Consider the following 72,089-nt stretch of genomic DNA (forward strand, 5'->3'; position numbering starts at 1 on the left):
TCTCGGCACAGGGCAGATGTATGGAGCGCCATCTTGGGTGGTGCCAGGAGGCGTGGCTTCCAGGCACTGCTCACTGGCTTTTGGTCCATGAGTGAGGACCAGCGCCCATATGGCTCGTGGGAGAATGGTACCTGGCACTGGAAGTGCCAATACTGGCATGGAAGAATATGATGCCCTTGGCTAGTATGATACACGACATTGGGAGTACGATGCCTGGCACTGAGGGGATGATACCAGTCGGTGGTAGGGTGTGATACATTTGCAAGATATCCCACACTAAACATGGGAATGCCGTTCTTCTTGCTAAACCAAGCCACGTTGAAACATTGCTGAATAGGAATCCTCAGTTAAGTTAACGCTCTGGCTCTCCATGTTCTTTCGTCAAGCTCTTCTTCTCAGGCTCTCTCTCTATCCCTAGTATAGTGTTGTAGCCAGAATTACCCTGTAACAAGCTCTATATAAATACAAATCTTTTTTCCTCATCTATCCTTCTGCTATCATTCCAAATCCAAAATACTGACTAATCTATCCACCACTTAAAATGGTACTTGCATGTCTCACTATACTAATTCAATACTAATCCTCTATGGGTCCCGAAGTAGCGTGCTACTCACCGAAAAAAGCACTTTGACACCTCGTCAGGGGTAGTAAGCGCTATATAAATGCAATTACAATACAATACAATACAATACTCTTCACTTGGAGTACCATACCCAGCATTGGGAGTGCGATGCCCGTCACTGGGAGGATGATACCCATCGGTGGAAGGATGTGGTACTCTTCACTTGGAGTACAAACCCACTGCTGGGAGTATGATGCCCGCCACTGATGGGACGAAACCCGTCGGTGGTAGGGTGTAATACTCTTCACTTGGAGTACCATACCCAGGGTCGGGAGCATGATGCCCGGCACTGGGTTCACTATACCTGCCAGTGGTACGGTGTAATACTCTTTACTTGGAGTAGCATACCCAGCTTTAGGAATGACATTCCTGGCACTGGGAGGATGATAACCGTTAGTTGTAGGGTGTGAAACTCTTCAATTCACACCTCCCCCTCACCCACCGCCACTTACCCAAACCACCCCCGCTGCTAATCACACTGCCAATCCCCTAGACACAGACTTCCTCCTTACCATTGCTCACTCACCTCCCTTGGACCCAAGACCCACAACTCCCCCTCCTAACCTCTTGACCGGAAACAACAACGACCTGACTCATCACGCCCAATCTATCCCCCCTCCCAACCCCAATGAGGCCACTCAATCTCATAACCTAGTACCCTCTCCTTCCTCAGACCCTACTCATACACTGCCCCGTCGAATACAACATGCCCTTTCAGCACTCTTACCCAGCTACTGACCCGAGTGAAACAGAAAATAGACTCCCTAGCTGCAGATATATTACACCTTCAACAAAAACATCCCAACCGGATTAAACCTCCCTGGTCACACACTTCGGGTAACTGCACACCTTCCCCCCATCCAGCCCCTGCCATGGCCCCTCATGGCTGGCCAATCCTATGAGGAATCAGGCACATCGACCTAGCCGAACTCTATGACCCATTTCAGAACGAGAAGCAGATGACATCAACAACTCTTACCTCGAAAGTAGCCAGAACTCGGCCCCGTTTGCTATTCCAGTTTTAGTGAGCACTAATAGAATCCCTAAACCTGTCCTCTCGCCCAGACCCCTTGCTCAATACACTCCTACACATAAAGCACACACCAACATTGAGGCGCCCCGGTCTCTGTCATGCATGCTCCTCAACTCTAGATCAGCAGTACAACACGCCACAGATATTGCTGAAGTTATACCCGCAGAAGAAATTGCCATTGCATTCCTCACTGAATCCTGGCTCAGCGAACTCTCTACCACCATCCTAGACCTTCTCACACCTCCAGGCTAAAACATCATCAGACACGACAGACTGATCAAAACAGATGGCGGCCTAGCTATCATTCTTAAAGAAGGAATTAAGTTTACCAGATTAAAATCCACAGAATACCTGACTCTGGAGTACCTGGGTGTTGAACTTACAGTCAAAGGCACCACGCCCATCAGATTTCACACCATCTACCATCTTCAGGGTGAACGTACCCTCTTCGCTGAAGAACTAACCAACCTAATGACTCGTTTCTCCCTAACTGACACAGAAGACGTGTTCCTGGGTGACTTCAATGTCCACTGGAACAACCCAGAAGACACTACAACTCAGAACCTCTCCAACCTGCTTGAAATTGCCAACCTTAAACAACGCTGCAATGAACCAACGCACATTTAAAGAGCAACTCTGTATACGATCATCACCAACAATGAGATGGTCTCTCTGAGATCAATTTCACCCATTGACTGCTCTGACCACCACCTCGTACTGTTTAATATTGACTCACATGTCAGAAACCTACCAATACAACCAGACAAACCTAAGCATTGGACCAGGAACATCAAAGGAGTCCCCATAATTGAACAGGAATCCAGGATTCATGCCCATCTACAACCCCAGTCTTCCAATATGATGGCCAATAGCCTCACAGCCCACTTTAACTCTACAATGACAGAGGTGTTAGATCAAGTACCACCACTAAAACTCAAACAGTTGAGAACTACTAAATCTAAATCTTGGTTCAATGTAGAGCTTAATAACAAAAGAAGACAACTCAGACAATCAGAAAGGACTTGGAGACTAAACGCTTCGACCCTTCACCTAGCGCAACTTAGATCAACCTGATTGGAATGTAAAACACACATTTTAGAGAAAATGCCAAATTCTTCCACAGCCAACTAGACCAGGTGAAGAATCGACCTAGAGAACTCTTCAACATTGTCAAAAGTCAAACAAACGGCACACCCCCACAGGATATAAAAGCCACCAATGACCGATGTGAACAAATCACCAGCTTCTTCACAGATAAAGTCTCAAAAAATGAGCAATCCTCCATCCAAACCTCAAATCCAACCTCCCTGGCAACCTGCCCCCCTTTACCCACCCCTGACCAAACAGATCAAAATCTTACCACAGACAACCAGGCCCGCTTCCAACTGAAAAACAACGCTAATTAGTCGATCTTTGAACCCATATTGGAAATTGAAGTCTTCAATATAATTGCAAGCTTAAAGCCTACTTCCCACACTATGGACCCCCTCCCATCCACAATAGTAAGAAAACCTCAACCACATCATTGCCCCTTTCTGGGCAAAAATCATCAACTCCTCTCTCACATCAGGTTGTGTCCCAGACTCCCTTCAGCTAGGACAAATCACACCCATAATCAAGAAACAAGGGGCCGACTCCAACAAGCTCAATGCTATCTCTAACATTCCGTTCCTAGCTAAAACATTGGAGAAGTCTGTTCTCCAACAACTTAACAAACATATTGACAACTTTAACCTCCTCAACACCTTTCAGTCGGGTTTCAGGAAAGGATGTAGCACCAAAACAGCGATGCTCAATATTGCAGACGATATCCACAGAGCTTTAGATGAAGGTGAAGCTTGTCTCCTCATCCTTATTGACTTATCAGTAGCATTTGAGACAATAAACCATTGAGCTTTACTTGAGACTCTGAAGAGGCGATCTGGCATTGATGGCACAGTTCTAGAATGGTTCACTTCCTTCCTTCAGCACCGTTCGCAACAGATCAAAATCAACTCCTGCCTCTCTGTATCAAAGTTGGAGTCCCGCAAGGATCGATCCTCTCACCTTCCCTCTTCAATCTCTTCATGGAACCCCTTGCAATTATTCTGAAACAAGCAGCCGTTCAATACCACCTCTATGCAGATGACACTCAAATATACTACAAAATCAAATCACCCAGTGAAGTCAGACACCTCAATGACACGCTAACCAAGATCCAAGCCTGCTTTAATGCAAACCACTTAAAACTTAACCCGGCAAAACCGAATGAATACTGTTCTCTCTACAACCAATTCAATCCTGGCTTAAGGAACTTGATGCCCTTAACTGCTCCCTTGTCCTATCCAACTCAATAATGTCTTTAGGCATTACCCTAGACAAGAATACGTCAATGAAGGACAAGATCAAGAACTCTGCAAAAAGTGCACTTTGCTCTTTAAAAAAACTCAAGAAAATTAAACCTTTCATTCCTCAAGATGATCTCAAGACAATTGTACAATCCCTAGTCCTTGCTAAAGTGGACTATGGAAACGCCATCCTAACAGGGTCACCAAAAGCTCACCTAGCCCCACTAAGGCTTAACATGGCAGCCCGACCCCTAACTTGGGGAAAAAGATTTGATCACATCTCATCAACCCTCAACGCACTCAACTGGCTTCCCATGGAAGGTAGATGGACTTACAAACTGGCCTGCATCACACAAGGTCCTTCACGCCCAATCCCCAAACTACCTAAACAGCAAACTAGTAAAAGCCGGAAAATCCAGAACTATGGGAAGCACCAATTCACTTCTTCTCATCCCTCTAAAACTGAAAAAGAAAACGACCCAATGCCCGTCTTTCTCTGGCAACGTACCCAGGAGTGGAACGCACTCCCTATTGACCTTTGATGCAACCCGTCCTTTGCTTCCTTCAAAAAGGGCCTCAAACTCCTTCTCCTCAACCAATACTCTACCGACCAAGTCAACCATACTAGGCATCTATAACCGAAAGGACTCCCTACTCACTCTGACCTTCAAAGATGGAGGTTTTCTGACTTTGTTATCCACCTACGTATTTTTTACCCTCTCTGGATACATAAATATTATGTCTTAGGTTACATCTCGATGCATCCTCATGTCCTGTGATGTCATGCAATCTTTCTTTTCTTTTATGTATGTAAAGTTCTCTGATACCCACGGGTCTAGCTAGCACTATTGAAAACTGTATAAATAAATAAAAATAAAATACATAATAGGGATGGCATACCCAGCGTCGGGAGTACGATGCCCGGCATGGAGTGGACAATACCTGTCGGTGGTAGGGTGCGATAGTTTTCACTTGGAATAGCATACCCAGCATCAGGAGTACAATGGTCGGCATTGAGGGGACCATACCTGTCGGTGGTGGGGTTAAATACTCTTCATTTGTGAAAAAATACCCAGCATTGGAATTGCAATGTCCGTCACTGGGCAGACAATACCCGTCGGTGGGAGGATGTAATACTCTTCACTCGGGGTAGCATACCCAGCATTGGGAGTGGGATACCTGCCATTCAGGGGACGATACCCATCAGTGGTAGGGTGTGATCCGGTTCTCCTGGAGTAGCATACCCAGCATCAGGAATATGATGCCCGTCATGGGGTATGAGCACAATACCAGTCAGTGGTAGACTGTTATACTCTTCACTAGGAGTAACATATCCAACATTGGGAGTGCGATACATGTCACTTAGAGGACGGTACTAGTCGGTGGTAGGCTGTGATACTCTTCACTTGGAGTACCCTACCAAGCAGTGGGAGTATGATGCCTGGTACTGAGGGGACGATGTCCATTGGTGGTAGGGTGTGATACTCTTCACTTAGAGTAGCATACTCAGCATCGGGATTGCGATACCCAGCACTGGGAGCACATTACCTGACGGTGGTAAGGTGTGATACTCCTCACTTGGAGCAGCATACCCAGCATCGGGAGTGCGATGCGTGGCACTGGGAGGACTGTACCTGTCCTGGTAGGGTGTGATACTCTTCACTTAGAGTAGAATACCAGCATCGGGAGTACGATGCCCGGCACTGAGGGGATAATACCTGTCAGTGGTAGGGTGTGATACTCTTCTCTTGAAGTATCATACCCAGCATCAGGAGTACGATGCCCAGCATTGAGGGCATGATACCCGTCAGTGGTAGGCTGTGATATTTTTCACTTGAAGTAACATGCCAGCATTGGGAGTGAAATGCCTGGCACTGGGAAGTGATACCCATCAGTTGCAGGGTGTGATAGTCTTCAATTGGGGTGGCATACTCAGCATCAGGAGTACGATGCTCAGCACAGAGGTGATGATACCTGTCGGTGGTAGAGGGTGATACCCTTCTCTTGGAGTAGCATATCCTGCATCTGGGGTACAATGCCCAGCATTAAGGGGACAATACTTGTCGGTGGTAGGGTTTAATACTCTTCACTTGGGGTAACAAACCCAACATTAGGTTTGCAATGCCTGGATTGGCTGTCACTGGGTGGACGATACCCATCAGTGGTAAGGTGTGATGCTCTTCACTTGTGAGTAGCATAACTAGCATTGGGAATGTGATACCGGGCACTGAGAGGACAGTACCCATCGGTGGTAAGTTTTGATACTCTTCACTTGAAGTAGCATACCCAGCAAAGGGAGTGGAATAACTGGCATTCAGGGGATGATACCCATCAGTGGTAGGGTGTGATACTCTTCACTTGGAGTACCATACCCAGCATTGGGAGTGCAATACTCAGCACTAGGAGGCCAATACCCGTCAGTGGTAGGGTGTGATACTCTTCACTTGGAGTAGGTTACCCAGCATCCGGAGTACAATACCTGGCACAGAGGGGACGTTACCCATTGGTGGTACAGTGTGATACTCTTCATTTGGAGTAACATACCCAGCATCGGAAGTACAATGCCCGGCACTGCGAGGATGATACCCATTGGTGGTAGGGTTTGATACTATTCACTTGGAGAAGTATACTCAGCATCGGGAGTATGATACCCGGCAGTGACGCACTGATACTTGTCGGTAGTAGGGTATGATACTCTTGACTTAGAGCAGCATGCCCCGCATTGGGAGTGTGATACCCGGCACTAGGAGAATAATATCTGTTGGTGGTAGGGTGTGGTACTCTTCACTTGGAGTAGCATACCCATAAACGGGAGTACGAATCCTGGCACTGAGGGGATGATACCTGTTGGTGATAGGGTGTGATACTCTTCACTTGGGGTAGCATAGCCAGTATAGGGAGTGCAATGCCAGGCACTGGGAGGACGATACCCGTTGGTGGTAGGATGAGATACTCTTCACTTGGAGTAGTATACCCAGCATTGGGAGTATGATACCCGGCACTAGGTGGGAGGATGATGCCTTTTGGTGGTAGGGTGGGATACTCTTCACTTGGAGTGACATACACAGCATCGGAAGTTCAATAACTGGCACTGGGAGGACGATACCTGTCATTGGTAGGGTGGGATACTCTTCACTTGGAGTAGCATACACAGCATTGGGAGTACGATGCCCGGCACTGAGGGTCAATACCCATCAGGAGTAGGTTGTGATACTCTTAACTTGGAGTAGCATGCACAGCATTTGGAGTACGATGCCCGGCACTGAGGGTTAATACCCATCAGTGGTAGGTTGTGATACTCTTCACTTGGAGTAGCATACACAGCATTGGGAGTACGATGCCCGGCACTGAGGGTCAATACCCATCAGTGGTAGGTTGTGATACTCTTCACTTAGAGTAGTATACCCAGAATCGGAAGTACAATACCTGGCACTGGGAGGACGATGCCTGTCATTGGTAGGGTGTGATACTCTTCACTTGGAGCAGCATACACAGCATTGGGGGTGCAATACCCAGCACCAGGAGGACAATACCTATCAGTGGTAGGTTGTGATACTCTTCACTTGAAGTAGCATACCCAGCATCAGGAGTACGATGCCTGGCACTGGGAGGATGATGCCCATCACTGGTAGGGTGTGGTACTCTTAGCTTGTAATAGCATACCCAGCATCAGGAGTACTATACCGTACACTGAGGAGACAATACCCGTTGGTGGTAGGGTGTAATACCCTTCACTTTGAATATCATACTGAGCATCAGTAGTACAATGCCTGGCACTGAGGGGACGATGCCCATTAGTGGTAGGGTGTGATACTCTTCACTTGGAGAAGCATACTCAGTATCATGAGTACAATACCCAGCACTGGAAGGATGATACCCATTGGTGGTAGGGTGTGGTACTCTTCACTTGGAGTAACATACCCAGTATCTGTAGTATGATACCAGGCACTGAGAGGTTGATACTCATCCCTGGTAGGGTGTGATATGCTTCGCTTGGAGTATCATACTCAGCATCGGTAGTACAATGCCTGGCACTGAGGGGATGATACCCGTCAGTGGTAGGGTGTGATACTCTTCATTTGGAGAAGCATACTCAGCATCAGGAGTACAATACCCAACACTGGAAGGATGATACCCATTGGTGGTAGGGTGTGGTACTCTTCACTTGGAGTAACATACCCAGTATCGGTAGTATGACACCAAGCTCTGGGAGGATGATACTCATCGCTGGTAGGGGGTGATATGCTTCGCTTGGAGTATCAAACCAAGCATTGGCTTCATGATGTTCAGCAAAGGAAGTGGTTAATACTCATTACTGGCAGTACAATACCTGCCACTAGAGTACAATATGCAGCACTGGTCACATGATATCCGGCATTGAGAGAGCAATACCCATCAGAGTGAGAACATTCCACACACTGGCAACAGGATGCCCAGCACTGTGTATAAGATACTCTGCTTTGGCAGCACAATACATGACACTTGGAGCATGACATGCAGCATTGGAAGTAACATGGCACTCTCATTACCACAATCGTCACTGGATGTATTGTGCCAAGCAGTGGAAGTAAGATATCTGCCACCTGGAGTATGATAACTAGAACTCAGAATAGCATATCTGGCACTGGAAGTAGAATTCCTCGCACTGTGAGTACGGTAACCAGATATAAGAAACTCTCCCTGCACCGGGAATGCAATACCCAGCCCTGGAAGTACAGTGCCTAGCACTGGAAGTAAGGTACCTGCCACTGGGAGAACAATAGCCTTCTCTGGAACTATGGTACTCAGCACCTCGTGTTAGATATATTCCACCAGGGGTGCATAGCCCAGCAGTGCCTGCCACTGGGAGTACAGTACCTGGGACTGAAAGGGGGATAATAATAATAATAATAATGATAATAATAATAATAATATTAATAATAATAATAATAATAATAATAATAATAATAATAATAATAAAGACATTTGTAGAGCGCATGAATATAGGTACGCCATCTCGGCGTGTCCCCGCGCTAAAAGAGAAAGGAGATGAACAAAAAAACTCATTAAGGGGGAAGGACAGTGCGAGGCAAATGACCATGAGTAAGCTATAAGGAGAACAGATAAGTTTTAAGTTTCCGTCGGAAAATAGTTTCTGAAGGCTCCAGGCGGAGTTTGATGGGAAGTTTATTCCATGCTGTGGCAGCCGCCACTTTGAAAGACCGACCTCCCATTTTTTCTCATCTGTAGCGATGGGTCACAAGCGTGCCCATACCGCAAGATCTTAATGATCTGCGTGGTTCTTACCTTGTAACCAGCCCTGTCAGATAGCCGGGGGCTTTATGCCAGATGATCTGATGACATATTAGGAGTGCTTTGTACTTTATTCTTTTTTTCACTGGAAGCCAGTGGAGGGCATCTAGAGTGGTTTTAGAGTTAGCTCTTCGTGGGAGTCTAAGCACAAGGCGGGCTGCAGCATTTTGTAATATCTGGAGTCGTCCTATGCTTTTGCTCGAAGCTCCCAGGAAAAGGACATTGCCATAATCTAGGCGTGACGTGATTAATGCCTGGGTCATAATGCGCCGGGCCTCCAGAGGAAGGAGATCTAGAGTTTTGTTGAGAGTTTTAAGGACTCCAAAGCACTTGCCTACTAGGCGGTTGATGTGTGTCTCATAGGAGAGTGTGGGATCCATCCATATCCCTAAGTTTTTGGCTTCAGTACATGGCGTTGGCGTATCGCCTAAACAGTTTGGCCACCAGTCACAAGTCCAAAGTCGTTGATCCCCTCCAACCACCAAGACTTCCGTCTTGGAGCCGTTCAGTTTAAGGCAGTGCGTATCCATCCAGGTGGCCAGTGCTTGCATACAGGCTCTGAAGTATTTGCTTCAGCAGTTGGTGTTTGGGTGAGGGTGAGTAAAAGCTGAGTATCGTCGGCGTAGGATACAATCTCTACGCCGAACGATTGCACTAGCTCAGCCAGGGGTGCCAAATATAAATTAAAAAGGGTAGGACTTAAAGCAGAGCCCTGTGGCACTTCCTTTTCCAGTGCCCACTCTTCAGACTGGAATGAGCCCCGTTGAACCTGAAAGCTTCTGCCCGTCAAAAATGATTTAAGCCAACTGAGTGCTCTTTCAGTCACACCTCCTCTGTTCAGACACTGTAGCAGGGTGATATGTGCTACAGTGTCGAACGCTGCGCTCAGGTCTAGCATGACCAGTGCCATGGTTAGGCCTGCGTCAGCTCCCCTCCCAGCACTGGGAACACAATGCACAACACTGGGACTAAATTGTATAGGTACTGGAAGTAGGGTACCTGTCACTGGGAGTACAATAACCAAATCTTCAAGTATGGTATTTTCTCTGGAGGTCCAGGATCTGGCAATGGATGCCCGACATCCTTCATGCACTGGGAATACAGTACCCAACACTGAGTGTGCCCTTCTTGGCAATAGTAGTAGGGTACCTGTCACTGAGAGTGCAATACCCTACAACGGAAGTATGGTTCCTGCCATTGGAAGTCCAGGAACTAGCACTGGAAGAAGGACACCCTCCCTGCACTGGAAACACACTACAGTACATAGGCACTGGAAGTAGGGTATCTGTTACTTGGCGTACAGTAGCACGCGCCAGAAGTATGGTACCTTCCAATGGAAGTCCAGGATCTGGCAATGGATGCCGGCTACCCTTCCTGCATTGGAATGCAATACCCAATACTCAATGTGCAGTACTTGGCAATGGAAGTAGGGTACTGTTCACTGGAAGTACAATAGCCTGCACTACAGTGCAGTAGCCTGGCGTACAGTAGCCTGAGCCAGAAGTATGGTACCTGCCACTGGAAGTCAAGTGCCTTGTACTGGATGCAGGACACCCTCCAGCACTGGGAACACAATACCCAACACTGAGACTACAATGCATAGGCACTAGAAGTAGCGTACCTGTCACTGGGAGAACAGTAGCCTTCTCTGCAAGTATGGTACCTGCCACTGGAAGTCCAGGATCTGCCACTGGATGCAGGACACCCTCCCTGAACTGGAGACACAATACCGAACACTGAGTGTGCGATACTTGTCATTGGAAGTAGGGTCCCTGTCACTAGAAATATACTAGCCTTCTCTGGAAGTATGGTTCCTGCCACTGGAATTCCAGGATCTAGCACTGGAAGGACACCCTTCCTGCACTGGGAACACAATCCCCACCACTGGGACTACAGTGCATAGGCATTGGGAGTAGGGTATCTGTCTCTTGGCGTACAGTAGCCTGTGCTGGAAGTTTGGTTCCTGCCACTGGAAGTTCAGTGAATGGCACTGGATACAGGACGCCCTCCCTGCACTGGGAACGCAGTGCCCCTCTCTGTTACTACAGGGCTTAGGCCCTCAAAGTAGGGTACCTGTAATGGAGAGTACAACAGCATTCCCTGGAGGTATGGTACCTGCCACTAGAATCCCAGGATCAGGCACTTGATGCAGGACCCCCTCCCTGCACCTGGGACACGATACCCAACACTGACTGTGCAGCGCTTGGCAATGCAATAAGGGTTCTTGCCATTGCAAGTGCAACAGACTGCACTGGAGGTATGGTACCGGCCAATAGAAGGCCAGTACCTAGCAATGGCAGCCTCCCTGCACTGAAAGCACAATGCTCAACTCTGGGGGGGGGGGGGGCGTATTTACAAGCCCTTGCGCCGCCGATGCGTCACTAGTAATATGGGAAAAAGCGACCCACCGGCGGCACAAGGTGCTTGTAAATACGCCCCTGGGTGTGCAGTGCTTGGCATTAGAGGCGGGGTAGCTGTCACTTGGAGTGCACTCGCCTGCGCTGGAAGTGGGGTTCCTGCCACTGGAAGTCGAGGATCTAACACTGGAAGAAAGTCATCCTTCCTGCACTGGAGACAAACTACCCAACACGGGGTGTGCCGTGCTTGCCAATGGAAGCAGGGAACATGCCACTGGGAGCACAGTACCTGTCACTAGAAGTAGAACCCCCTCTCCGCACTGGGAATGGAATACCAGCGCGTGCAGCGCCGCGAGGAGGGATGATGGACAGGTAGCGCTGAAAGCAGAATAGGCGGAGGCGGCGTTGTGCTTCTCTGAAGTGGGATTCACAGGCGCGTCCCCCAGGGCTTGAAGCCAGACTGGCTCAGGAGCCCGAGGATGCCGCCAGACTGACGGGAGCTCAACAGGGTGCACCGCACGGTCCGACGAAGACTTCTCTTCGGGCCCCCACAGGAGTCCACTGGACATAACATGGCTTGTAGTGCCTGGCGGGGGTCACAGGAGCCGAGTCCACCGCGTGCACCGATACAACAAACGGAGTTTGAACGGAAGCTCAACCGGTGGGCTTCATTGCAGAATGATGTTTAAGGGGACGCTGCCAGGATCGGCGTGAAGAGGGGCTGAAGTAGAGACTTTCCGGCATCAGTGTGATGAGATGCTGATCGCTCCCGGCATCGGTGTGATGAGATGCTGATCGCTCCCGGCATCGGTGTGATGAGATGCTGATCGCTCCCGGCATCGGTGTGATGAGATGTTGATCGCTCCCGGCATCGTTGTGATGAGGGACTGAAATTGAGAGCTCCCGGTGTTAGTGGGATGAGATTCTGAGCGCTCCCGGCATCAGTGTGATGAGGGGCTTAGCGTTCCCGGCATCAGTGTGATGAGATGCTGAGCGCTCCCGGCATCAGTGTGACGAGGGTCTGAAGTGGAAGCTGCCGTGAACAGTGTGAAGAGGAGCTGAGCGCTGCCACCATCAGTGTGAAGAAGGGCTGGAGTGGAGAGCTCCCGGCATCAGTGCGTCTGTAGGACTGGACTGCAGGCAATATGGACTAGACACCTGTAGGACTGGACTGCAGGTTGATGCTGAGCTAGACATCTCCACGTATGGAGCGCTCCTGGCGTCTCTCAGTTGAGCTGCCGAAGTGGACAGCTCACGGCATTGCTGAGGTGCCGGCATCAGTGAGATGAACTGCTGAGCGTTCCCTGCATCAGTGAGATGAGCTGCGGAGAGCTTCCAGCATCACAGGTGCGGTGCCGAAATGGACAGCTCTGGGCATGTCACTGAGGTGAGGTGCTGAAGTGGACAGCTCTGGGCATCTCCCTGGGGTGAGGAGCTGCAGTGGACAGTTCTGGGCATCTCTGCAGTGAGGTGCTGAAGTGGGCAGCTCTGGGCATCTCTGAGGTGAGGTGCTGAAGTAGGCAGCTCTGGGCATCTCCCTGGGGTGAGGTGCTGCAGTGGACAGCTCTGGGCATCTCCCTGGGGTGAGGTGCTGCAGTGGACAGCTCTGGGCATCTCTGCAGTGAGGTGCTGAAGTGGACAGCTCTGGGCATCTCTCTGAGGTGAGGCGCTGAAGTGGACAGCTCTGGGCATCTCCCTGGGGTGAGGTGCTGCAGTGGACAGCTCTGGGCATCTCCCTGGGGTGAGGTGCTGCAGTGGACAGCTCTGGGCATCTCTGCAGTGAGGTGCTGAAGTGGACAGCTCTGGGCATCTCTCTGAGGTGAGGTGCTGAAGTGGACAGCTCTGGGCATCTCTTTGAGGTGAGGTGCTGAAGTGGACAGCTCCGGGCATCTCTGAGGTGAGGTGCTGAAGTGGACAGCTCTGGGCATCTCTCCGGAGGTGAGGTGCTGAAGTGGACAGCTCTGGGCATCTCTTTGAGGTGAGGTGCTGAAGTGGACAGCTCCGGGCATCTCTGAGGTGAGGTGCTGAAGTGGACAGCTCTGGGCATCTCTCTGAGGTGAGGTGCTCCTGGGATATCTGGGGAGAGGTTCTAAAGTGGAGAGCTCACGGGATTGCTGGGGTGAGCTGCTGATACGGACAGCTTCTGCATTGCAGAAGCGAGACGCTAAAACCCAGAGCTCCCTGCAGGATTGAAGGGTGGTGCTGAACCGGACAGCTCTCTGAAGAACGGAAGCTCTGACGGGTGCTGAGTTGGGCAAGGTCGGCAAGTTTGACCCGGAGCTTGGCGCCGCTTAAAGGACCGGAGTGCAGGCTGGTGCTGTTCATACCTAGGAAGAGACTGCAGGCTGGCGTAGAACATCCATAGGAAGAGACTGCAGGCTGGTGTTGAGCATCCGTGGGAAGAGACTGCAGGCTGGCGTAGAACATCCATAGGAAGAGACTGCAGGCTGGTGTTGAGCATCCATGGGAAGAGACTGCAGGCTGGTGTTGAACATCCATAGGAAGAGACTGCAGGCTGGTCTTGGGCATCCATAGGAAGACACTGCAGGCTGGTCTTGGGCATCCATAGGAAGACACTGCAGGCTGGTCCTGAGCATCAATAGGAAAAGACTGCATGCGACTGCTTAGCATCCATAGGAAGAGACTGCATGCTAGTGCTGAGCATCCATGGGTGGAGACTGCAGGCTGGTGTTGAACATCCATAGGAAGAGACTACAGACTGGCGCTGAGCATCCATACGAAGAGACTGCATGCGACTGCTTAGCATCCACAGGAAGAGACTGTAGGCTGGTGTAGACCATCCATAGGAAGAGACAGCAGGCAGGTGCCTCACTACATATCAGTAGGATGAGACTGCAGGCAGGTACTGCCTAGACAGCTATACGAAGAGACGGCAGGCAGGTGTTGAACTGGACATCAATAGGAAGAGATTGCAGGTCGGTGCTGAACAAGACATTCATAGGAAGAGACTGCAGGCAGGAGCTGACTTAGACATCAGTATGAAGAGACTGCAGGCACGAGCTGAACTAGACATCAGTAGGAAAAGACGTCTGGCAGGTGCTGAATAGACATCTATACAAAGAGACGGCAGGCAGGCGCTGAACCCGACATTATTTGATTGGACCGCTACCATAGGATGAGGTAGAGACTGATGGGGCTGGACTTCAGACCGGTAGAGAACTCCACATCTGTGGGACTGAACTGAAGGCTGTTGCTGAACTAGACACCTCTATGTATGGAGCACATATAGGTCTGAACTAGACATCTGTGGCGCTGGACTGCAGGCTAGTAGGGACTAAACATCTGTGGGACGGGACTGCAGGCTAGTAAGGACTAGACATCTGTGGGACTGGACTAAAGGCTAGTATGGACTAAACATCTGTGGGACTGGACTAAAGGCTAGTAAGGACTAGACATCTGTGGGACTGGACTAAAGGCTAGTATGGACTAAACATCTGTGGGACGGGGCTGCAGGCTAGTTAGGACTAGACATCTGTGGGACTGGAATGCAGGCTAGTAAGGACTAGACATCTGTGGGGCTGCACTAAAGGCTAGCATGGACTAAACATCTGTGGGACGGGACTGCAGGCTAGTTAGGACTAGACATCTGTGGGACTGGAATGCAGGCTAGTAAGGACTAGACATCTGTGGGACTGCACTAAAGGCTAGCATGGACTAAACATCTGTGGGACTGGAATGCAGGCTAGCATGGACTAAACATCTGTGGGACTGGAATGCAGGCTAGCATGGACTAAACATCTGTGGGACTGGACTGCAGGCTAGTATGGACTAAACATCTGTGGGACTGGACTGCAGGCTAGTATGGACTAAACATCTGTGGCGCTGGACTGCAGGCTAGTATGGATTAAACATCTGTGGCTCTGGACTGCAGGCTAGTATGGATTAAACATCTGTGGCTCTGGACTGCAGGCTCGTATGGACTAAACAGCTGTGGGACTGGACTGCAGGCTAATATGGACTAAACATCTGTGGGACTGGACTGCAGGCTGTTGCTGAACTAGACACATCTACGTATGGAGCACATATATGTCTGAACTAGACATCTGTGGGACTGGACTGCAAGCTAGTAAGGACTAGACATACGTGGGGAAAAACTGCATACAGGTGCTACAATATACCTCTTCAGGACTCAGCTGCAGGGCTGGTGATGAATTTAGCATTCTGTTATTGCCCTGCACATCTGGCCAGTGTTGAAGGGGACAGCTCCCCCAGGGAAGTGAAGAGATGATCCGAAGTAGAAAGCTGGAAGAGAGGACTCACAACTAGTGTTGGACCGACAATGGCCAGCTCCCTGTGGTAGTGCTTAGCCTGCTGCTGGTCTGATGGCCAGAACCCACCAGGGCTGAAGATTGGTGCTGTGATGGGCACTTTTCTTTAGCCGTGGACCACCTGTGGCTGCTGAAATGGCCCACCCCATGCAGGTCTGGCTCCCCAACGCCTCGGCTTGGACTGTGATGGACGATGAGGAGGATGGCGAAGAAGACCTCTACACCAGCACTTTCCCGGTGTCCTGGACCATCGTGCTGGCCACCCTAATGTCTATTCTGATCATCGCCACTGTGGTGGGGAACGCGTTAGTGATGCTGGCCTTCATCGTGGACTCCAGTCTACGCACACAGAACAACTACTTCCTACTCAACCTTGCCATCTCTGATTTCCTAGTAGGTAAAGTGATATACCCTTACTTTACTGGAAGCTACACTTTCAAGCCAAGCACCTTGCATGCATGAGCCAGTGCCAGGGCCTTAGCGGCTATGTTTGAGAAGATACAGTCTAGTGGCTGGGCTGTGGGACATGTGGTCCAATGCCCAGACGTGAGACGATGTGGCTGGTGGCTTCGTTGCTGTAGATGTGGGCCAACGCCTAGGCTAGAAGAAGATATGTTCTAATGGCTAGACAGTGGGCAATGTAGTCCAGTGCCTAGGTTGAGAAAATGTGGTCGGGCACTAAATTGTTTAAATGTTGCTCAATGCCTAGGTGTGAGAATACACACTCTTGTAGCTAGGGAATGGGAGGTGTGGTCTAATGTCTAGGGATGAGAACATGTGATCTGGTGGTTAAGGTGCAGGATAAGTTAGTCAATCACTGGCTAGATGTGGGTGATGTGGTCCAATACCTAGAGGTGAGCTGTGGTCTAGAGGCCACATTGTGGGAGAAGTATCCAAAGCTTGGGTTTCAGAAGAGTTTGTCCAGTGGCTAAGTTGTGGGAGATGTTATTTAATGCCCAGGCCTACGACCTTATTGCTTAATAATTACATTGTAGGAGATGTGATCTAGTAGGTAAGTGTGGAGGGATGGAAGGAACAAACCTTGGGGGAAAGTAATCTTATTATTGATTTTGGGGAGATGTTGCCAGACTTAATTTGGGAAAGTTGCAAGCTAGTGCCCAGTAGCTCTCTAGCGGCCACTTTGGGGACAATGTGGTCTAGTGCTTTGATTTAAGGAAACATAGGTTAGTAAATATGTTGTTGTTGACAACGAAGACTGTTCTTTCAAGGCACTATGCAATCTTGCTCTATGTGATTTCAATCTAAGCAATGTATGAGTGAGGCTTCTACTCAGGGCACCTGGAGAGTTTGCTGGGTACCTGTAGCCAGGCATGGCTGCTGCACAAAGATGCATAGTGACTGATCTTAATAAACATAGTGGCTGATCTCATAAGGACTCCTAGTAGTAACTTATAAAGAGTACATTTACTGGGATGTGGTCTAGCATTTTATTTGGGGGGGTTGTGGTCTGATACATTGGTTTAAGCACAGGTGGTATACTGACTAGGTTTGTGGAAATGTGGTCTCACTGCTATGTTGTAAATGTTGTGGTCAAGAGGTAAGGGTGTGTAATCTACTAAATGAGGCAAGGGGGGGGGATCTATGTGCTATCATGTATGAGAGGTAGTTTAGACTCTACACTTCAGAAGATGTGGTCTAACAGAAAAGTTTGTCTTGTGGTTACATTATAAGTGATATTGTCAAATGTTCTTCGCCCCCTGGATACCATCACGGGTGACAAGCAGCGCTCTACAAATCCGCCCTAGATTGCATGGCCTTGTGGCTAAGCTAGAGACAGTGTAATTTATCGAGTAACTCCGAAAAGTTTTGTAATACTGATAACGTTTGAGGGGATGTGAGTCAGTGGATATGTTTGAGGAAATGTGATCTAGTGGACATTTTTGAGGCGGTGCGGTCTAGGTTTTAGTCTCTATGTTCCAGTGGCTAAGGTGTTAGAGATCTCGTGACCTAGTGCAAGGTTAAGTGAGATTGGATCATGTGATTACTTTGAAGGGCATGTGGTTTTGTGAATATGTTAGACGAAATATGGTGCCACTTCTAAGCTGGAGGAGAGGAACAGAGCTCAAAGGCTAGATCTGAGGACAGGTTCTTAGATTCAGGGCAGTGACACTGCAATTTTGTCATTCTGCGGCTTTTGCATTTTCTGAATAAACATGGATTTGACACATTTGATACATAATCCATCATCTGACGCATAACGTGCAGCTTTTCCCTTAAAAGTTGTTTCTAGCTTAAATGGATAACACTTTACCAAACAGAGAGCGCTACACGTAGGTCGAAGTAGTTCCTTTTCAGAGGTTAACAGTTCCTTTCAGTGCTGATTGTGGTATTCAGGGATTCCATTTGTACTTTGAGGTGTCACTTGGACCAGACACTATTAATAATTGTTAAATTACAAAATAATGAAATATTCCTGCCACAGATAGTGCTGCTTTATACCACACAGTTGACCATTCCTAGCTGAATCATGTTGTCAACCTTGGTGCATGATTTGGCCCCCCACTTCTGTGTAATTCCATTGGCCTTAGTTCAGTGAGATTTTGTCTAGCCACGAAGTTGGCGATAATGTAGTCTAGTATTGAAATTTCAGGAGATATCGTCCAATGACTGAGCTGGGGCAGATATGGCTGTTTATCAGGCATGTTCACCATGTGTCAGATCCATGTGGCATTTTAAAATGTCCCTGTAGGCAAATTGATTCAATTTATGTATTTCGAACTCATTATTATAGTTGTTATCCTTAAAATCTGTCATGGAGCCAGCCCTTCTGGACCTAATTTGGGCACTGCTGGCTTAAGTCATTGGTGTGTATCGTAAATGTGACTTCTGATCCCAGCTTTCTTACTTGACAACTTGTGTTATCCTGGGTAAATCACTTGATCTCCATCAATTCCCATGCATGTCTACTCTGGGACTGAGCAATAACTATCAGAAACCTCAATACAGAACTGTAGATAAATGGAACTTTCATACGTCACATTATATTTAAATCTGCAACAGACCAGTAAATATTTTCTGTAATGCTAAGACTAAAGCAAATAGGGTATTACAGGAATGACCATTTCTGCAGCACACATGCAACAAAAAGCCACAAATGTAGCCAAGACATTCCTTTTCCTGTGATGAGTTTCCATTTGTGTGGTTGCATTTTAATTCCCAAGTCCTCAACAATACAATGTGATCTCCAATCGGCATAAGTGTCCTTTAATTAACTCTAAACAATCACAACTTGAATACAGTTCCCTACTGCCCCTCTGCTCTCTTCAGCCATAATATGCTTTCTAGCATGGGACTCCTTTTTCTGGAATTAATTCTTTTCATGCTATAAATATAGAGATGAAACAGGGAGTGGGAGCTGCGGCTGCTTTGTTAAAACATCAATGTGCTCCCCCGCTGGAGGGTTGTGCACTGGAACCAGAATTTCCCTGAAAATTGCAGAGGAGGTGGCTTAACAGATGAGGCTAGGAAGATGTAGATTGATGGCTTATGGGCGCAAGGTATGGTCTAATGGGCAACCTGGTAGTGATGTGGTCTAGTGGCTAAACCGTAGGAGGTGTGGTCTGGTGCACAAACTAGTGGGGATGTGGTCTAATGCACAAAGTGAAGGTGATGTTGTGCAGTGGAGAAAACTGAAAGAGATGCGGTCTAGTAAACAAAGTGAAGGGGATGTGGTCTATTGTGTAAATGGGAGGAGATGTGGTCCTACACATCTGTGTGTGGTACACACTAGAGGTGCTATATTCTGTTGGGTAAAGTGGTGGAGATGTGACTGGGTGGACAAGTTAGTGGTGATGTGGTCAAGTGAGCATACTGGAGTTGGCGTGTTACATAGGGTAAACTAGAGGTGATGTGGTCTAGTGGACAAACTGGAGTTGCTGTGGTCGCGTAGGGAAACTGAACAAGATGTTGTTTGGTGGGGAAATTAAAACGTGAGGTGCTTTAGTTGGTGAACTGGGAGAGATGTGGTCTAGTAGCGAACTAGAGGTGATGAGGTCTAGTGGATACATTGGATGTGACATGGTCGGGTGGACAAATTAGAAGAGATGTAGTTTGGTGGGGAAATGGGTGGTAATGTAGTCTGGAGGGCAAGTTAAAGGAGATATGTTCTAGTGGATAAACTTGTGGAGACTGGTCTGTTGGAGAAACTAGAAGAGGAGTGGCCTGGTAGACAAAGTAGAGGCGATGCGGTTGAGTGAACAAACTAGAGGTGATGTGGCCTAGTTGACAAAGTAGAGGTGATGCGGTTGAGTGAACAAACTAGAGGTGATGTGGCCTAGTAGACAAAGTAGAGGTGATGCGGTTGAGTGAACAAACTAGAGGTGATGTGGCCTAGTAGACAAAGTAGAGGTGATGCGGTTGAGTGAACAAACTAGAGGTGATGTGGCCTAGTTGACAAAGTAGAGGCAATGCGGTTGAGTGAACAAACTAGAGGTGATGTGGTCTGGTGGACAAAGTGAGGTGATGTGGTGCAGCGGAGAAACGCAAAGAGATATGGTCTATTGGACAAATTGAAGGTGATGTGGTCTATTGAGTAAATGGAAGGAGATGTGTTCAAGAGTTCGTACTAGTGGTGTTATATTCTATTGGGTAAACTGGAGGAGATGATACCTAGTGGACAAGCTATGTTCAGTGGATAAACTGGAGGTGATGTGTTTTATTGGGTAAATTAAAGGTGATGTGGTATAATGGACAAGCTGGAGGTACTGTGGTCTCTTAGGGAAACTGAACAAGATGCATTTAATTGCGCAACCTAGGACACAAGATGGTCTAGTGGGTGAACTGGAGGATATGTGGTCTAATAAACAAACTAGAGGTGATGGGGTCTAGTGAATAAATTGGGCCGGGATGTCGGCGTGTGGACAAACTAGAGGAGATCTGGTCTAGTGGAGAAATAGGGGGATGCAGTCTACTGAGCAAGCTAGAGGAGACACAGTCTAGTGGATAAACTGATGGAGATCTGGTCTAATGGAGAAACATGAGGTGATGGGGTTCAGTGGATAAAGCAGAGGAAATGTGGTTTAGTTGATAAGTTGCAAGAGGTGTAGACTATTGGCGTGGGCCCTGAATGTGTGATTTAAAGAATAGAATGGGGGAGATGCAGTATAATGCGTGAGTCAAGGTGGTGTGGCTTGGGAAACATGTGGTATAATGGTCAAGCCTAAGGAAGAGCTGCTTTGTGGCTAAGCAGGACAATATGTGGTGCTCTTGCTACGTATGAGGAGTGGTGCCCTGTTGCTAAGTTATGCTTTTTTATTATCTTTTTAAACAGTACAGTTGTGCGTAGTTGGATAGGTGTCACGCGCTTCTGATCTGTGGTTCGTGATATCTTGGTATACATCAAGCAGCAGTGTTTTAGGCTTTTCTTGAAAGTGTTCATGGTTCTTGTATTGCCTACAATGGAGAGGAGAAACATTGCAGCACCATGCTCCTTGTTTGCAGAAAGCATACCTGTCAAACCCTGCAAGGTGGCAAGATTGAACCCTCAAGAGACTTGAGGAGTTAGACCATAGAGCTGAATGTGCATGGGATTTTAGAAATGTGTTTTCGATTTGTATTGTTTTTGGTTTTGATTCTAGACAAAGGTCCAGAATCACCAAAGACTTGGTGAACTAAATACAAAGATGGGAACACACTCGGCATGAGAAGTCCAGGGGTAATGTGAAGCCAAGAAGAAGTCTGGCAGCAGAATGTTGTATTGTTTGTCAGGCCAGGATATGAAGCATTTCCAAAGCCAAGAACAAACTAAAGCATTCCTTTCTGCTTCACACTGTGGCAAGATGAGATATTGGAAAAGGTACATCATAGCAGCTTATGCTGAAAATGGCAGGCCTTGGAACTGGCAGGATCTGTGGTTCAAAACAGCGTTCACAGCCCAGCAGATGACAAGCCTGAGCAAGGCAGAGGAGGCGGCATCCAAAGGACATGATGGAGAAGGAGTAACCTAGTAGCTATTCAAATGAGTTGTTGTCTAATGCCTACTCTGAGATATGTTCTATTTGATACTTGTGAGTCAAAAGTAGTCATATGTGAAAGGTGGATATGTGACCTACTGGTTAGGTCAGAGAAGATGTGATCCAGTGGCAAAGCCAGATGAAATAGGGACTAGTTGTTAATATTAGGATAAGTTGTCCAGAGGCTAGGTCAGAGGACGTGTGGGCTAGTTTTTATGGCTGAGGAGGCGTGGCACAGTGTCTAGGTCAGATGACGTGGGCTAGCATCACAGGAATAGGAGGAGGTGTGGTCTAGTTGTAGAGGCTGAGGAGATGTGGTCCAGTGACTAAACAGGAAGAGGTTTGATCTAGTAAATAGGTTTGAGGAGATTCTGTTTGGTATCTAATTTGGTAGCGATGTACTCCGGTGGTTAGGAAATGCTCTCGGGTATCTGAGTTAGAAGAGGTGTGTTCTAGGGTTTAGGAATTAGGAAAAGGTGTCTGATATGTAATGAATGAAGTGGGATCTAGTGGTTACGTTTGAAAACTTGCTATCTAGTAACAAGTTGGAAGAATTATGGTATAGCAGTAAGGACTGTTATGATTTGGTCTGCTGCAATGTTGGAGGTGATATGACCTAGTGTTTATTAAGGTTGAGGAGATGTGGACCAGCGTCTAAGTTGAAGGAGGTATGGCCTCGGTGCTACATTGAGATAGGTATTGTCAAGTGGTAAAGTTGAGATGCCATCTAGTATAAATGTTGGAAGAGGTAGGTCTGGTGTTTGACGTTGAGGAGACGTGTGCTAGTGGCTAAGAGGGAGAAGATTGAGTCTAGTGGTCTAGGCTGAGAGGACATGGTGATGCGGCTCAGTGGGAAGAGGGGTGGTCTTGTTTTTAATCCAGTTGAGATATTATATAGTCTATGAGTTGAAGGAGAGTGAAGTGGTTGTGAACTTGGAAATAGTATGGCCCAGTGTCTAATTTGTCTACCATGCAACTTAGAGACATGAGTTCCAACATTGGAATCCACACTTGCCAAAATTGATTAATCCTAGACACAAAATGGTAGCTCCTGGAGCCTAAGTGTGGTTGAAATGAGCTGCCCTTATATAGAAGCCAACTTCCAGTATGAGGCTCAAAATGAAACATCGTAAATTACAAGCCAAACATGGATGACCGGCCATACATAGAGTAACCCCTGGATATCTTGTCTCCCTAAGGTGCCTTCTGCATCCCGCTTTACGTGCCCTACGTGCTGACGGGGCGCTGGACCTTCGGAAGGCACCTGTGCAAGCTCTGGCTAGTCTTTGATTACCTCCTCTGCACTTCTTCCGTCTTCAACATCGTCTTGATCAGCTACGACAGGTTCCTTTCCGTGACCAGAGCGGTGAGTCCATGCAATAAGTTGGTAATTTATTTATTCCCTTAGGAGTGTCAGATATCTCTACCCGCTGCAAATGTAATCAACCTGGAGCAGAAAATTCACTCTCCTTTCATAGGCGATGACCAATTACCAGGCTACCATCAATTATAATGTATTGGTGCCAACCTGGTGCTTGTGCCCATCTGAATCAGGGACATTAAATGCAGACAGATCCAGCTTTGCAGTTTATAATTCTTCCTGGCACAGAATATTAGGGTGCCACGAAGACTAATTGTGAGCAGTATTGCACTAGACACTTTAATACACTGGCAGGCAGATCCTTCTTAATTGTGGTCCAGGCCCTTTCCACAGGGGGGTTGTGAGGATTGGAAATCCCCATAGCAACACTTCACTGCCTGTCACTTAGAGGTTTGGAGAGCCGGGCTCAAAGTCCCTCACAATAATATGAGCCGCTCCCTTGTGCAAACAGGGGCATTCGTGCAGCATGGCTGCCAATCAGCGCGGGGACAAAGAGCCGTCGCTTTAATCAAAAATACACACATGTTCGCATGTTTGCACATCTGTCTTTCAGCCATATCTTTTTGAAATGTGCATTTTAATGAATGCGGACGCAGCGTGTCTGTGTGTTTGGGTGTTTGTATTGGGCTCCAAGCGTGCCCTTGTAGAGGTTGGCTTGTTTCCATTTCTTTGTTTTCCACCTGCCATTGTGTACTCTTGTCTGCGTGTCTGGCCTTGTTGATTGTTTTCTACTTTTCCTCATCATTCCCATCTGTTTTGTGTTTGTGTGTATCTACCTTTCACTTTGTAGAAGTGAACCAGTGAAAGGATGTGTTTGACTCTGGGAGTCTGGAACTGCATGTCTGTGTATGGCCCTTGATGGTTTGTTTTTTTGTTTTTTGTACTTGTATAGCGCACAGCTACCCGCAGTGGGTCTCCCGGCGCTTGTACGAATACCACAAGGGAGCCCTTCCTGACTTTCCCTGTGAACTGTCCACTCCTGGGCACCTCCATGGTGCAGACCAGGCATCCCCCGCGTTGAGGGGGCCGTTGTGGAGACTAAGCAAGCTATTGCCCAGAGTTGCAGCGTGGGACCCATGATCAGAATAGGCACTGAGGCGAGAATATCCGGTCGGGGAATTAATGAGCCCAAGACCCGCCGGGGCAGGAATCGAACCCTGATCCCTGGCCAGAGCTCTGCATCGAGGTCTGCCTGCTCTAACCATTGAGCCACATGGCTCCTACACCGCCAAAGCCATAATTAGATCACCCACCGGATTCCAACTAGAATCCAGGTCAGGCGGTCCTGCGGCAGCAGGCCAACAGCTGTGCCTGTTTAAAGGCTCTTGGGAGAGCCGTAACAGGCACCACAATGGGAACGCCATTGTAGGTTCCTTAAAAGTTTATGCCCTGCAGGAACTGGTTTTGCATGCAGACAGGGGGGTACAACATGTGTCCCCCTGTATGCATCCCCTGGCGTAGAGGCAACAGGGGGCCCTACGGCTCCCTTTGTTTACTCTCTGCCACACTTTTCATTGCAGACTCACTTGTATGAAAACCCTGGTGGAGAGGAAACACGTACTATGTTTGGTGGGGCTGCAGCGGCCCCGCCAAGCATATTGGGTACAAGACCAACGCAACACCGCCAGGGATCTCTGACACCTGGCAGTTGCGGTCGTGCCAATGCGGTTCGACTGCCCAAGTCGTAAGGGAGTGGTCGGACTGCCACTGCAGCGTGCCTGCACTGCCACCATGGCCACAGACAGCCATAGTTATAATAAGACCCTATGTCTTCAGAGCACTTTGCTAGTAAATCAATGTGTGTGATTTGCTTAAGCTGTGCATATTTGTGACGATGTGCATGCCTGCCTATGTCTTTTTGTCTTTTAGTTCATCTGTGTATCTGTGTCTCCATAACTGTATGTGTGTGTGTCTGTGTCTGGGGGTGGGTGTGTATCTGTGTGTGTGCATCTGTGTGCGCTGTATGTTTTGTACATGTTTCTCTCTGAGGATTTTGCATTTGTCACCCCGAGTGGGATGGGTATGCTCAGATGTGAGTCCCGTGCTCTCCACACCACTGGAGTCAAGCTATCCTCGCTGAAGACGGCTGAAATGCCAGAAACCAGTCCTCGGAAGCTTGTTTCCGGTCCAGGGAAGACATGGCTTGGCAGTTCGGGCTGGACTGTTCCCATGAGGCACAGGGTCAGACTGATTTGCATATGGCCATGTCTGAACTGGGGTGGTGTGGAGTGCAAAAAAACGATGGATTTAGGCCCAGATCTCTGTACTGGGGTGAATGTATGACATTGTTCTGCATTCTGTCCATCAACTGTGGTTTTTGCATCTCTCTGAGGTTTTGTACATCTAAGGGGTCATTTACAGTTTGATGGAACAGGAAGGCTGCAGTAAATCAGCGTTCCCACCCCACCAAACCAGCAGTTCCACCAGTCTATTTAGAGTCGGGGGAAGAACTAGATTTCCAATGACAGAGCCTCTGTTGGATCTGCCGTCTGAAAACTCTGACCTGTCTGCCTGGCCAAGGGGCATCACCCAATGGCCCATGTAGGGAGAAATCTCCCTGCACATCAAGGACATTGCTTTTGGCTTTTCAAGAAAAAGCTCATGCTTTGGAACTATATTCTTGAAATAGAAAAAACCTGCTAAGCAGTACATCAAACATGGTGTCTGCTTACTAAAGCGTCTGTGGATTGATGTTAGTGAATTAATGGAAAAACAAAAATTGAGATTCCACACTGGAGGAAACCAAATCATGGAAAACCAGTTTTAAGGAAATATAAATAGATACAAAATTAAAGGAAAGATTTTAAAGGAAAGATCATTTAAAAAAAAATCTAAAAGTACATTAAACTTGGAAGGAGTTTTGGGATAGTGCGCGAATATTTGAGTTCAGAGATGGGTGATATTTAGGAGCAATGAGGGGTTTTATGCATAAGAGGTAAGTGGAGTTTAGGAGCAGTGAGCATTTTTTGTGGCTCAGGAAAGAGAGACGTATAGGGGTGGTGAGAGATTTTTAGGGTTCAATGATGAGTGGAGTTTAGGAGTCATGAGAGTTTTTAAGGTCCTATGACTGGTAGCGTTTAGGGCTGGTGAATGTTTCTTTGGGTTCAGGAATGGTAGTAAAATAGGGGTAGTGAGGGCAATTAGGAGTCAGACATGGGCAGAGTTTATGGGCAGAAAGAGCTGTATGGTTGAGGAATGGGCAGAGTTTAGGCTCGTGAGGGGTTATAAGGGTTGAGGGATGAGTGGAGTTTAGATATAGAAAGTATTTTTTTAAGATTCAGGGTAGGGTGGAATTTTGGGGTGTGACAGGTTTTAGGGGTCATGGATGGGTCATGGAGGGGTGGTGTTAGGGGTGGTGAGGGTTGTTTTAGTGATGTGGGGTTTTTAAGGTCCTGTGACTGGTAGCGTTTAGGGCTGGTGAATGTTTCTTTGGGTTCAGGAATGGTAGTAAAATAGGTGTAGTGAGGGCAATTAGGAGTCAGACATGGGCAGAGTTTATGGGCAGAAAGAGTTGTATGGTTGAGGAATGGGCAGAGTTTAGGCTCGTGAGGGGTTATAAGGGTTGAGGGATGAGTGGAGTAGGCATGGGCGAATTTTGCGAATCTCGCGTTCGCGAATTTTGCGGATTTGCGAACTCGCAATCCGCAAAATCGCGGAATTCTCGCAAATTTGCGGATTTTTTTTTGTGTTCGCAAGGATTTCTGCCAGTTCGCAAGGATTTCTGACAGTTCGCGAGGGTTTTGTAACAGTTCGCAATCGCGAAATTACATGTCGGCTCGCAATGGTCACGATTATGTTGTTTCTACGTCTGGTTCATCATCATAGGTTCCCAGCACCCTCTGTTTCACCCCTGCCACCCTCTGTTTTACCCATGCCACCCTCTGGTACATCAATGCCTTATGCCACCCTCTGGTTCATCATCACTGTAGATTATGGGGGGAAAAAGCAAGCACACCTGCCTGCTTCAACTGACATGAATTAATTTGGGGTTGATTTATTAATGTGTCACTGTTTTAAAATTCCAGTCTGGCACCTGCATCCTTATCTGTAATTTGCTTTCTGTTGCAGTGCAATTTTTTTTTCCATGACCTTTGTGGCCTACTTGTAGCTATTCTATGAGCCTGCTGTGAGGGTCAGAGCAGGCTCATACAATTGTTGCAACTAGCAACTGAACAATTGTTGCAACTAGCAACTGAACTTTGGAGGGGCCCTTGTCAGGAAGCACTACAGGGAACGGTTACTAATGATGAGTTTGAACTTTTGAACCTGCTTTCACTTTTGCAAAACTCGTTTTTCTGCAGAGCAGCATTACAGCAACTTTAATGCCCCACCAAGCTTATATAAGAAAGTTGATTTCTAATCCAAAAGTTATCCAAAGAAAATCAAAAGGCCTCAAATCTAAAAAAGTGCAGGCAAATGTCAACCTGAGGAGTTATTCTGATAAAAATAATCATTTTCAGAAGGTCTATGCTGCTTGCTAGTAGATTTCTTGTGCGGAATTGCAATTTTTGTAATTTCGCGAGTGCGAGATTGTTGCTGCCCGCCGCACCTACATGTTCGCAATTGCGAACTTACACCGCAAAGAAAAAAAATCCGCTGCGTGCGAATTTGCGGATTTTGCGGGAAATCCGCGAATCTCGCGGATTGCGAATTTACCGAAAATCCGCCAAATCCGCGAGCGTAACGGATTTTCCGCCCATACTTAGAGTGGAGTTTAGATATAGAAAGTATTTTTTTAAGGTTCAGAGTAGGGTGGAATTTTGGGGTGTGACAGGTTTTTAGGGGTCATTGAGGGGTGGTGTTAGGGGTGGTGAGGGTTGTTTTAGGGATGTGGGGTGATTTGGGTTTAGGGGTGGGGAGGACTTTAAGGGTTCAGGGATTGGTGGGGTTTAGGCGGAGACAGGGGTTTTTAGGGTTCAGGAATAAGGAGTTGTGGATAGTGAGGCGTTTTAGGCTTCAGGGATGGGTGGAGTTTAGGTGTAGTGAAGGATTTATAGGGAACAGGAATGGATCGCAATTTTAGGGTTGTGAGGGAGGTGGTCAGGGATGGATGGTGTTTAGGGGGAGGGGTCAGCAAATTAAACCATACAAAGTAATTGGTTGAAAGTGTAAAATATATAACTCCGAAATAATGTTCCTTGATGTATAAAAAACTGTATTAAATACCCCTGACTAAAATGTTTGTGGCACAAAGCCCTGCAACCATTGTATTTACACCACATATAAGCATGCAAAAGTCAATTTGGAAAAAAAAGCATTCAATGTATTGTTTTCTATGAAATGGTAAATGCCATTTATCCTGCAAATTTCCATTAAATAGTTTAGGTGAAATGGTTTCTCAGTATTGGTATTCCATGAAAACGTTTTTCTATGAAATCACACACAACATCTCTGGAGACGTCCGAGCAGCAGCTCCACTGAAGGCGCAGAGATACCTGCCTGCCTGGTGGAGACCTCTAAGTGTGATAGGAGGTCTTCGCTCTCAAGGCGGAGGTAATGTCATCCACGGACCTGGTGGCCTAGCGGACCACCGTCATACTGTAAATGATCCCCTCTGTCTGGATCCGCATGTTTGTACCTCTATATCGTTTTGTTTCTGTATCCTGGTGTGCAGCCATCTTTATGTTCTTGTGTGTTTTAGTCTGTCTAGTTTTCTCATTTGTTTATGAAGGTATTTGTTTTACTATTATTATTTATATTCTGATTTAGCACACATATGACAGAATATAATGGTTTCTTTATATCAGTTTGAATTTATTTCGATTTCTATGTGCATATGTATGCACACATACTGTCTGAATATCGACTATAATATAATTCCTGCATATAGTCTTGCACATGCACAGCACTGTTTATAACTCAAATGTTTAAAAAAAGAATTACAAAAAAATATTTGTATGAGTTAATTTCTTTCAGTATTTACCACAGGAAATCCTGGATAACATTTGTTTTCTCTTCAGGGCTTTCATGTAATTATGCATCAAATCACCCAAATGCAATGTCGATTTGTGGTGGGTAGATTGAATGGTAGGAGGTGACCACTGGTGATGGTGATTGCTGTTACCTATTCGGACGTGGTGGTTTAATTTTGGTTAAAATTATAAAAAATATCACTTTTTCACTTTTTTGATAGAATCTCTGTGGTTAAAAAAGCTTGTGTTGGTATGGCTACTGCTATTAGCTGCTGGGAATACCATATTTGGGTATTGCTATTGGGGTGTGGTAGTTTATTTTATCTTTTGAGGGGTAGTAGTTTTTGTTTTAGGATTTTGGAATTCGATAGTTTGGTTTGGACTTTGGCTTTGTAGGAATTAAGGGGCATATTACCAAGCAATAGTGATAATTATCGCTATTGCTTGGTTAGAGACAAAAATGTATCGCCGACCTGCGGCGATTTTTATCGCAGATAAACCTTGGTATTACCAAGGTTTATCGCAAATGCGATAAAAATCGGCCGCAATGCATGAATATCGCTGAAAAGTCAGCGATATTCAGGCATTACCGAGCTAATGCTCATAGCCATGTTTTCCACCTCCCATTGGATAACATGGCTAAGAACTGCTCAGGGCAGGTGTTAGCTTTTGGATATATTCGCGCTTAGCGCGAATATCTCCAAAAGTTGGTAATAGGAGATAGCGATGTTAGCGACTGTTTCCAGTCGCTAACATCTTGGCACGCCCACTTTGCATGTCATAAGTGATAAATTTCTCTGACATGCAAAGTGGGGCCCAAGATGGTCGCTATCTCCTACTAGCTGTCGCTAACTGGTGTTAGCAACAGCTAGGTAATAGGGAGAACATGTTATCTCCGCTTTCTTGGCTGTTAAAGCCAAAAAAGCGGAGATAAACCCCCTTGATAATATGCCCTTAAGTTTAGGTATTGAAGTAAAACGTAGATTTTGCTGAAATGGTTTGATGACTACATATGCTTTGTAATGTGCTTTACATTGGTTACTTTCAGCTGTTTGTGGTGCAAATGATGAAATTAGTTTTTGGAAGATATGGTGGTTGAGATTAAACATTGGATATGTGGTTCTTTGATTTAACTTGATTGCATGGTGAACAAGTTTATCTATTTGTGTACAACAGTCACTTTTAACTTTAGGGGCTTAGGTGTCTATTGGGTTTGTTCAGTTGTTAATATGTGGCTTTGGTTGTAAGGTTAACGTGGTGGCTCGTGATACTGCTTTACTGTTAAGTGGTGGTGTTTGGTTTTGCTTTAGCATGTGGTGGTTGTGCTTAACTGTATGTGTTGGTGGTTTAATGTTTGGGTGTATATTGGCCTGTTACATTGATAGCATTGCTTTTAGTTTGTTGTGAGTGATGTGGCAGTGGTTGGTGGCTTGGGATAATGTGGTTGGGCATGACTGTATGACTTCTTAAAGTATTTGGTTTAGTGTAGTTGCTGTTGGAGTGGTTTTTGGATTTACTGTATGGGTGCTGTACAAGCACAGGTTGTGTTTGTAGTTGACGATGAATGTAAGAATATCAGGTTTATATTATCGTGCTATCACAATTTTGTAGCAAAAGTAGTTACAACCAAAATATCGAGAAGGTAAGTTTATATTGGTACGCATACATGTACTAATCTTTAATCCTCCTCTATGTACCTTAAAGCTACATCATTATCAAGGTACATTTATGTGGAGTTAAGTATATAATACTTATCCTTACATATACATTCTTACCTTATTGATATTGTCAATTCAATTCATAAAGCTTTATTCAGAGCATAAAAAACATGTCCATAAAAGCACATACAATTACAAATACAAAACATTTCATTAGTTAAAAAGAAAACACATAATACATTTGTTTGTTATCCAGAGAGGGATGGAATAAATAGTTAAAATGATTAAAAACACATACTTTTCCTGGCACCAATTGCCTTAAGCAGGAAAGTAGCCGTAAAGAAGCAAATGTCCGGATGGTGCAGATTAAAAAGCAGTTTCATAGAGTCAGTAATTGTTCTTACTCCAAATCTTTTCAACATGGGCTTTAAGAAGATTTTCCGTAATTCACTATACAATTGGCATGATAAAAGAAAGTGCGTAGTGCTCTGATTCGCATTATTATCACAAGCACAGGATCCAGTAGGGCGCATTTTTACATTGGGGCATGCGACCAGATAGTGTACTGTTCCCATCCTTATTCTGGTCAGTACAAACTGGTGCGAGACTCTGGTCACCTGTGTCAAATATGGATGAAATCCAGTAAAATCATTCATGCTATTGTACAGCTTACAAGTAGATAGTTTTGATTCCTCCAAAGCACGCCTCTCTATGCAATAATTCAAAAAAGTAATTTTCAAATTTGACTTGGAGATATCAGAGGCACAGTATCGATCATTGGTCACATTAAACCCAAAAACCTTTTGAAAACAATCAATAATATATTTGATCCAAGGGATCTTTAGGTGCTGGTCCAAAGAGAGGCAATCCTCGATAATGGCTCTATTCAATGAGGTGCCATCATTCAGCCAAACAGAGCACCACATTAATAAGGGTCTTAACATGATCATATCATTCAGGAATTGAGTCCCTGTTTCCTTATGAACCAAGTTGTTGGAGGTAGATTTGGGTAAGCACAGGAGCCTTTTCAGGAAATTATTCTCCTCCACCTGTAGACTCCCGGCTGGTGACACACCCCAAACTCCAGCCCCATAGAGGGCCGCAAAGAGACATCTAGATTGAAAAATGTTTAGCATGTCCTTAATGAGTCTATTCCCCAGCTTCTTGGCAAATACAAAAACCCCATTAGCACTCCTAATCATCTTTGTTTTAACAGCTTTATGTTCGGTATCCCAGCTACCATTTTTAGAAAAAGTGATCCCCAAATAGCAGAAGTTATCAACTTTTTGAACCGGTTCACCTTCTATAGAATAATGGGAATTAACTTTTGTTTTAGCTCGTCCGGGCCCGCACTCCATCACATAAGTTTTCGACCTGTTAATCACCAGTTTCCTACTCTTGATGAATTGCACAAACCTGTCCATCAAGCGTTGGAGACCCAGAGGGGTCCTGGACAGCAGCACGGCGTCATCCGCATAGAGTAACACAGGGATGTTAAGGTTGGTAACTCTAGGGACGTCTGCCGTAACTGTCTGCAGAACAGAATCCACCTCATTAATGAAGAGTGTAAAAAGCAGGGGTGCTAAAACACACCCCTGCCTAATTCCCCTCCCGATCCTGAACTTACTCGTACACTCCCCATTGGGTCCATAGCGAACACTGGTGCAAAGTTTTTCATACAGGCGGGCCAAAAAGTAAACTATACCTGCGGGAGCTCCCATTTCAATCAGTTTAGCCCATAGTATAGCGTGGTGTACCATATCGAAAGCGCTGCTTAGGTCAGCAAAGCATAGATAAATTGACCCTTTTTTGGCCTGGGTATATTTCCCTACCAAAAGTTCTAAATTCAAGCACTGCTCAATGGTGCCACGACCTTTTCTGAACCCAAACTGACTGTTAGTTAAGATCTCATTGGTCTCTGCCCATTCCTCTAATCTGACTAAAAGGACCCGACTCATAACTTTAACAGATGAGTCCAGTAAGGATATTGGCCGATAATTTTTGGCATCGCCCCGGTCACCTTTCTTAAAGATGGGGACGATTATTGATTTTGCCCATGTAGACGGTATTTTGCAGCTAACTGCTGCATTGAAGTTCTTGACCAGAAATGGGCCCCAAATCTCCGGGGCGGTCTTATACACATCTATGGGTACCCCATCAGGTCCCTGGGCCTTCCCTCCCTTACTGGCTCTTATACTAACCATGACCTCATCTATGGAAATATTTAAGGCAACGGTGGGCCAGCCTTCTCCATAGGAGGCCGGTCTATTACCGGAGTCAAAAATAATGGAAAAGTGTTTAATCCAAGATTCCATGCTCACATTAGATGTGAGCTCTGGCACCTTCTCGTCCCTAAGGAATGGGCTGTTCACCGTGGTCCAAAACAGTGTGCAGTTCTTCAGTTCTGCTGCTTGGCTAAGATTATCCCACGCTTCCTGCTGGAGTTCAGCCTTTCTGCGTTTAAGGATCAAATTAAAATCCTGCCTAAATTGAATCACCAGACTCTTATCTCTAGGTTTAGCTGCTAAGGCTTCTTTAAGGTCACTCCGGGCAGTAGAACAAGCATGGTCAAACCACCCCCTTTTTTGTCTACTCTTGTGCCCTACTTCTTTCGTGAACTTCTTGTTGATGGTTGAGTTAATTCTATCAAAGTGATCAATACTGACAGCCACGGTTTCATCCTGTTCCAGGATTGCCGTTATTTCTGTCAAGCAGCTATTGATGATGGAATCAGATGTTATTTCGGCTTTTTCTCCTTTCCACCTCAACCTGAAACCATTTGGTCTATGGGGTTCGATATTGACAATAGTACCCAGATCGAGAGTGGGGACAGGTTTCCAAATCATGGCTTCAGTAGTTAAGCAGTTATGGTCACTTAGCATAACGTCAACCACCTTGGGCTCTGAGCACAGGGGGATTAGGTTAGAGGACATGCACATAAAATCAATGACAGTATTAGCCCCCCTCCCTTTGAAAGTCGGTAAACTTTCTCCCAGGTCGTTCTTGGCATTTTCCATGATTTCCATGTCATAATCTATCAGAAAGTTATTCAGGGTTTCTCCATACAAATGATGGGGAAAATGAACATCAGCATCCCCTGAGCGATTATAGACACCGCATAAGTTCTGAGACGATAAGGGACAAACTGAAATATTAAAATCCCCCACAAAAATAAATTCATTAACGCCATTAAAAATTTTCACAAGATTACTCAGTGCATTATCTAAATCATTAATTGCTATGTGCCTGGTACCATCAAATATATTATTGTAGAAACTAATCAAAAGTATATTTCTACCCGCTTCTTGTGCTAGCCATAAAATTTGGGAATGAGCCCCCACTACTACATGCTTTTTCACAGAAATAGGTAACTTGACTGAAATCGAAACCAACAGCCCTCCTTTTGCTCTACCATGGGGCGATGCCAAGGCAGGAAGTTCATAGGATACAAAGCCATCACTGCCCTTAAAGTTTTTGCACCAGATTTCCTGTAGGCAAATGATGTCAAATAAACTAATAAAGTCTTTCCATCCTAGCATATCCTCCTTGGCCATCAGGCCGGCAATGTTCCAGCTGGCTATATAACAAGTTACCCCTTTCCTATCATGGCCGACAATGGGCGTTACGTCCCTAAATACGGACATGTTATCATCTGGGTTAAAAAGCTCTATGTTATACATTAAATTCTCAACTTCTCCCCCAACAGGCATACAATCTACAGTCACATTATTAACCAGTTCGATTTCGGGCATAGTTAACTCTCCAATATTATTACTGTTTACATCTCTCCCAAGAACCGGATAAATCTCATGTCAATCATTTTGGTCCAGAAAACTCAATGACTGATACCTATTCTGGATTGGGACTTGGTAAACCATCCCATTAACAGGTGAAAAAGTACTATCACAGGTTGATAATAGGTTGAGAGTGTGTGTTATAAATCTATTCCCGCCAGGGACAGAAGTCAACATGTGCATCGGCGGGATAGGTGTGCCATCCTGAAAACCAGGACAAAAGGTGGATAACACAGGTCTATTTACAATAGATGGATAATTGAAATTGTTCTTTGCCCCCTCCCTGCAATTAGTAGTAGGCAACCTGTTAAGATGGTTATAGAAATAGCCCAATGGTCTTGCGACGACATCTGTCTCCGACTGCGTGAGTGCGGCCGCTCTGAGCAGGACCGTCGCAACATGTTGCGGATGTTTAAAATTTATAATCACGCAGTCGCCCCCACAGGTCTTCCTAGTATTACCGATCCAATTGACTCTTCTGATAGAAATAATTTGATCAGAGTAGCCAACTGGGTAACCGCAGTGGCGGTTTAACCATGAAGTTGTTTTATTTTTTAGGGAATCCGCCGACTCCTGGGTATACGGGGCCTGAGTTAAAGTTGGGACATTAGTTAAGACCACAACATAGGGTACACATTCAGGAGGAAGGTCTACTGGGCGCCTACATATCCTTACAGGTACCCCATTAGTCCCCCCTGTGGCAGCAGGCGTAGCTGACACAGCTGGCACTGAAACAGTCTTTCCTCTGTTTGGAGCTGGTAATGATCTTTCATCAGGATGTGAACTACCCGACACTACGCTAGTTGACCCAGCTGCCGGTACCTGTGAAGGTCGGCCCATTTCCTGAGCTATTGGGCGTGCCAATACAGGTAACTCTTTAGATAGTTGTTTCCCAGTATTAGCAGTAGAGGGGGCACTATTTGTATGTCGTGGTTGTACCCTATCCTGTATAGGTGCTGTGTGTGTGCACGTTGTATCTTTAATATTTGATATGGATTTATCCAAATTAACTGCATGCTGATCCACCACAGCCCTTAGTCTCAATACTTCTGCCCATAGATCATCAATTTTAACTAACAAGGGCTCTACAACCATTTTCAATTTATTATCTATGGTACTCACTAACAAGTCAATTTGGTCGGGTTTAATAGAAACACAACTGTCTTTATATAATGCCCCTATTTCCTCGATGTTCTCCTTGTGTACGGTGTCTTTTTTGTTTTTTCTGACAGAATGATTTCCCCATTTAAGAGCTGGTTTCCTACATGCTCTCAAAAATTTTGTAGCCCTAGTGGACTGCTGAGGGGTACCTTCAGAGGTCTCACACGGGTTTAGTATATCTTCCACCACAGTCAAGTTATCAGGGGCCTCAGTAGATTCAACATTGATACCGGTATTATCAGTCTCAGCTGCTGTAACAGTGTCATTGGTGGTAATTATATCAGCATTATTGGGATCCGGAGACGAAACCAAAGGGTGGTCTAGTAAATTGCTTTTACCCAGCGATTTCCTTCTATCGCTATTAATTCTGGAAACTACTTTCAATAGATAGTTATCTGGTAAGGTAGATTGGATAGACATGTTGGGGGTGGTTCAGAAGTCACGGACAGCTATTAAAACATAAACAAAGTTATATCCACAATTTGCCACTTGCCCGTACTCACAAGTGATGCCAAGGGGGGTGGCCCGTCCCGTCCCTGGTCGTCCCCGGATGGCCACAGACGGCCCCACCCTTGTCCCGGGCTTCTCCCGCACGCGACTCGCAGGGCGAGAGGGAGGTCAGCGTTTATCTAGCGCCTCTGGGCGCTCCAAGCGCGTCACAGGCGTGCCGCCCTTGAGGCTGCTGGGGGCTGTGGTTCGGCGGGTCTCCCAGCGCTCCACCGTCGGTAAGGGAAAATGCTGCCGTTCACCTCACGGCCCTGCCCTGCACGTTGGCGTGCCAGGTAAGTTTTTCTGCGTCTGGTGTTCCCCCCTGGGCTCCTGGGAGGTCAGCGTTTATCTAGCGCCTCCGGGCGCTCCAAGCGCGTCACAGGCGCGCCGCCCCTGAGGCTGCTGGGTGCTGTGGTTCGGCGGGTCTCCCAGCGCTCCACCGTCGGTAAGGGAAAATGCCGCCGTTCACCTCACGGCCCTGCCCTGCCCGTTGGCCTGCCAGGTAAGTTTTTCTGCTTCTGGTGTTCCCCCCTGGGCTCCTGGGAGGTCAGCGTTTATCTAGCGCCTCCGGGCGCTCCAAGCACGTCACAGGCGCGCCGCCCCTGAGGCTGCTGGGGGCTGTGGTTCGGCGGGTCTCCCAGCGCTCCACCGTCGGTAAGGGAAAATGCCGCCGTTCACCTCACGGCCCTGCCCTGCCCGTTGGCGTGCCAGGTAAGTTTTTCTGCTTCTGGTGTCATTGTTTTTTTTTGCTATATGTTAGCACAATATCAAATACTCATTTTTCTGATACCATATCCAATTGTGGAAACGTGGTGGGGTTTAGGTGTTGAATGTGAAGCTGTTGTGTTTAGCAGTCTGGCTTCTGAATAGTGTTAGTTGGGTTTAGCTGTTGTGATATCAATAGGCTCCGTTGATGAAGTATGTTGTTTGGTTTTAGATGTACTACATTGTAGAAATTAAGTAGTACTTCTTACGCTCTGATGAGGCTGATACGTGCTGCGATTTACAATGGGTTTCTGGTGCCCTTTTGTAGTGCATTCTTGGCAGGAAGTGGATTGTGGTTTGGCTTTTATGACCTGTTCTGATTGTGGTGCATGAGGTTTGGAGACATAATAATGGTGCAGTGAACTGGTAGATGCGTTTAATCAGGAGGTATTGTTGAAAAGGGGGAGAATAGAAGCAGTTGCACATGCGGATGCCTCCCCGCTTTTCCTTCCTTGTTTACAGGACTGGTCTTCAAATACAGTTACATGAGGGGAAGAACCACAGCTTCCATACTCTTCAAAATTCAGTGGTTGTGAATGATTCCTACTTTAAAGGGAATCCACTCCAGATCTTACCTGTAATGAATGGGAAGGGGCTTCCAGCTGTTTGAGTCTTTCTAAAGAGTTGAATAGTCAAGAGTGGGTCAAGCTGTTCCTTATGTTTAAACCCGCTGAAAGCTGCTGATGTCTGTGAACACCTTAGCATGTTAAAAAGATAGTTTGCTGACCAGTGGTAAGAATTTGGGGAAAACAGTGAAGAGAAGTGAGAGAGAAACCCTGAGCTGGATCTAATTTTTCAGAATGAATTTGACCCAAGAGTGGGACAGAACAACACTGTCTGGGTACTTGAAGCATGAGGGGTCAATGAACTGGCTGAAGGGGAGACAGAGTGAAGTATAAGAAGAACACTACCTTGAGTGAACTCATATGGTATAGAATCAATATGAGGCTTACCGGTTTCGGCAGCAGATATTACTGTGTTGAGCTCTTAAGCAGGCCAATACCAGATGAGGACTCCAAGATGCCACCTCAAACCAGATTGGTCAGGAGCTGAGGAGCAGTGGTGGCTCCTCCGCTGTGGCGGAGGAGCGTCGCCCCATTGATTTTCAGTAGTGTAAAAATGGAAAAAATAAAATGACAACAACTCGTTGGTATTATAATTTTACTTTTCCTTGCGGAAGCCAATTCTGGGGCGGTGCTTGGCTGTCATCACAGCCAGCAGAGGGAGGAGTGGTATGTGCACTTAAGTGCACATGGCGGTTTGGCCGGCCTTCTTAGGCCGGCCAAACAGTCATGCGCACTTTGCATGTTCTCCACCGGGCTGTAATGTACAGCCTGGGTGGAGATCATGCACAGGCTCCGATTTCCTGCCTGAGCGCTGAACCCCGGTGCTCAGACCAATCACTACGCTGCTGTCATGGTGACAGCAGTGTCATGATTGGCTTAGGGGAGCCTGTGTGCTTCCAGGAAGAGAAGCAAGTACAGGTGACGTTGGAAGACGGCTACCGTGGAAAGGTAAGTGATTTGTTTTTAACTCCCCCCGCCACCTACATTATGTATCAGCTGCCACTGCTGAGGAGGTAAGCAAGAGATAGATACCCAAATGCTCAAAAAGTAAAGTGTAGGGAAGGAGGTCAAAAAGGGACTCTAAAATGAATGAACCGAAAGGTAAGAAATAATAAAAACTAAGGAAGGATTGTGAGTGCAAATTTGTAAGCGAAGAGCAACAGCAACTCTTGACACTCTGCCATCCAGAAGCTACACATCAGAAGTGATCATAAATACTGTCTCTCCCAATAACTCCCCAGAAGTGTACTCATAACCATCAGGTGGGTGTAAGGGTGAGCCACTGAGTTAGTGGTCTAGAGTTTCTCACCTCTTCAGGTTCCACTGGCCCTTTCTTCTCAGTCTAGAGCCTGAATAAGCTCCATTCTTGATCAGTCGTCTGTTCTGATTCCGGACAACAGCCTTGAGAATGGTGAGATACTTCAGCTGATGGTTGAGAGTTCAAGCATGCCGGATGGCTTAATGTGTGATGTAGATTGACTTACAGCGATCTATCTAGCCCGCTGGCAGCCTGTGCAATGACTAAATATTGGTATGATGTGTGCCATGATAGGAAGATTAAAGAATTATCTTGCATCTGCATTATGAATTGTCTGTAGCTTGTGAAGCATGTAGAAAGGGGATTGAGATAAAAAATGGTGGCATGGTCTACTTGGCAAAGTACTAAGACAAGACTAGCTTGTACCCTTTGAGGGAATTCTACTGCAGGGAAAGTACTTCATGTGTAGGGCATTATGTAAAAAATCTCCTTGAGTAACTTAATTAATTTGAACTACAAGTGATGCACTAGAAACCATAATTACCTCAGATTCCAGTCTTGGTTTTAAGTGTTTGGCGGTCAGACAAGTTCTTTTGGCCGGAGGGTGGACAGGTGGTAATTGGTTTGGCATCTTATTCTATGAACGCATTGATCTAATAGTTTCTATGTTGATGATGTAGTAGCTGCGCTTAGCTGCTGTTAGTATAGTAATTAGCTTTAGCCGTTATTTGTTTGATTGCCAATTACCTACTTTAGTGCAGTGGATGACCCATTGGCGTCTACTACTCTACTTTCACAATGCAGTTGACGTCAATATGTAGTCCACCATAATGGGAAGGAGAATATTTCTGGGTAAACACTAGAAACATTTTTTTTTTCAAAATCAAAATCAACGTCGGGACACAAGAAAAATGTTTTCCTAGCTTCTTGTGTTCGATTATTTTTGTTTTGCTGTGATGCGCAGTGCGCGCTGACATCACAGCCAAGTCAAAGTGAAAGCAAACAGAACTAATGTTATGTTGTTATGTTATGTTATCGGATTCTTCTATAGCGCAACGGCTACTCCAAAAGGAGTGTCCCGGCGCTTTGGCGAAGAAGTCCTTCGGGAGTGGCGACATAACTGCAGAACATAAGGAAAGGCGGGGGCTATCTGGTAAAAAGCCAAGTTTTTAAAGCCTTTCTGAACGACATCAGACTAGGGGACTGTCTGAGAGAAAGGGGCAGCTCATTCCAGGCACAGGGAGCCAAATAATGAAAAGAGCGACCGCCTTGTCTGGTGCGTTTAATGGTCGGAACGACCATTCTAGACAAGGAGGCGGACCGCAAGGCCCTGTTAGGTCTGTAGAAAGCAAGACGTTTCCTCATGTAGTTAGGGCCTATATCATGAAGGGCTTTGAAGGTCAGCGTCAAACTTTTGAAAAGGACCCTCTTGGCTATAGGAAGCCAGTGCAGTTCCTTTAACAGTTCTGAGGCACTAGCGCGTCTAGGGAGCCCATAAATAGCCCGGGCAGCTGAATTTTGGACTCCTTGAAGTCTCCTCACGAGGTATTTGGGGAGTCCTAGATAGAGGGCATTAGCGTAGTCTAATCTAGACCCAACAAGTGCTTGAACAATGACCCTTCGATGGTTAATAGAGATCAAGGGGAGAAATTTCCTGAGCATCCGAAGGATCCCGAAACATTTCCCAGAGAGACAGGATATTTGAGGCCCAAAGGTTAAATCATTGTCGACAATGATACCTAGATTTTTGGCCTTGACACTTGCATTTGCAGGTGGAAACAAGTCTTGTGGCCACCAGCTTTTCCAATTTGGTTCGGTGGCGCAGCCAAAGAAAAGCAGCTCCGATTTATCGGAGTTGCATTTTAAGCCGTGTCGTCTGAACCAATCAAATACTGCTTCTAGGCAACCTCTGATACAAGTCCCATCAAACACCTCATTCTTGTCATATGTGATCAAGAGCTGGGTGTCGTCAGCGTAAGACACGATCTGAGCGCCAAACGACTCCGCTACCTCTGCAAGGGTGGCCAAAAAGATGTTAAAAAGCAGGGGGCTAAGAATAGACCCCTGAGGGACCCCTACTTCCAGAGGTGCCATAGCGGCGGAGTGTGGTGGCGCCCAGATCGTTTGCCGACGGCTGGCTAGAAATGATTTGAGCCAGTTCCACACCGTCCCCCGAAGACCACATTCCCAGAGTCGTATTAGGAGGGTATCATGGGGAACGGTGTCGAACGCCGCCGACAAGTCCAACATGACCAACATGGCCTTTCCTCCAGCATCCACAACCTCTCTGATGGCGGTAGTGACTTCAAGTAACGCGGTCTCTGTGCTATAATTTGCACGAAACCCTGATTGAGTGTTGTGCAATAGATGGTTCTCCTTGATGAAATCAGAGATTGATCTGTGCACATGTCTTTCCGCCACCTTCGCCAGAGCAGGGAGGAGAGAAATTGGCCTGTAGTTGGCATGAACGATGGGATCAAGGGCTGGTTTTTTTATAAGTGGAAGAATGAGAGCACTCTTCCAAGCCTGAGGAACTACACCAGAAGACAGTGAGGAGTTAAGGATGGAATTGATGAGGCCGTTTAGCGCAGGGGCTATTTTGTTGAGACAAGAAACCGGGCAGGGATCAAGAGGTGAGCCCGACTTCAGTCCTGTCAGATGATCTAATGAGGAAGCAAGACTCAGCGGAGGAAATTCCCAGAGAGTGGGAGCAGATGCAGGTTGTGAGGAGGAGAGGGCACCAAGAGAAACAGCCTTAGATTGTTTAGAGTAAACAGCAAGGGAAGCTTGAATGGATGTTATCTTGTCTACAAAGTAGTGCGCCAGTTCAATCAGCCAGGGTTCTGAATGCGACTGAGTGGGGGTGCCTAGGGACGGAGAAGTAAAGTCCTTAACAATTTTAAAGATTTCCTTACAAGAGTTTTCTGATTCATCAATACGACGTTCAAGATAAGATTTTTTTCCACTCCATAACAACTTGTGGTAGGATCTGGTCAGATTTTTAAATTTTACCTTCTCGAGAGGATTGTAATCTTTCCTCCAAGCTCTTTCAGCTCTCTTGCAGTTTTGGCGAGCTTCTCTAAGCTGAGAGGTAAACCAAGGGGCAGAGGGCCGTAATGGTACAGACTGCTTTCACTTTTGATCGGTGCTGAGGGTCATAACTCTGCCCTAAGCACTGACCAATGTGTAAGGGGCTGCACAACAAATGGGACTGTGTCTGCTTTCCAGAGCTGTCTCTCCCTAGAGGATCCATGCTTGGAGTTTACATTAAGAGGACAATACACAACTAGGTTACATCACACTAGACACCGGGGACATGTTTGTTGGAAGCAGCCCCCCTGGTCATGAGGAAGTGCTTCCCGTCCGAGGCAGAATAGTCTTTCTGCCTCCCAAGTGGGTGATTGTAGGGTGTTTACCCCAAACCTGGACCCGGGAGGTGGAGCAGAAAGCCACTATACACCAGGCGGAAAAAGTAAAAAAATACAAGAGTTGTGGGGTGGCCCAACAAGCCATAGGGCCATAACCCACCCTTGTATAAGCAGAGCAATATTTCTGCCGCCCCAGGAGGCACATAGGGGTTGTTTACCCCAATCAGTCATTGGGTGGGGCAGAAAGCACACTAGACATCAGTAACTGACCAAATGTTTGGAAAAAAATATTGGGTGGCATAATTATCATGTCAAAAATATTTAGACTACCAAAATATCATAGAACACACTATCTAAGGTAAGAGTATAATTTATGTTGTATATCATATAGTTTTTTGAAAATATCATTGAATTTAATAGTATTAACTTTAAAATAGTTACAATAAATATTGTTACTATAATTGTTATTACTGTTTTAAAATATGGTCTAGTTTTCAGAAATGTATAACTTTCTGGATTCATCCATGATTTTCAAACCTGTTTCTACCAAAAACTACAATTTGGATGAAACCACCAAACATTGAAAAAATGGACCCCAGTTAGAAAAATGCAACAACTGTGGTAAATATTGTTTACTTTTCCAACTCAGCTTGTTCATGAAAGCAGGAAAGATGGTTATCTTCCTACATCAAACCTTTTGCTGATTCCCTGTTTGGAAAAAAGAGACTAATCACATAGACAATACTAAAAACAAATAACACATTACAAATAAATATTCAAACTCCGGTTCTGTTACAGTATGACCTTATTTAGAAAAAATTACCCTTGGGACTAACATTGTAATACAATAATATAATGATCTACAAAGGCCACAGCAAACAGTGGCCCTACTGAGCTCCTAGACAACAGTGGCAAATCAAAATAATTGATAATGAGTACAGTAGTGCTGCATATGTAAAAAACTTGTTTGGTGATGAAAAAAACAGTTGACGCGTTTCAAACCCATCTATGGGCCTGATGTAGGTGGCCATTTACCGGCCGGTAACGGCCGATTTTGGCCGTTACCAACCGGTAAATGGGTGTTTGGGATGTAGGGGGCCAATTTTACCGATTTGATAAATTTACCGAATCGGTAAAATACCGAATCAGTATTTTTACCGATTCGGTAACTTCTAGATGTAGGTGGGACTCTTCTGAGTCCCAAAGGCCTTTCAGATTCGGTATTTTACCACCCAATCCAATTGGGTGGTAAAATACCGAATCCAGGTGTGCATGCACATGTGTGCATGCACCTCTATGCCATGTGACAGACAGGCATGCCCTTAGGGCATGTCTGTGTGCCACATGGCACACATGCCTGTATTTGGGGTGCTAGAGGGTGTCAAAGTGACACCCCCTGCACCCTTGCTGGAATCGGTATTTACCGAATCGGTAAATACCGATTCGGTATTGCCCATTGATTCCTATGGGCTTCAATGCCCATAGGAATCAATGGGCATTACCGAATCGGTATTTACAGAATCGGTAAATACTGAATCTTAACGATTCGGTATTTACCGATTCTGTAATACCTACATCCCAACCCTCTATTTTACCACTTCTTAAATACTGAATCGGTAAAATTCGGTATTTTTTGAAGTGGTAAAATAAAATTACCTACATCTAAGCCTTAATCTCTTTCCGGGTTCCCTTTGGGACTCAGAACACAAATAAGCTAAACCACAATAAAATACTATAAAAACTACCATTTTCATTCATCACCATTCAACTCTCATTCATCACAATAAATGTAAAGGATGAAGAACCTGAACCTGCAAGATATCATGTTGTGTCAAATACTGATGAGGTCCTCCACAGCACAGAGGATGTGTCTTGAGGCCTAGTGTGACCTTAAAGTGGGTGAGACCTGAAAACTATTTCCCCTCCCCACCACACAGAGTGAGTCTCATTTGCTTGCACAGCCCCACAATTCCTTTTACTAGAATCATGGTCCTGCCAGTGCTGAAGCAGAATACTTCCCTTACTATGTGTCAGATCTGTACTGTTATTATGTTTTCTAACTAAAAAAAGATAACAATATAATAGTTACTCTGATATTAATTTGTGATAAAATAGTCTGGGAGGAAGAGAGCAAATTCATTATTTTTGTTGCAATAACAGCTTTCATATCTGTCTTGGTTGAGGATAGTACACCGCAATGGGAGCAGCAACTTGATCCAATGCAGGTGGCAACCGACTCAGGTGTTAGCAGTGCAAAATACACCTTGTCTTCCTTTGCACAACAGTTGCAAGAACAAGTTGTATAAATATTAATATCATTTCTTAATGTAAATTTATTTTCCCCAAATACCCATGAAATCTATGATCAATGTTTTGGGCATGCTTAACTGCATCTAAATTCATGGTCCATCCTGCCACAGGCCATCACAATTGTGAATTATTATTGACATAATTTTTAGGAATTATAATTTATCCTTATCAAGGAAGCACCGGATTTTTGGATCAGTTCCATGATCATAAGATAATGTTTTACTATGTGCTTGTTTTTGTAGGTGGCCTATAGAGCCCAGCAGGGCAACAGCAGGAGCGCAGTGCTGAAGATGACAATGGTGTGGGTTCTGGCCTTTCTCCTCTATGGTCCAGCCATCATCAGTTGGGAGTACATTGTGGGACACAGTATCATACCGGATGGAGAATGCTTTGCAGAATTCTACTACAATTGGTACTTCCTCATCACCGCTTCCACCCTTGAGTTCTTCACACCTTTCCTGAGTGTTACTTTCTTCAACTTGAGCATCTACCTAAACATCCAAAGGCGCGCCCGTGGCCGGTCGGATCATCCCCATGAGATCCGGAGCCCGTCCTTTACCGATGATGCTAGGGGCATTCCCGACTCAAAGCCTAGCTCTGTAAGGGTTTTGACATCCTTGCATCAGAAGCAGAGGAAGTCAGTGGACCTCCATGATTCTGAAGAGGCCTCGCCGCCGCCGGCATCATCCCCCAAGAGGGCATCACTGATATCCATAGGGGGCAGCACTGTGCCATGTAAGGGCAAGACTAGGTCCCTCAACAGGATCTGCAAAACCCCTACAGCCTCAACACCCTCCCTAGAGAAGAAGATGAAGCTGATGTCGCAGAACATTGCCCACCGATTCCGTCTCTCTCGAGACAGGAAAGTGGCTAAGTCTCTGGCCGTGATTGTCTGCATCTTTGGGCTCTGCTGGGCACCGTACACGCTGCTCATGATCATCAGGGCCGCCTGCCAGGACCACTGTGTGCCCGACTACTGGTACGAGGTCTCCTTCTGGCTTCTTTGGGTGAACTCAGCTGTTAACCCTATTCTGTACCCGCTTTGCCACTACAGCTTCAAGCGGGCATTCAGGAAACTGTTGTGCCCCCAGAAGCTCAAGATCCAGCCACACACATCCTTCAAAAAGTGCTGGAAATGAGGCATTATAAAGGGACAAAGTACAGTCTTTCATGCCCACTGCTGCCAGTGATTCCACAAGGGAAGGTGCCAACTACAGCTCCTTTATTTTTGGAACCTAGCGTATGCCCATTCGAGTGTTAGTGGGTGTACTGTGTACAATGTTCAGTCCTCGTCACATCTAACTGTTGTTGCTAAGAAAGTTGAGTTGTTAAATGACCATGGTGTTCCAGCAGCTGTTAATGAACTAAACACAAATGTGTTAATTATGCCACCTTGTGTGTCCAGTCAATTCCCAGTCAACTGCTCAGTTACTCTCCATCCCTGAAATGGAATGGGCTGCTAGATACATGTCATTGTTCTACTGTGCCACACATTGTTATCTATAACTGTACTGTAAAAACATATTTGCAAATATGTTCAATACTTGACCCTTACACTCATCCCAGTAATTCAAGTTGTCTCCAGATGACCCCTCTGGGAGGGCACACTTTAAATGTTGGATTAAATCTGTGCCTTTACTGAGACACAAAAACCTTGTTGTGTTATGTCATTAGCTCTATGCTGTATTATGTTATACTATGCAATGTTATGTTTTGTGGATCTTTAAAAGAGCAGATGTAATCATCAATGAAGTATCCTAGAACTATGGACCTCATTTAAAGTTTGATTGAGAAGAAGCACTGACTTTTTCGAGGTGCAACAACTGCAGATTTTGAGCTGGAGGAGCCGTCGCCAGCTGCCAGATGCAACCATTGGCTGCAGCCAAAGTCTTTGTTGACGTGCAGGAAGAAACCCTCTTGCATCTCATGGCTATTTGTTTCGTTTCTAGACAAAAAGTCCCGCTATCTCGTTGTCATGGTGTAATACAGTGAATTATTAATTGGGGTGGATGGTAGTCTACAACCAGCAATAAAGTCACTAACCTGCTAGAGCCAGGCAAAGGTTTCAATTATTTAAACATTAGTTCAACCCCTGGTAGCAGTGGCACTGAATAGACAGGCTTAACTTAGAGAACATGTGGAATGCAGATCCCTGACAGATTATCGAAAAAACAAATATCGTGCGGACAGAATATCATCTCAAAAATATTGAGGACCAAAATATTGAGAAATTAAGTGCAAATAGTTAAGTACAGCTTTTTTCTATTCTTAACTCTACATCCGAATACCTTGAGCACAGGTATATCCTCAAGGTACTTATATGTGGGGTTATGTATACTAAAAGCTTACATACCTATAGAAACTATTGTCCTCTATATTTTTGACACAATATTTTGTCACACAATATTTGTGTTTTTGATATTCGGTCTAAATACCATGGGAAGCATTTAGAAGTACCAAAGCAATCAAAAAGTCAAAAAACATAACAAACTAAAAATCCCACTTCAATTTATAAAGAAATGGAGACAAATGTACTCAACAAAAGGACACCAAAACAGCAAAAATCCAGTTAGCTGGACCAAAAAGTGCTCTTCTCATATGACCTTGACCTAGGCATGCTTTCAGTCCATCTGTGTTGGAGTGCTGGTTGAATATGCCAAGCAGGTTAATCCCAAAGTTTTGTTCTTCTGACTTAATCTATGAATTGGAAGTGAGAATCTACCAGCGGGGTAAGGCAGCAGGCTGCATCTGGTGAAGTTCCTTCAAAGTTAGATTAAAGTTGAGCCAGGACCTGCTAATGCCATTGGTTTTGGCACGAAAAGCTCAGAGAGGAGACAGACACATTTCGGGGTTGCTTTTGGCGCTTCACTGAGTCAAGAATTCTACCTTCGTATTTATTCAGTTTTTTTGGAGCTAGTATTCCATCAATGGAACAAGGCAGCAGGCTGTGTCAAGAACGTCACACCGAAGTTGAATAGGTTTGCCCAGAGGGTTTTTAGGTAACAAAAAGCTTTGAGTGGGGCCAGCCTGGCTCCCTTGGCCAACAAATCTGTACCTTGAGTGAATTGACTTGGGTGGTTGGTCCCATTCCTCCAGAATCCTCGAAATCCAAAATGTTTCTAAGCCCTAATTTTTTGGGGATTTCAGAATGAGAGCCTGTTTTCTTATTTGGCGGGTAGGTTACTTCCGTCAGAGCTATGGAGTATATTACTCTGTTGCCCTAACGGAGTCCCCGCCAGCCAAATTTATAAATGACTTCCAAGCCGGCTGTCATTTCTAAACCATTAATAAATAAACAACAAAAGAGTGTATGCAACATGGGAAAGGGCGAGCAAGAAAGCTCACTTTGTTTTAAAAAGAACCCTCACTCTCCAACCTAGTCTGTGACATGTTGCATCATTGGGTTCCCACCAGAGAGGCTGAGTGCCTCCCTTGTGTGCTTCAACGCCTGATTACAGCGGAGCAGGTTATTGTGACATGAGTGCAAGTCGTGAGTAGTGCAAAAGGCTGATTATTTTTAAAAAATACCACAGTTTAATCCCAAAACAATTTTAATGGTGGAAAACTGGGCACTATTAAAAACAAGTGCGTCGGATGTGTAAAGGCTAGTTTTAAGTAGACCAGTTACATCCTAGTGTGCAGAGAAACAAATGGTCAACATGTTTCTTCTTCTATGCATATTCAGTGAAGCATTCGTCAGGACCAAAAAACTACTACCACGGCGGTATGCGCTCGCTAAGGCGCACCCTAACCTGTGGAGTCAAGGACCGCGTAAACTTGCGGTTCTTATGTAGCCTTCAGGATTTCTGAAAGGCTTTAAATCTGTGGGGACAAACAACATAGTTCAGAAGGGGAACATACAACATAGAAATATGCCCTTTTGGAAACATACCTTGACTGATTTACGTGCATGCCATCAAATTGTGCTCTTTAAAATTCTGTGGCAGAACTTGCTAAAATTAGAGTTAAAGTGAAACGATAGAAAGTAGTGACAGGTAGTGTATCCGTCCTGTCTTAACTCATTCCTATTCCTTAATTCATTCTGCGATGTACTCATTAGTTAAAATTACATCTGACCCTTCAATTTTGGAGAAACAAGGGGCATACAGTTCTGCCCTTCTGCACCGGTATCTCTAAACCATTAGTATGATCCTCCATTATGGCAATTCCTGTCAATGCATTTGTAAGTTTGACGCATGGTTCCGTCAACTTGATGGAGGCATCCATCAAACATTTTTTTTAAAGAAAATCAAAAAGCAGGATTTTCTTTTTTTATATGCTCCTTTCGAGTCATTCTCTCCCATGGTGGGTTTGAAACATTTTAAGTTTTTTTTACCCCTTTTCACTAGGGTTTGAAGGGCAGCAAAAACAGCTTTATGTCCACCTATTTAAATTATGTGGGTGAACATATAGCCAATTCTCTGACACCCTTTACTCTATCAGGCCGTAGGAGAAGTTTGGCCGCGGCAGAGAGTATCCACCATAGCAAACTATGGTTCAGCTACATGGTGAGGTGCCAGGTTTGTAACTTTCACTAGCCAGTGAGTGGGGGGGCACCCCTAGTCACTCAATAACCAATGGTGATAAGGTTCCCTGGGGCAACTTTCCTACTTTCATAGCGCATCCTTTACCGTACTTCAAATCAAATCTTGGAGCTCACTATTCTAAGGGAAATCCAAGATGGCACAAGCCTTCTGTCCCTGAAAGGCCCACCAATTAGTCTGCTTAGGTAAACGAGAAGTCCCCTCCTCCTCAGCTACTCAAAAATGGTACTCAGACCAGCTTCTCTTCCCTCTAGATTGATGCCCAATTGGCTACAGAGTGCCTAACCATCAAAGGCTTGTTTCTTTAGGCTTCCCCTTATACTTGATTGTAAATAGATAGATCTCACCTGTGTCCCTTTGAAGTAAGTTTAAATCCTGATCTCTCCCAGCTGCTCTTCATGGGCTGACAGGTTTCCCACACCTCACTCCCAGCCTGTCCTATCATGAAGCCCAAGCAATTGTCTCTGCTGTGGAAGCTGTTTTCACACACCATCAAAGCCAAGCACTGACAGGGGCAGCTGCAGACAGGCTAATGCAAATTACCCTCCATGAGTTTGAGGCAGGGAAAGGTAACATTCTGAAAACTACTTTTCCTAAATATTTATTAAACTTCTAACTTCACCATTGAATTGAATTTCCAATAAGTATTAGAAATAGTGGTTGATTCCTGCTCTAGGGTGTTCAAAGCCTGAGATGTCAACATTAATATATATTAATCTGTACTCTAGTTTTGTTCATAGGACAGCCAGAGCTTTCCACAGTGAAAATAGCTTTTGGGGGATTGTCACAGTTGGGCCATGGCAATATCGAAGTTCTCAATGTCCCACTATTAAATACTAGCATTCTACTTTGAGGACTACAAGGCTCACTCAGGGGTGATTTAATAATATTCAAAAGGAAGGGTTTTCTTATGTCAAAATGGCTATTTGACAGTTGGACTGCGGGTTTAAAATGCAGCAGCTGGGTTGCATTAATAGGCCAGAAGCTTTGTTTTCCTCATAACATTACCGCCAGATTCATCATTCTCCCGTTTTGCGAGGCCCTAATAGCGATTCATAGCGAATCGCTATTAAGGACTCGCAAAACGGGATTCATGTAGGAATCGCAATATTTTTTGCGATTCCTACACATTCTTTATTTGCGATTAGCAAATTGCTAATCCCAAATAAGGAAAAACTCCCCATGCATTCCTATGGGCCAAAAGGCCCATAGGAATGAATGGTGAGTATTCCTTATTTGTGATTAGCAATTTGCTAATCGCAAATAAGATTGCGATTTGAAGGGTGCCAGGGGTGTCCAAAGGACACCCTGTAGCACCCCTCAAATGATCTGTGACACAGGTGTTGCACACACACATGTCCAAAGGACATGTGTGTGTGTAACATGCAACTCAGAAAAATGCATTTAAATGCATTTTTCTGAGTTTTCGCAATTTACCGCGAGGTCTGACCTTGCGGTAAATTGCGCCTAGAAATTGCGAATTCGCAAATTTAAATAGGATGTTGAATTGCATTTAAGGAATCTCAAATAGAGATTCCTTAAATGTCATTCCTCGCAAAATTGCGAGATCGCAATTAGCGATTTTTACATTTGGGATGCTGAATCCCAAATGCAAAAATCGCTCTCGCAAAGGGCCGGATTCTCAGAATCTGGCCCTTTGCGAGCGCAAAAAAGCTTGATGAATCAGGCTGTTAGTGAATAGAAATAAGTGCTGCAGGCCACAGGTAACATTTAACTTACTATACAATGACTTTACTTTCTACACCATATACACTGGTCTTACAGGAAAGTTGAGTATGCTCATCAGGTGTTAGCCACATTTTAAATGTTTTAGGGATCAGAACAAATACCATGGGCAATGGAAGCAGGAATTGAAGTGTGCAGTCTACAAACCAGAAATAAAATTCAGTAATAAATGGGGGTGTACACACAAAAGAGGCATTTTCTCACAAAGGGCTTATATCTAAAATTGAAAACAATGCCGAGCATGGGCGAACATTATGGTGAACTATCCAGCATTGGTTTTGCTGTCAGTGTGCCCATCACAGCAGCAGATGAATGTTTGGCAAAATGACAACCTCCCACCCCAAACAATTGGGATCTCTAATCGGGTGGACAATTATCGTTACCACAATGTATTATGTCTGTGGCCATTTCTCTTCTTATTTGATGGGAAAGGCCTGATTTCTACTTCCCCACATTCACGTGAAGCTCATATCTCATCCAGTCTCTCCTATCCCCCACAAAAATATGCTTTTGTTTTTGCTCATAATTTCTTTCTGATAATAGATTTCTTGGTTATGGAGAAAAGGTTTTCTGATGCTGCTATCTGATTGCAATCAGAGCTGCAGTTGTGGCAGAATGACTATGTGGATGGTTCTTAAAACAAAGGTGGGTTCTCAAGCAAAGGTTGTACACTGTCCATTGTGCCATGAGCAAATACCCAGCTCTGCTGTGACTCACAAATACATTTATTTTGCTTGTGTAGGTCTACAGATGTGCTTGTGCAGATCAATGGGATGCTCAATGAGTGGGTCAGCCTGGAAGATGAGGGAATATGGGTGCCTCTTTCCTCCACGTACAGTCAGACTATATACCCTTGTTGACTGTTGGTTGCTCACCAAGTGGCTCACCTTGGAGACAAGGCTAGAGGTGGTTCTATTGGCCATATAGTGCTAGGCTTAACTTATTGTCCCAGTTGCTCATAGAATATATAAACCTGGGAGACAAGGATAGGGGTGGTTCTGTCCTCCATGCCGAGCCAGACTTGACACCGTTGTTGACCACAGGTTGCTCAAAGAGTTTGTCCACTAGGAATACAAAGGTAGGGTGGAGTATACACCAAGTCTTGGCAAAATTGACACTCTTGTTGGCCGTGGGCACTTGTAGAGTGGATCAGCCTGGTAAGTGATAATAGGGGTGGTTCTGTCATCCTTGTGCTGCCAAATCGTATGGTCTTGTTGACCACTGATCACACAGAATGGATCAGGCTGGGAGACAAAGATAGATGGCTCGGTCATCTGTGCTCTGCCAAACTTTATGCCCTTGTTAACAAAGATCTGTGTAGAGTGGGTCAACCTGGAAGACAAGAATACAGCTGCTTCTATCATCATTGTTCTGTTAGACTTCAGAAGCTTATTGAACACTGGCCACTCAGGGAGTCTAAACCTTTTCAGGCAAGGGGCATTGCATAGAAGTGGTTTAGACCTTGGCTATCATCTGCACCTGATGGCAATATTAAAAGATGAGTCCTTTCACATACAATCACTGAATCAGCTAAGATTAAATGTTTTAAAAAGCTTTAGGATATCACTTCATTGTTTGCATTTAAGCCATAGGCATGTAGCTAATTAAAGTACTTTATTTAGAGTGTAATTTGAAAGAGAGCAAGGCCTCCATTACCAGTGCCTCATTATTGGATGTAGCATTTTTCACACACGATAAACTGGTGTTTAGACAGAATACTGTAAACAAGGATATTGTGCGACAAATTATTGTGTTGTGAATATCGACGCCAAAAATATAGTGAAGATGCGTTTCTATAGGTAAGTAAAGTCTTACTATATATAACTTCATATATATGTACCTTGATGATATACATATCTTCACGGTATGTAGATGTGGAGTTAAGAATAGTAAATCTATACTTACCTATTTGCACTTACTTTCTACGTATTTTGGTACTCAATATGTTTGGCACGATATTCTGTCCACACTATATTTTTGTTTCCAATATTTTATCAGTGATCCTTTTCATGTACCAAAATCCACTAGTGACAGTGTTTAACAGGTCTTTTCCCCCCAATAAATCGAAGGAGAATTATTATGCTGAAATTTAGCAGGTAAATAATCAGAAGGTGCGATCTTTATCATATGTAGTAAATGCCAAATGGGATAAACACCAAACCACCTGAAATTATGAGCTACCGACATGGAGCAATCTTACAATCCTATACAGTAGCGCTGTTCACAACACACTATATACCATCGAGAAAAATACCTTGCACTCCAGGCATTTTGTTTAAGCAATTTTATTTCCTTGCCATCATCAACGTGTTTCGACCTTCTCGTCTTGATCACGGTTATAACGGGTGCAGCTGTGACGAGCTCATCTCGTTATGAGCACCGGAGCGCCGTGCCTCATGACGAGCTGAGCTCGTCATTAGCAGGGGGGCAATGTGGGCACCCCACCCCAGCACAGCGGAGGGATTACCCCCACAGCAAAGGGGTTAATAAAGTGGTAATAGGTATGGCGCAACAATGAAACCTACTGCTTAACCTTTTTCTAAGGCCCAAAGCCAGAACACAGCCAAGGTATGCTGAAAAATACATGCCTGTCTTTTATGATTTATAAAGACAGCCATTGGCAATCATATAATGCCATGTCATCGGCACATACCGCGGAATACCACAAAGTTACTATGGCATACAGCAGGACAATATATAAATAGGTATTTTGACACTTATAGCTTAAACACCACTCACACCTAATATCAAATTACATTACATCTACATCGGTTCACCCACTTTCACACTATATCTCTTTAAAGTACCACATTGCACTCTACACCACTTCATTCTATGCCACTCCATTCTTCGCCACACCACTGTATGCTATTCCAAACTATGGCATTCCACTCTACATCACTCCACTATACGCCATTTCACTCTGCAAATCTCCTGCGTGCCACTCCACTCTACCCACTCCACTCTACACTATTATACTCAGCACCACTCCATTGTACAACACTCCAGTCTACGCAACTCCACTGTAAGCTCTTCCGCTCTACACCACTCCACTCTCTGCTGTTACAGTTACCACTGGGTAAATAATTTTGGCAGAAATGGTTGTGGGTGCATGGGTGGGCTGATGAGGGTTATGAGCCCGAATCCGGTCACAGGATGCTTGTTTCCGGTCCATGGAAGACATGGCTTGGCAGTTCGGGCTGGACTGTTCCCATGATGCACAGGGTCAGACTGATTTGCACGTGCACATGTCTGAACTGGGGTGGCGTAGTGAGCTAAAGAATGATGATGGGTTAATGGGGGCGAGTGCTTGCAATGTTCAACACTCCGTCCATCATCCTCTTTGATTTTGCTTTGTTCTCCATAAGTTGGCAGGGTATGCCCAGACGTGGGTCCCTTGCTCACTTTGCCACTGGATTCAAGATAGCCTGGCTGATGAGGGCTGTGAGCCCGAAACCGGTCCCAGTATGCTTTTTTCCAGTCCAGGAAAGACATAGCTTGGCAGTTCAGGTTGGACTGTTCCCATGAGGCACAGGGTCAGACTGATTTGCATGTGGCCATGTCTGAACTGTGGTGGTGGAGTGAGCCAAAGAATGATGATGGATTAAACCCTGATCAGTTGACTGAGGGCTTGCAATGTTCAACACTCCGTCCATCATCCCCTTTGGTTTTGCTTTGTTGAAGGAGTCGCCACATCATTATATATAAAAGCAAACCTATTGGTTTTGTCAAGGGGTGCCCACATCATTACATAAAGGCAAACCTATTGGCTTTGTCAAAGGGTGACAGTATTAATGTATAGGTCAAGTCTGTTTGCTTCGTCAACACTATTAAACACATATTAGAGTCTTTCTTTTACTACCACAAGGGACCTCTGCAATCCTTAGCGGAAGAGCACAAACTCCAGCTCTAGATCTGGTACTAACACCGTTTGCTTTCCCAAGTTTAGATGAAGCCCCTCTCGAATCTGGTTCTCTTGTTTTTGGTATTTTGAATTCTCGCCTATTTTTGTGTTTCCGTGCATGATTTACTACATTCCTGTTCACGATTTTGTAAAGCGCTCTGATACCTTCGGGTCTAGCTAGCGCAGAGGTCTTCAAACTTTTTGATGCCGAGACCCCCTTGTAAAACCTTTTTAGGCGTAAGGACCCCCTTCCGACAAAAGTTTCTAGAAACTGGTACTCCTCATTATCAACTTTTGACAACCATAAATGCGCCTGTTAGACCTCATCACATCCATCCATCCATCATTCATCCACTCACACATCACCCAATCCACCCTTTCATCCTTTCATCCTTCCAGCCATACATCCATCCTTCGTCCATCCACCCTTTCATGCTTCCATCCATACATCCATCCTTTACCCATCAACCCATCCACCCATCCGCCCACCTTTTCACACATCCATCCATGATTCATCCATGCAACCTTTTATGTATCCATACATCCATCCACCCTTTCATCCTCCCATCCATACACCCATCCTTCATCCATCCACCCTTTCATTCATACATACATCTATCCACCCTTTCATTCATCCATCCACCCATCATTCATCCCCCCACCTTTTCACACATCCATCCATGCATTATTCATCCATGCAACCTTTTATCCATCCATACATCCATCCTTCATCCATCCTCCCTTTCATCCTTCCATCCATCCATCCTTCATCCATCCACCCTTTCATACTTCCATCCATACATCTATCCTTCATCTATCCACCCTTTCATCCTTCCATCCATACAACCATCCTTTATCCATCCACCCTTTCATCCATACATATATACATCCTTCCACCCATCATTCATTCCCCACCTTTTCACACATCCATCCACCCATCATTCATCCATGCAACCTTTTATCCATCCATACATCCATCCTTCATCCATCCTTTGATCCATCCATCCATCCTTCATCTGTCATCCTTTCATCCTTCCATCCATACATCCATCCACACTTTCATCCTTTCAATTCACCCATCATTCATCCACCCATCTTTTCACACATCCATCTATCATTCATCCATCCATCCAACCTTTACTCCTTTTGATGAATAAAAACGTATTTAAATCTAGAAAAAAAAAGGAAATGTATAGGCATTAGATATCGCAGGCTCTTAGGCCCAGAGTTCCAAATATTAAATATGCAAGGCAATCTTCAAACTCCTATACTGTGGCTCACGGAAAAAAATAGCCTTTAGAGGTCTTGCATAAAGGATCTGTCCAAGATAAAATAACAACAAGAAAGATGTATAAACAAGTGATTAACAGCAAAATAGAAGTCTGGGAAAGAAAATAGCAAGAATTGGAGATTCACAAATCTAAAATCCATCTATTTTTTTACAGAACAACATATTCAGTCCTCAATCGATAGTAAAGAAGCAAGAAAAGCTGTAAACAGGGAATTCTCATTACAGGGAGCCTCTCTTGAAAAAGCGAAAGAATTCCAATACCTACTGTACTCCTGGCTCTCAAAATGTGGGCGGAGCCAAACCTCTGTAGAGATGCTCACATTTGTCTGGCGACAGCTGCGCTGTGAAGCCCGCTCATAAAAAGCAGCATATAACAAGCTTCCTATTATATGAGCAGTGTGCCATTGTAACGAAAGCAGTGATCATCTTCCTCAAGACGTGAATACATTTAAAAGAAATGCAGGAAAAACAGAATGGTCCCGAATAAGCCATATGTCAGCCTATTTTTCTTCAAAACGTGTGCTGCCTAAAAGGACACCAGAAGGTGCTTTAGACGAACACATACTACCACTAACTGCAAATATTAGCTACCCTAAACACTGGGAGTTTGCATGCTACGATAGACCAAAGATGAACTCATTTGAGTTTTCATGATTTCCAACTTCCCGAGAGGTGTGTTTTCCATTTTGGGAGCAGCAGAAATGGAGAAACAATCTTTAATTAATCTAAACTTCTATTTGTCAACATTTTCTTTCCGGAATGAAACGAAACCCGATGTGACTAAATTGTGAATTATTTCATTAATATAATTTCAAAATGAGGACTAAAATTAAAATGTGTGCTTTTACTGCATATCTAATGTAGGTAGCACATGTGAATTGTGATTTTGTTTCAGAAAATAATCAATCATTAGTCACACCCTTTCTTTTTTTTTTAAGTTCAAGTTTATTGAAACCAAACAGAAAGTGCAAAAGTGAAAATGCATTTAAGAAATAACAATACACAAGAAATAATAGGATGAAACAATGCAAAAGAATAAGAAATCGGATTCAATAAACAACTCACTCTCGTTCATGAAAAAGAAGGAGAGAGAGAAAAAATATAAAAACAAAATAAGGGTAAAATGGAGTAAAGTAGCATATGCACAAATTACATTGAATGCGAAAAATCAAGTAACCATATATTTACAATTGGGAGAATAAAACTGCAAAAATGATAGGCAAAAAGACAACGATAAAACTTTAAGGGGGTTTACGGACTTCATTAACAGAGGGGGGAGAGGAAGAGGAGGAGAGGTAATTGGTGAGTGGAATCCAGAGTAGGGCACGTTTGATGGCAAGGGAGATAGGGGAAACATAGTTGGTATCAAGTCTGTGATTAAAACAGATAGCGTTCCACCAGGCAGAATAAGTAAGTTTTGAGGAATCTTTCCAATTGGAGGTAATCAAGTGAAAGGCCACTGCAATAAAAAGATCTAATAACTTATAGTGAGAAGGGGATTGAGGCAACTCAGGGAAGAGGGAGCCTAGAAGAACGGTGGAAGGGGAAAACGGGAGTTGAAATCTGAAGATAATGGAGATACGAGGCCAGATAGCACGCCAAAAGGAAGCAACCTTAGGGCAGTGGAATAACATATGAGATAAGTCAGCAGAGGGAGAGGAACAAGACCAACAGGCCGGGGAAAGATCAGGGGAGAAAGAGGATAATCTGGACGGGGAAAACAATAACCTTTGGTAAACAAAATAAAGGGTTTGTGTGGTATTGGCGGCACGAGAAGTTATGTGGAGTTTAAACCAGAGCTTGTCCCATAAAGAAATGGGCCAAGTGACTGATAAATCTGTTCCCAGGCCAGTTCAGCGCGTGATTTAGTGCGTTCAGGAGGTGTTAGCAGACAGGAGTAGATGCGCGAAGCTGAAGGTGAGGAGTTTAAAAGAGGGGATAAAAGAGGGTAAAGAGGAGGAAAGTCAGACGAGAGTGGGAGGGTTTGAAGAAATGAAAGAAGTGCAGGGAGTAATAAGTCATGCTGTTTTTTAAAGGAATTGGGGAGAGGAAATTGAGACAGAAGTTCAGAAAAGGAGAGGGGCACTCCATCATGAAGCAATTGTGAAATCCACTTTAAACCTTTGGAATTCCAGGATTTCCAGCAAAAGGAACGGTTTTTGATGCGAAGGAGCTTGTTGTGCCAAATGGATTGAGAAGATAAAGAAGCGAAGGAAGGATACGAAGAGGGGATGTGGGGAGCGAGGATGTGGCACGAATGTGCGATAATAGGAGAGCGTAAAAGAGAAGTGTGAGCTGAAAAGGCCAGAACTTCCGAAAAGTCGAAGGGGGAGATAAGAGACTTCTCCAAAGATAGCCATACTGGTGGGTGGGTGAGAGGGTCTGTAGACAACCAACGAGCAGCTTGTTTCAGAGAAAAGGAGTAATGATAAGATTTGAAATCGGGGAATTTCAGTCCACTGTGAGATTTATCTTTTTAGGTCTCGCCCTGCGATTGCAGGCCAAAGGCCTGCTGTCGCAGAGCGAGACTATTGTTGTCATTCCGGTTTTCAAGGACTCAAGGGGAGATGACAACAGACTGTCACGCGCACGCAGCAGCCTGCCGGGATCAGGTCGCGCGCGTCAACACGCGCTCCGATTCCGGCAGGCTTTTCACAACACATGCCCAACAGACATACAGCCCAACCACCCGCCGCGCATACACACACACATACAGAACACCCCCCCCCCCCCGCCGAGCATACACACACGCACACACAGAACCCCCGGCGCTTACACACACATCTCCTACCTCCTCTCAGCGTGTCTTCTCGCTCCCTTGCCCCCGCTCCTCTGGTGCGCGCGCCGGCTCCTCTGTGGTGCAGGTCCGTGCTTGTTCTAATTATCTGCGGGGTGGGGAGCGGAGAGGGGGCAGTTACCATTCACGGTTCTCTCATCGTCGGGGCCCGAAGCGGCAGCAGCGTTTCAGCACAAAAATGTCCGTAGCACGAGTTACTGGTTCCACCAATCGAGAGGAGCCAAGACCGGAATCGAAGCACGTGATAGGTAGAAACCGGGAAATTTCTGAATTGGCAGATACAAGTTAAGCGAATCAAATTACAGATTGATTCTTTCAACCAATTGGCATAGGGTGGGCGGTGGAGTGGGCGGAAATAGAAACCTGCGAGTCTTATAGTCTTATGTGGCTTTAGACTGCTGCAAGAGATTCCCGCGATAGTGGGATCACATTGTGCTCATTGGTAAGTACTGTTTCTAAATTCTCTTTTAAATGTTTATCTTGGTCGGTATTAAGAAGCTTTCATTATGTTATGAATTAAAAAAATATAATCCAAGTTTGGATTTCAAGGAAAAGACACTTGACGGTTATTTTAGTGATGATTGCCACAAGCTATCGGTGCTTGCCGCTTGAGAATAAGCAACTTGGTTTTTACATCTCGCCAAGCTCAGGCTGTCTGCACGGGCCTCTCTGATTGGTTGGCAACTATCAAATAAGGTTTCTGATTGGTGAACCTTGTCAACCAATCAGAGAGCCAACTGGCGCGTGTCAACTCGCTGTCCCGAGGGCGTGTCGATGTGCAGCCTTGTTTTTAAAGCCCACCATTACGCAACTTTACTATAACGGCGGTCGCGCTCCTTTATTTATAGCGGCTTGTCGTATTTTCAGTATCAATGTTTTTTGGTTCTTTTTGCGCACCCAGGCCACGCTTTTACTTTATTGGCAGCAGCTTATAGTGGCTCGCCGTATTTACATTAACTTAAGTGGTTTTTTTAAAGCACAAACTTTCTGACTTTCACTTTAATGGAAGACATTAATGGTGGGCACGCCCCATGGAGCACCTTGCTGAAATGATTGGGACTGAAAGGAAGTGGCGTGCTAATACGCATATGCGCAATGGGGCACATGCGCAGTATTGATGCCGGGCATTAATGGGGAGCTTCAAGTTATAGATCAGCAGCTGCAGGGGGAGAATGGAGCAGCCTTCCCCAGTGCCAGCACAGCCACCACTCCCTGAGCGAGGCATAGTGAGTTCACAGATACCTCATCAGCACTCCCTCCCACTGCAGATATGGGACAAGCCACCAGTCACTTAAAGTTGATTTACCTACAGCCCACCTTGAGGGACAGCTGCAGTGGCGACAGATGGGTGGCCAGGCCCTGAATACTTTTTTGATCACCGTGTTTCTGGCAGGTATGTTTTTTCCCCAACGAGAGAGATGTGTTTGAACATGCTTGTGTACCATGTCTGGGCGAATATTTGTTTTTCATTTGGCTCGGCATTTTTTTGTTAAAAAGACAACAGCAGCTGATGACTTTATTTTCTTAAAGGAAACGTACAGTGAGCTGGGGACAACGATACCAGCTTAGCAAAACAGGTAACATTATTTCTAGGCCAGAACTTAAATAAAGCATTTAACAGTTCAGCCAACGTACAACACCTACAGTTGATGTCAAAGTCATTATTTGTAAGACGCTATCTTTAAACATGATAATTACAGCTTTACTCCACAAACATACAACTTTCACTAAGTTGCTCCTGAGTGCATTTCTTAAACTCGTCAGCTTTTCTGCACTCTTTCCACAGTATCCCTACTCATCTCATACTTACTCCTTTCTGTATCCTTCACTTCCAGCGTTTGTACTCTGCCTTGTCTCCCTTTCTCTGGCACTCTTTCTCTCTCCTTCACACTTCCACTTCCTCCTGTCTTTTCTTTCTCTCATGCGTTTTCTACTCATTTTTGCTGCGATTACTTTAACACTCTGTCTTCCTTTTTTCACCATCTTTCATTCTCTCTCTTTTTCGGACACCCAAACGCTGCACATAAACAGGAAGCTTTCAACTTTGCTATTTAGGCCTGATTTAGGGGAATTCAAACATGAATCGTGTTTCAGCTCTTCACAACACCCTCATCCAGGGTGGGCAGCCATCAGCACAGTCCCACTGGTGCAGACTGGGTGAATTTCATTGTAAGAGGCGCTTCAAGTATCTCCTTACATTTTGGTACATAAATCAAAAAGGTGCAACAGCCTGTAGGAAAGCGCAACTCACGGCTCCCTAACAGGTTGGCTGCATATCACATGTTGTCTCGAGCCACGCCATGGGCGCTCATCCACTCATTCAACCTTTGCATTATGGGAGTTGTAGTCCTATACTTACTAGAAAAAAACATCATTACATTGAACAGGACGGAAACACTGAAAACATGGCTGTGTACACACTCTGGTTCTCTCAGAAGAGCTCTGCTCCTGTTTGCACATCACCATCTTTAAAGAAACAATGCACATAAACAGAAAATAATCGACTTTGCTCTTCAGGACAAATATGCTGGTTAAAAACATAAAACATGCCTTTTCAAACATTCACTCCCTCAAACACATGCTCCTCTCCTCTTCTTAGGGTGCCTTTTACATACAGAAAAATACCTCTTTAGGCATCTGTTGCCTGCTTTCCCCTTCTCCCTCTCTTCCTTACACACTTTTTCCTCCCCTATCTCAGTGTCAATAGCCACTACCTTCACAAACTACCTATCCCTTGCATTCTTCCTTTCTAGCTATTATCTACAGCTTTCATCACTTTCTTTTCACCATGCCACATATTTCTACTACACAAATACACTACACAACACAGTTCCACACCACACAAATAAACGACTAACAATTCCAATACAACACACAAACTTCCACTGCACACCACATACATCCACTACACTACAAAACTAAACACATAGGTAAAATACATTATCATTTACAAAGCCAATAGCTCTAACTCTAACAAATGCGAGACCTATTGCATTGCAAATGCTTGTTTAAGGAAGGGTAGTGCAATCCGAGGAGGTTTCTTTTGCCAGAGGAATTTAGACAGAAGAGAGTCCCATCTTTTGAAATAATAGTGAGGAATGCGAACAGGGATCATGGAGAGGGAGTATAAGATAATAGGAGCCAACATCATCTTAATTGAGTCTAATCTGCCCCACCAAGAAAGGAACAACGGATTCCATTTAGCGATAGAGTCAGAAAGTTTCTTGGAGATGGACTCAAAATTAATTTTTAGAGTATCCGAAATGGAAGGGGAGAACCAAAGGCCTAAATATTTAATTTTGGAAGGTTGCCAGGAGAAACCAGTGTGGTCAAAATAGTGACGAAGGCAGGAGACATTAAGGGGTAGAATCTCGCATTTATCACGATTAAGGCGATAACCACGAACCAAAGAAAAAGCTTCAACTTGACGAAGAAAGGAGGGAATAGTGGAGTCAGGATTAGAACAATAAAAAAGAATGTCGTCTGCGTAGACTGAGAGTTTGACTTGATTGGGACCAGGGTTATAACCAGTAATAAGATTGTCTTGTCTGATCTTTGTTAAAAAGGGTTCTAGCGCAACAATAAACAGTAAGGGGGACAAAGGACAGCCTTGGCGAACTCCTCTAGAGAGAGAGAAATAGTCTGAAACTTTACCATTTGCGAAAATAGAAGCTCTGGGGCCAGAGTATAGGAGGGAAATGAGGGAAATCAATTTTGGAGGAAAGCCAATCCAAGAAAGAGCGCGGAACATAAACTCCCAGCTGATACGATCGAATGCCTTTTCGGCATCTAGTGCAATGGCCGCTAAAGGATATTGAATGGTAGAAGCCTTGCTGAGGACATTAAAGAAAACCATCAAATTATCTGATGATAAGCGTCCTTTAACAAAACCAGATTGCTCTGGGCCAATAATTTCAGGTAAAATGGGATCTATGCGCAGGGCAAGTAATTTGGCAAAGATTTTGTAATCTGTATTCACAAGGGAAATGGGTCGATAATTTTTACAGAGTGTAGGATCTTTATTGTCTTTGGGGATGAGGCAGATCATTGCTTCCTGAAAAGTACCTTGGGAGGAGCCATCATTGACAAAGAAATTGAAAAGTAGAAATAATTGAGGTAGAAGTTGCTTGGAAAATTGGCTGTAAAATTCAATAGTAAACCCGTCAGGACCAGGGGCCTTGCCACGTCTAAGCACCGAAACCGCATGGGAGATTTCCGCTAGAGTGATGTCAGATTCGAGCGGGGAAAAGTCAACATGGGAAGAAGAAGAGGGAGTGAGAGACTGAAAGTAGGAGGTCAAGTCATCAGGAAGAGGAGGGGATTCGGGAGTATAAAGTTGCTTATAAAAGGAGACAAAATTACGAAGAATCTCCTCATCTTTAAAATGCGAATCTCCATTCGAGTCAGTTATGGAGGCAATCCGAGTCCTATCCTGACGTGTTTTGAGGTAGTTAGCTAGGAGTTTACCCATATTGTTTTGACCTCCATAGTAGCGGGCACTGCATTTCAGTAGATAAGAGGCTGCGGCATCAGTGGAGGACTTGTTAAAAGCAACTTTTGCTGAAATAAGATCTTTAAGAGAGGAATCAGAGGGGGAGCGATAATATGTGTATTCTAAATTTTTGCAAGAAGAAGGGAAGATTGACGCTCAAAACCTTTCCGTTTTCTAGAAACATAATTAATTATAAATCCTCTGGCCGTTGCCTTGAATGAATCCCAGATCATGACAGGAGAGGAATCAGGGGTGGAGTTAGTATTGAAAAAGTCAGTAATGAAAGCATTGAACTGGTCGGTAAACTTGGAATCAGCCAAAAGGGAGTTGTTAAATCGCCATCTGCCAGGTGAGGGAGAGAAGGGGAGTAGTTCAAAGTCTACTAGGACAGGGGCATGATCAGATATAAGGATGGAGCTAATTTCAGAAGTAAGGACACACTGGGAAAGGGATTTGCTAAGGAAGAGGTAATCGATGCGGGATTGGGTTTTGTGAGGAGGGGAAAAGTAACTGTATTCCTGGAGATCCGGGTGACAGAGTCTCCAAATGTCTGTTAGAGATTTACGTCGAATAGCAGAAGTAAATTGATTATGCATTTTGGATCGAATAAAGGTAACTGGGGAATGTTTGTCAAGGAAAGGATCGTGTATTTGGTTACAGTCGCCACCAAAAATAATGTAATTGTCGTTTAGGGAAATCAATTTATCTGAAATGAGGGGCCAAAAGGAGTGATCTACAGTAACTGGGGCGTAAACATTGAAAATAACAATAGGCACGTTATCTACAGTCAATCGTAAAATTATAAAACGACCATCAGAATCAATTTCAAGATGAGTATCAGTAACAACAAACTTTTTATGGACTAATATGACTACGCCATTCTTTTTCCCCAAAGCGGGGGAGGAGAAACCATGACCGACCCAAAGTCTTTTCAATTTAGAAGATTCAATGTCATTAAGGTGGGTCTCTTGTAACATGGCAATGTCAGATTTTAATTTAGTCAAATGAGCTAGTACTCATTGTCTTTTAATTGGACTATTTAAACCTTTAACATTCCATGAGGTAACTCTGAATGATATACAGTAACAGTAATAAATGCAAATATGATGCAAACAATGCAATAAAAAGTGCAAGAATGTAATATATGAAAAACAATCCTATTGGAGAAAAAGCATACAATGCAACAAGCAAACATGAAATGAAAGTACGCATTAACTTAGAAAAGAAGTAAATTCGAGAGAAAAAAGAGGGAAGAAGGAAAAGGAAAAGGAGGTGAGAGAAAATGAGAGTAGAGAAGAGAAGAGATAAAGGAAGAGGAGGAATCAAAGAAGAGAAATAGAAGAAAAGAAAGAGGAGCAGAAAAGGGGAAAGATAAGAAGGAGAGAAAATGTGAGATGAGGACAAAAATACTGGAGAAAAAGTGCAGGGAAAAGGCAGGAAAAGATGTAAAGAGTACAACCTAAAGAGAAACAACGAGAGGAATACAAGGGAAAAGAACATACCTACAAGGAAAAAATCCAAGGAAACGAAGGGGGGGGGAAGAACCAGACGGGACGGCTGGGACAGCCGGGAGCGAACAAGACGGAGGACCGGGAGGCACCACATCAAAAAAGTGAAAGAGCTGTGGGAGAAAAACATGAGCACAATATGAAAACTCGGAATCAAACAAACGAAACAGAGAAAATTAAAACACAAAATGTTCGATAACATTCAAATAAGAACGATATAGGAAGAAATTAGAATAAACAATAATCAGTCATCAAGAGACTGCGACAACGACCAAAAAGGGAAACATATAAGAGGAATCAGCCAACACTGGAAGAGGAAGCGTCCATAGATTCGGTATGATGAGCATTTATGAAACTCTGTAGGCGGATCGGGTCTTCGTATGTAGTGGTCCTGTTGTTAAAAGTAACCTTAAAAAGGCAGGGGTGGAAAAGACCATATTGGGCGCCCATTGCACGAAGAGCAGGTCTCAAGTTGAGGAAAGCCTTCCTCCGATTCGCAGTGGCCTTGGCGTAGTCCTGAGCGAAGAACAGAGTGGATCCAGACCAAGTAACACGTTGAGAGGATTTGGCAGCGGAAAGGACCTTCAATAGATCTGTGTATTCCAAGAAATATAGGATAACACCTCTAGGTTTTGGTGAGGGAGCTGTAGGTGAAGACGGGCGACCCAATCTATGTGCTCTCTGGATGTTGAGAACAGTGCCCTCTGGCATATGAAGAACTTTAGGAATGAAGGATTTAAAGAATGTAATTGGATCAGACCCCTCCTGTCCTTCCTCAAGGCCTTAAATGCGGAGGTTATTGCGCCTGTTATGGTTTTCCAACTCCTCCACGTGGCGTTGAAGCAGAGAGACTTGAGCCTGAAGAGGAGAGACTTTAGAGCAAGTGTCCGTGATGGAGGGAATGGACTGTTCAATTGCTGTGACTCTGGTATCAAGTTGAGTCCAATTGTCAGTGAGAACTTGTAGTTTAGCGTTGGTATCTTCCAATTTGGAATTGGTTTCTTCCATAAAGGGACGTAAAGCCCTTATTTCCTCCAACAACACCTCCATAGAAACAGGCGAGGTGGACTTCGGTGGAGAAGAGGAGTTCTGCCTAAGACGCTTGGTGAGAGATTTTCCCGAAGGCGCTGACGCAGTTTCAGAAGCTGCCATGTCGTCAGACGGGGGAAGAGAGTCTTGTAGGCGTGAAAATTGGGAAAAAACTTTCGAGTTTTTAATAAAAATATGTTTAGTTGGAGTTACTGAGGAGAAAGCTCCTTTAGACCTGCCCATGTAGAGAAAAAGCAAAGAGGTGACCAAAAAGTATGATGAGGAGGAAGAGGAATCATAAAATGGCCGCCCTGAAAATGCATTCACTGTGAGCAAGGTCAATGACGCAATAAACGTATATAGTAACTCATAATGTGGCGTAATGTAGCAGGAAAGCTACAAAAAAGGCATTAAATATCCCAAGGAGTTGCTGCAGCTCATCAGAGGTAAGAAAAATCGGCACCTCAGCATCGCGAGTAAAAACAAAATGGCGGTCGCGATATAGCGACAGAAGAAAGGGACTCACATTACTGGAAACCCGGTGAATTTCAGTCCAGAAATGAGCCTGGGGGTTCCGAGGCTGTTCAGCATGAGGTCCGATGCTTTTGGTGGAAAATGCGGTGCCGAGGCAGCCCGAAGAAGAAGCAGCCGCCCGGTCCCGTCGAGGAGCTCTACACGGGAACTGCCATCTCCGTCAGGCGCTAAGCCACGCCCCTGGTCACACCCTTTCTGCTCTTGAAACTATCCTGCAGAAAAGGAACGGCTATTCTGTGAAGCAATTGTGTTTAAAATCCTAATTTACCTTTCCTGCAGGCCTGAAGGGCAGCAGATTCCTTGTGATAGTTCCTGGCATGTACGCCTGGCATGTGATGGATGACAGGATTATACACACACACAGCCACACCCGAGTACTTGACAGGTCTTTAAAAGACCTTTTACTTGTTAATGAGGCTTTGATGTTTTTCACCCCTCGGTGTGAACTCGTCCTCCGCCGTGAGCACCCTCAATCAGCCCAACGCCAGGAACTGCACGCTCTGACAGAATCTGCGACCCCCTTGCAAGGACTCCACGACCCCCCTGGGGGTCGCGCCCCACAGATTGAAGACCTCTGAGCTAGCGCTATATAAAACCTATAAAGAAATAAATAAAATGCCACCTTCCTCAGAGAAGCTTGCACAGTATCGCAGTACTATAGGGTGGATGCTTGCACAGCCGGTCCCAAGAAGGTATAGCTGAACTCCATGGCAGGGCTGGAAGAACCGTGGTACTCACTGCCCTAATTTTTCTTTTTATTTAATCTCTGGGGTGTCCCTCTGTGTTCCCCTCACAAGTGTCTTGGTATTACCTTGTTCCTACCCTGCCCCTTATGCCTTTTTTTAACTGTCTCAGGATGCCGGGATCGAGTCTCATGCCATGTCCCACAACATTTTGCTGAGATATTGCGCCTAGCCAATCAGCTCACGAGGTACCATATTATGGTCCCAGGTACCATGGTACACCATTGGCTGACAGGAGAAAAGGCTGCCTCAGCCAATTAGATTCTTCAAGCATTCTTTCATTTTCGTTACCCCGGGAGTCCCATGGTACATCCCATGAGGAGAGGATATGGCAAATAACTTAGGGCCAGATGTAGGTAACTTCCATTTAGCGAGTCCTTAATAACGATTTTTACCGAATCGCTATTAAGGATTCGCTAAATTGAATGTAGGTAGGAATCGCTAAAATATTAGCGATTCCTTAACATTCCTTAATAACAAATCGGTAAGTGAGATCCGTTATTAAGGAATAACTAGCCATTCATTCCTATGGGCTAGGAGGCCCATAGGAATCGCTAGTAGCAGGAGCTATTTCATGGGTGCCAGGGTGTCCAAAGGACACCCTTTGCACCCCTGAATGGTGCATGTGTGCACATGTGGCTCACATACATGCCCTAAGGGCATGGATGTGTGCCACATGGCACATTTCAAAAAGCAAAAAAGTCTTTTTGAAAGGGAATCGCTACTTACCACCAACTTGAAGTTGTTGGTAAATAGCGATTCCTTAAGTCTGAAGTGCACTTTCTTAGTGCTACGTACATTGCATTTAAGAAATCTGTATTTCCGATTCCTTAAATGCAAGAGCAAAATAAGGAATCGCTATTTTGCAATTCCTTATTTTGCAAGTAGGTTTAAAGTCACCTACATTGCACTCAGCCAAATACCGGTCGGTAACGTAGAAATTTAACGAATTTCAGCGGTACTGACCGGTATTTAGCCACCTACATCTGGCCTTTAATCTCCCCTTGCCTAACAAACTGAATGTCTGCGCCTGTAAGGCAACTGGTGCTCACGTAAAGCGCTCTGATGCCCTTGAGTGAAGTTTGCACCATATAAAACTCCCACAAATACACCGAGCCACTTTTTAAATGTATATTTCTCAAAAACTTCTGAACAGATTTACACCAAATAATGAAAGGCACGCTTTGTAAGTACAGTTGTAATGCTCTGCAAAATTTGGTATAACTCCCATTCAGCAATTTTCTCCGTATAGGAGAGCAAAATATCCTATAGGAATTAAAATGGGAAATCAGTGTTTTGGGATCCCTTCCACCCTTTTTTTGGTCCCGCCTCATGGATCAGTGCGAACCTTTTCATGCAGAAGCCGAGGTAGATAATCTATTTTTTTTAAAGTTTTGTGCAGATCTATAACACAGCGCCAAAGTTATTAGAAAACAAAAATCGCTCTTTCTATGGAAATTCTGACCTATCACTACACAAAAATGAAAAATATTTGATTTTAATAGACACTCTCTTTTTCCGATTTAATGGCTAATCCGCAAAACATGACCTGATAAAGAAGCGGGAGTTTAACTCTGCTTTGCACAACGCTTGGAATAAGGAAGCGATAATTATCTCACTTCATTACAATCTTGTGGATCAGCAGAAAGTGTTACCCGGGTTTATCCACCGGCTTCTGTGTTCCCTGCTTGCTTGTGACAATCTGCGGCGCCGCCTCTGCAGATGTTACTTGTGACACAAAACCTGGTGGAACCGCCTCCGGGATTCATTGCAACCCGTGGCTCTGTGGCTGTGAGGTCCAGTCTCTGGTGATGTCACTCTGCGAGCTTCTCGGGAATCAATAAAAGATATTTTATTTCCACTGACCTACCAGGTGGAATTGATTTCATGGCGTGTGTGACCTTATGAGCACGGTGAAATTGGGGAAACCTTTCCAGAGTGCTAATCGGATTACAAAATTCATCAATAACAGCTGGATGAAAGGACCTTGACGTCAAGTCATGCCTTGGTGCAGGGGTGTCCAACATTGGTCTAGAGGGCTAGATCCAGGCCAGATTTTCAAGATATCCCTGTGGATTGAATGTACTTCCTATGAATGTAAATGGAACTAATTTACATAGAAATAGTAATCGAGTGATGAATGCAAGGCTTGAACTAATCTTAGCCACTGATAATTATTCTAGGCCACATTTCATAATTATTGTGCTCACTGTACCACCTAAGATCGAAATCAATGATGTGCAAGTCAGTCTCAATTCTGCCTCTTTCGGAAAATTTCAGCACAAACTGGTGAACCAGCATGCCCTCTGCTAGAGGCAGAAGTCACAGTGAGCAGAGGACCCTGGCCTCGGCATACCTGTCACACCTGCGGAGTCTCGCTGAGAAAACAAAAAAATGATGGCGAAATGCTGGAATAAATCTCAAAAAGTGGCACTAACTCTGAGCTGAGCTTCAGGCCTTCTTTTTTGCCTCTGTGCCTCTCTTATAGGGACCAACCATATGCAAAATAGCCTGGGCCATCCTCCTCTTGGGACGATGTTGCCCACACTGCTAGGTCACATATGCCCGCTTTGCAAAGGGAACACGGTCAATACCAGACATGATTCCGCCGTGTTTGGACTCATCTAGTGGTTAATTTGTAAATAAAACAAGTCCCAGGGCTCTCCTCAGGAAGCAGCTTGCATTAGCCCCTTTCTCCTGTTAGCACCGCCTAAAACAGGAACCACTACGAACCATGAAAGTGGGAAAAGGATGTGGCGTAATGGCCAGAGATGCCGACTTCGGAGCTACGGAACCAAGTTTGAGTCTTGGCGTCGGCTCAACGCCCTGTGTTTCTGGGCAAATCACTTAATCTCCCAGTAAATGAATGTGTCCTTAACCTCTTCCATGCTCGTGACGGAACCGTTCCGTCACGAGCCACGGGTGGGCTGTGCTGGTGACGGAACGGTTCCGTAACGGCCCTGCTGCTGCGCCTGCGCGGCGCGGATTCCGCACCTGCGCTGACGTTCTAAAGAATGGGTGGGGCCGTGATGGAACCGTTACGTCACAAGCACAGCTCACCCGCGAGCCGTGACGGAGCGGTTCCGTCACAAGCACGGAACCGCCGCGCGGCCGCCCCACCCCCTTAGCACTGCGGCGGAATAGCATTGCGGCCGCCGCAGCGAAGTGGTTAACTGGTGCACACGAAAGTGCCAGTGTTGATGATTCAGTGGCAGTGCTGAGCACCGGAAACCACTGGCTCAAATTAAGCACTGAACTCACCATTGAGGTGCTGTATGTGCCCTATGCACAGCAAGCATAGGACCTTCATCTGTGCTCACCCTTTGCACGTAGAGTGTCTCACAGAGAAAAACAAAAAAGTGTTGGATGGTGTGCTTGATTTATCTGTAGTCCATCACATCTTGCTCACTCTATTACTATAGGCAGGGATCATCCAACAGTCCCTGCCTTGTCTATAAAACAGTGCTATGGAATAAGCACAGCTTAATTACCAATGGTTCAGATTATTTCAAGCACTTTCATCCAACAATTTTATATCTCACCAATCAGACAGTGCAAGTTGTCTGTTTGCGAAAAAACCTATTGTCAGCTTGTGGTAAGCTGAGAGATCATGGCTTACCATTGGTCGGCTTTATTGTCACTCTCATTTGCTTGCTTTTATTTGTTAGCTTGTGTGTGCTTTACTTCCTCTTCTTGTGTTGTCCCTCCCCTGGAGCATGGCCTTATTATATATGTCCTTCCACTGCTTACATCTCAGGCACAATTTGTTTTCTTTTTTTAGCTAAGCACTCAATGAGAGTGCATCTGTTTTCCATCTGCCTCCCTCGTGTTCTTCTCTTAATTCCTTTGCCACACTCCCTTTCACTCTCTTGCCTGTGTGCTTCTCCCCACCCCCTTCGTGATCCCTTGCCCTTGTGTGCTTCTTTCCCCCTTGCTTTCTCGCTCGCGTGCTTCTACCCCCCACACTTCATGCTGGTCTTTCTCACTGTTTGGTGTACTTTCCCTCATGCCCTCTGTTTTTGCTTTCATCCTCCAAATTGCTTCCCCCACCGGCATCCTTTGTGCTGCTTCAATCCCCCCGTCCTCCATGTTGCTTCCCCCTCACTCGTACCCTCCATGTGGCTCCCCACCACCTACACCCTCTGTGTTGCTCTCCCCACCTGCATTGGAAACAAAACCACTTTTGCACTGCATTTTTTTAAAATTACCAATTGAACTTAGATTGGTAAATAAAAAGTAAGCCTGGGTGGGTAATTACGCTCTGCCAGTGGAGTTTACGTAGTTTTGCCTACTTGTTCCGTTGCGAATGTGGAGTTCAGGCAAAACTACGACTCCGTGGCAGAGGGTAGTTATCCGGCCTTTCCACCCTCCCAAAGTAATTAAAAGTAATTAAAAAGGCACTTACCTGCACCGTGGCTACCTCCACCTCGCCATGGCCGCTCTCCTGCCTCCTCCTCGCCGTCCTTCTTCAATGATAACCCCTACTTTGTACGTCTTGCGAGTGCACATGGGCATGCGCAAGACGTACAACGTAGGGGTTATTAGTGACGAAGGACAACCTTTTAAATTACTTTTAATTACTTTGGGACCAGTAGTGGGGAAACATCCTTTACAACGCAACTTTTACCACGCAGTGCCTTTATGACGCAACTTTTACAATGCAAACCATTACAACGCATTGCGCAGGGGGGCGCTCTAGGATAGGGAATACGTTTAATTTACTATCCAACACCTTCCCTAGTGTCCACGGGGACTGGAGTTGGAATAGTAAATTAAACTATTCACTATCCAGCACCCCAAAGCGCTATGCGTTGTAAAGGTTTTTGTTGTAAAAACCGTGTTGTAAAGGCATGCGTGGTAAAAGCATGCGTTGTAATGTCATACATCCCCAGTAGTGGTCGGTGGTGGGAGTAGCTGCCGGGCGGTGACGTGGAGAGGGGGAGGGGC

The 72,089-nt window shown here is 45.1% G+C and overlaps 1 protein-coding gene across 1 annotated transcript; it reads left to right on the forward strand.

The window, feature by feature from the left end:
* Positions 1-15,691: 15,691 nt before the first annotated feature.
* Positions 15,692-46,206, forward strand: HRH3 (histamine receptor H3). Its single transcript, XM_086929073.1, has 3 exons — positions 15,692-16,317; positions 23,092-23,258; positions 44,797-46,206. The coding sequence occupies exons 1-3, from the start codon at positions 16,056-16,058 to the stop codon at positions 45,691-45,693; spliced, it is 1,326 nt and encodes a 441-aa protein (XP_086785199.1). The 5' UTR covers positions 15,692-16,055; the 3' UTR covers positions 45,694-46,206.
* Positions 46,207-72,089: the final 25,883 nt, after the last annotated feature.

Source organism: Lissotriton vulgaris, chromosome 7 (assembly GCF_964263255.1).
Source record: "Lissotriton vulgaris chromosome 7, aLisVul1.2, whole genome shotgun sequence".
Taxonomy (NCBI): Eukaryota; Metazoa; Chordata; class Amphibia; order Caudata; family Salamandridae; genus Lissotriton; species Lissotriton vulgaris.

What these genes read in the sequence shown, in the direction of transcription:
- HRH3 (XM_086929073.1), top strand. Translation starts at nt 16,056, where the DNA reads ATGGCCCACCCCATGCAGGTCTGGCTCCCCAACGCCTCGGCTTGGACT. An exon ending in CATCTCTGATTTCCTAGTAG is followed by an intron (nt 16,318 to 23,091) that starts GTAAAGTGATAT and finishes TGTCTCCCTAAG; the next exon opens with GTGCCTTCTGCATCCCGCTT. An exon ending in TCCTTTCCGTGACCAGAGCG is followed by an intron (nt 23,259 to 44,796) that starts GTGAGTCCATGC and finishes TTGTTTTTGTAG; the next exon opens with GTGGCCTATAGAGCCCAGCA.